Genomic DNA, 72,089 nt, shown 5'->3' on the forward strand with positions numbered 1-72,089 from the left:
TCCAGTTTCTGGTATCACAATTGTTACTACTCTGCCAAAGTGATCTGTTTCCCACCACCATGTCCTTCTTTTCTAGCTGTAATTCCCTCTCCTCCCATGTGCAGTCTTGCAGACAGCTCCTCCGTTGCCTCTTTACCTGTCCTGGCACAAGAAATCCCTGCTCCATCCCCTCCCTCCTGCAGATGTGGGGTAGGACCCTCACACTCCTCCCAATCCTGTCCTATTCATCTACTTCATGGCTGCCAACTCTGAACCTGATCGCTTTGAAAAAGCCACTCAGCCCTGGAAAAGAGGTCACAGATCATCACAAAAGAGAGAAAACTTGAAATCTGGGACCCTTGACGTCAGAGGGAGTTGTTGCAGATTAAAAATGCTTACAAAAAAAGAAGAATCTCAGCTCCTCAGGCAACAGTAAAGGTAAGGACTTAGCGGAAGTGGTGCTCATGAGATCACACTTTACAGAGAACGAAATATTTAGGTAGGAAACAAGACATCATATTCCTGGTCTCAAAATAGTTTTTCAGTCAGTCATTCCCCAGTGAATCATAGAATCATTATTATTAGAATCATTAAGGTTGGAAAGGACCTCTAAGATCATCAAGTCCAACTGTCAACAAGAAGAGAGAAGAGAGCAGGACAAAAGTATTTTGCATTCAGAGAGCAATTAGCTGAACACCAACCACTTACTCTTTGTGACAGGTGTCACAGAGGTGTGTGACACACCAGTGCCATGTCAAAGGAACATATAACAACATGGAAAGAATATTGACGTTTGGATATGGTTGGCCCAATCATGCTTTTTTTCTTGTTGTTCTTGTTCCAACACAGGAAAACACAGAACTCTTAGATGTCACTGTAAAAAGAATTGGATAAACCACATTTGCATGAACATGAAATTCAGGTCCTCTGTCTAAGACTCAAAATCACATAGGGAAGCAAGAAACAGCAGCTGTCACAGTCCTTCCATGCCAAAATGCATATAAATTTGGGGAATAAAGAGAAGCTGGAAAAGAAAATGAACAGTGCATACCTAAAACCAGAACTGTACTCTATGACATTCTATTTTGAACTGAGAGACAGATTAGGCATTGAGAAAGGCATAGAAATATGATCTAGAGATTGGAACTGAGGAAAAAAATAGCAGCACTTGGAGGAAATGTGTTTGCAGTTACAGCAATCACAACTGGATTTCAGCAGAAAGGGAGCAAAAACCGCAATATTTTAAAATATTATGCCTCAAGAAAATATAGAAGACCCAGGAAAGACATGTTTTTGAATCCTAATTCCAGTAAAATATTGGAAAGAGGAGAAGGAAAGGAGCATGAAATAGCAGAAAAGCCCTGCAAGAAAAGATAATCATAGGTTCCTTGATAGTTTGATGGGAGTTGCTTCTTTTATGATAGGAACAGAAAAAATTAATAAACACTGGGATTAATCTAACTTGTTCCTGTTTCTCTTCATTAACTAAAAGAAGAGTCTAAAATGACTAGCTCAGCTGAAGGTATCTAGATTGTAGATATCTACATATTATTTCCCAAAGTGGTTAAAATTCTACAGGGAAATTTCAGAACAAAAAATGGAAAACTGACAGCAGAAATACCACAAACTATGAGACAGAACAGTTCACATGTCTTCACAAGGTCCCACTTCAAGATCACTTGCTGATGTGTAAAATCAAGCAGTTTGACATTTGTGTTGTATAAACTTTGGCGTTTGAAGTACCAGTAGAAATCAGAAGTTGAAAAAAACGAACAAGAAGCAACAAACTCACAATAGAAGTGCTAAAAAGCACCTGACATCACTGTCCTAATGAAACCAATGGAGTTGTCAGGTACGGTCTGGAGGATACAAGACTTCTCCTGTTCATTAAAAATACAAAACTATCAGAGAATCCAAGAGTAACACCATGCACTGGAGAAGTGAAGATCATTTGAAACATGACTGTGAAGGACAGAAAAAGATAACAGTGCAAAACTTAAAGAAGAACAGACTAGATTCAGGACTAAAATGCCTCAGGCAATCCAGGTGTCACAAAGAAGGACACTTGGGAGTATTCGCCACTTCTTTCATTCATGTTAGGGAGTTTTCTTGGCTAATGGTAATCATTGTCTCTTTTCCCTCTCAGGCTGTTATTACCAGCTCTAAAACCAGTTCTATGCAGAGTTGTACCCTGCTATCTTCCGAAAATTTTTGTGTAATACTCTAAGAAACTGAGCTCCACAAAGCCCTTTGCGAGACCAAGGAACTAGGAAAACAAAGCAGTTCAATGCAGAATCTCGTATGAGGCAGAGCTGGGTAGTATTGCCTTGTAGAAACATAATAACACAAGAAGCACCGGTACAGCACATGCCGTCTATTCAAACTTTGATTACAGAAATGCATCACTGATCAATTACTTTGGAAATCACAAAGACAACCTGGCAAAGGATAAGTCATGGGTTAGTTAATATGAAGGATTCTAAAAAAAAAGACCTTTCAATTCTCCATCTCAAAAGACACATCAGAATATTTTCCTAGTATTATCTTATGAAGAAAATAACAATAGAAACAAGTATATCTACATTGCAAACTCAGTCTAACATCTGCACAGAAACAGGAAATCTGCAGCAGGAGAAGCAAGCTGACATTTTTTTACCTATAACCTTAAAGTTAATACATATCTGAAAGAACTGAAGATCAACCAAGAATTAGTATGGTGGTATTAAGTTCTTCTGTTTTTTGAGAGAAAGACCAATATGGAGAATGTAGACATGATTAGCTACAGCCCAGCTTCAGCTGAATCAGAAGGTTGTGTATAACACACCAGAAACAGTTGTCCTGGATAGTGACCTGTAGACGCCTGGATGAAGCTGCCAAGTGAAAATTAACTGCTGTCAGGAAAACATTAAGAAAAATGCTTAGCAGAGCAGTCAAAACACTTAGTAAAAATACTGAGCAGCAGGAAAGGACTGAATGGAGAGTCTCTATTTTCAATAGTCATACCTGTAATTTTGACAGCAGGGGCCTGTAAGCTATGCTTACTTTCTCTCCAGTGGACATCCTAACCATAAAACACTATGGTCATGATTTCTGCCTGGAACAATAAGTATTTTATGAACCCCTACAAAACAGAACAGCTTTAGCTGGAAAGACACAGAGAAGTTATGTCCAGAACATTTATCTGGGAGGCAGGTGATACAGGTCGGAATATTTTCAAGAGCTGAGCCTGAATTTACTACATTCATAGCCAGTGGTCTTAAAGCTGCACTCATGGGTTTAGGCCAGGTACTGCATGATGTCAGACATGAAAAGTGTATTCTGGGCCTCCTGAATGGAACAACTTCTAGAGGTAAAAATAAAAAGGACTTCAACCCTGTTTTCACAACTCAGCAGAGATCCAGTGCAGGCAGCGTATGTAGCTGCTCAAGATTTTGGTGTTTCCTAGCAAAGTATTTAGGGAACATTAGGGAAGCATGGTTTATTGATTTCAGTTGCCTCCAGACCTAGTCAGTAGCTAAGTACAAATATCGTGAACCCACACTTTTTTATGCAGTGGCTGCTGTGGTAAGCAGTCATCTTTCAGGTACTCAATTTCTGTGGAGGATCTGCTAAGGGAGCATAGCACAGAGTGGATTCCCAGCATACAGTGGGTAAGTGTGACTTGCTAGCTCTGCTCAAAGCAGAAAGAGATCCAGAAGTCTGGGAAAAGGAGGGAGGAGGACAGGAGGGCATGTCACCCTGACTTGAGGAAGGAAAACGATGTGGCCAGTGACAAAAGAAAAGGATGTGCTGACCAGTGATGAGAAGACATGCCTGAACTGCATCTGTGTACCTCAAGAATATCTCCTTTTCTGAGACGTCACTGATACCATGCTCTGAGGATGTCCCAGAGCCACAGATTAGTGAAAGCTGGACTGTTTCCATTGTTCAGGGAAAATATCCTTCCCTGTGTGCTTGTGCTGCTTCATACTGTTCCCTGGGCTTCTGTTGTTGGCCACCATCAGAGACAAGATACTGAACTACACAGACCCTTCATGTGACCTTGGACAGATGCTTTAATGCCCATAGTTTAACTACAGCACTGCCTCTGTTTTTACATACATTTGTTGCTACCCATTATTCTTCTCAGGAGGAAGGCAATTTCAGTGATTTATCCTGAGAGGAATACCAGAACGTTAACCTTCCTTCATTACTTGGTCTATGCATTTCTTACGTACTCTCCATTTAGTGCTTTGCACAATGCTGCTCACTGCAGGGTCTTTGCAGGTTGAAAGGCAGAAGTAGTTATGGAGGACATAAGGCAGGAATGCATACTGAAAACAGAAAAGAGTATACTCCCAAAATGAAATTTCTGCCCTCAGTGCATGCTCCTCTACACTTCTGAACTCTCTATGAAGAGTTTTAGGCATTGCCTGAACAGCTGAAAGTGAGAGATGCAGTAGAGTCAATGGAATCTTTATTTTACATGTTCTAATTAAACAAATGCTTTATTTTTACCACTGCCAGAAGTAAACAAATGAAAGAAGGATCTTTTCATAAGTGGGAAGATCATTATAGGTTGAACGTCTTTGTACCCTAGTTTTAAAAGCTGTCCATAGCTGAATAAATACTAAATACTCTTTTATAATGCAAGGTAGGATGTGTGTTTCAGCTTTAATAGCTACTAAATCATTTAGCTGGAGGGTAACATCAGGCTAATCAAAGGTCACCCAAGTCCTGGTTGATATTGAATGGGAGTTGACAGCTTTCCAGAGTAGCACACAATTCACAGGGACTTTTTTTTTTCTGCAGGAGCAATATCCATCTGGGATTGACACAATGCTGACTTTGAAAACCATTAATTCAAATCCTTAAAGACTCTGCAAAATCAGACAACTTTTCAAGTACTATCCTAGGGAAGAATTGTTCATCTGACAAGGAAATTCTGGTCTCAGGCAAATTACTGAATTCCAATAGCAATATGTTTCATAAACAGCAGCAGGCATCAGGGACCTGCTCAGACAACAAATTCCAGGTTGTGCAGTTTCAGTTTAAAATGACACAGGCAAGAGACTAAGTATGATTCATGGAAGAGAAGCATGTATTTTTGCATTCATGGGGACAAAACGATAGAAAACATAAGAAACAACAAGAAAGGCATAGCAATGTTTATTTGTAAAATTAAATAAGATATACTTGAAATGTGCACAGTCTTTCACAGGCACAAAAACCCTCCAGTGACATGGTAAATGAAAAGAATATGTTCAAACGCCAGCCCTTATTTTTGAAAGGCACTGTGCCTGCATCTTAAGCTTGAATTCATATGGTATATTTTACTACTTTTAAGAGCCAAAGCTCATAGTTCAAACGTGTACGTGTACATGCTCTCTGGCAGATGCAACTGATGGGATTGTGCATGCAAAGTGATTATCCTCCCCGCAGACATGCTGAGTGCAGGTGAGTGTACATGTGAAGACATGCAACCTACTTTATGATTGTAAAATGCTGCCCAGAACAAAAATACACTTTTTCAATAGTACCTGAAATAGTTATCTGTAATGCATTCTTGCAACCAAGAATACCCTCTTTATCTCTCTCTCTCACACACACACTCTCTCTCTTATAATATACCTTGGTAGATGCTTTAATATAGTGTACCATTACATAAATAATTACAGTGGATTTAAGATTAGGTCAAGAGGAAATGTGAAACTCATCAGTTAGGGAAAAAAAATGAGACAAAATATCATACAATTAGAAAATAATTAAAATTCTAATGAACCTATCACTGACAAGGATGTTTGTCCACGAACCCATGGAGAGAGGGGATGTTCTTTGAAAGGATAATGAAGTAGAAAAAACTGCTTTACTGTGTGGCTACAAAGGAAATTAAAAAGATTATATATCAATGTGTAATAAATGTAATTACATAGGTTATGCGACTGCAGGGTAGAATATACCCATAAATTGTAAAGTCTGAGACCTACAGCTGTCTGTACAACCTACGGAAATTCCTTAATCCTCACTCTGTCAGGAAGTAAGAATTGTTTTCCATAACAAGAGCTCTGGAACTGTGACTACAATCACGGTGGAGGAGATGGCCACTGTACAGGCTATATATTGAGATGTTCCTCTGTATCTGTGACTCCATTTATTGCGCCACTCTGGATTTCCACAGCACTGGATGTGACAAAATTAGTGAACTGAAAAATGGTATGTAAGCTTCACAGCTGCCATTATCCTACCTTTACAACCAGATATCATGAGCAGGGTACCATACCTTTCCATAGGAAGGAACACAGAAGGTCATTAAACTGCTTGGGTAGAGGGAAGCAGTGAATTTCCTTTTACTTTGTCTTCTAAATAAATCTGTTATTGTGTTTAATTGAAGTTTCACTCATATTTAAAATTTCTAAATATTTGTACCAAAAGGAGAAAAAGAAATCAACTGAAACTAGTTCTGATTCAGAAAGGTATAAATGTCATTTAAAAAACCTTAGCAAATATTTCTGTTTCACTTTAACATTTTTTTTTAAATTCATTATAGATGGCTAAAATCTTTCATCTTTTACAGCTTAAAATTTCAGCTTTTGAAACTACTGAGGAGAGAACTTGAGTGGCAGCAGTTGTGAAATTTTGTCCTGTAGAATTGTCTTGGTGTTGCTTCCTTCCCAGCATCCTCTCTTCACTTGCCCTCTACTTTGTGTCATTTTTGTTTGTTCTTTTTTGTATAACTACACTCCTCTTTAGTATATAACCTCTCAAATTCTGATATCATCTCTCTTTGGTTTGTATGACACCCAGAAGACTTGACTGGAACAGGCCTCCCTGAATCATTCAGTATCACCGTGACTGACAGCATTACTTAGCCATCTTGGAACACTGGGAAGCTCAGAGTATCAGGGACAATATCAGAACAGAAGTTCTTTTTCTTTTCCATTTTCCTGTCTTCCCCATCTTCTCTCTTACCTTTTCTTTTGGCTTCTCATTGTTGATGAAGTACAAATGCTGTTTCAGGAAAGAGAACACTTCCTCCCTTAAGTATTTGTGCTGGTAGTTAATGCATATTAAAATCAAATTATCTTCAAATAGTTCTACTTTGCCTTTCCCCTTCCCCAATATATTAGAAAGCTGCGCTAAAACAATTTGTAGACTAGTTTGCAAAGGGCAAAGTCTCACTCAGGACTCTTTTATTCTTGATTAGCCTGACCACATATTCAATAAAGTGCAATTATAGATCTGCTCAGCAGTGAGAATGTGGGAACTCAAGGGAGGAAGTCATGACTTGATTTTTTTTCTTTCAAGTATTTTTCTATTGCAGTAATCAACGGTATTCAGGTTATCCTAAGGAAAAAAAAAACCAAACCAACCTAAAACAGCAGCATTCCAGCTTTCTTCAAATCTTTACTTTTCACTGTTTTTCCTAGCTTGGGTTTCAATGGTGGTGTTTTGGTTTTGCACTTTCAGTATTTTTCTTGGGATATTTTTTGATATAAAGCTCAGGGCTGTAAGTGGAGAGGAAATGTTTTCTTGCACAAATGTGTTGCTGTATTCATTCTTCCTAGTGGCACCTGTTCTGAGTTAAATTGATTAAATTTGCAGAGACGTAGTCAATTCCAAACACAGCAGGCACCTGAAATTCTAGACAAGGGTATTGTCCTACTTGTCCTCTGCTGTTGTAGTCCAGTAGAGTTAAAATAAGATGCGTGTGTAAAAATTAGTCTACTGTCAGTCGATTTGTGTGCTCCTTAAGCAGTAGTAAGCAATTCTCCTTTTTATATAGATCTATTTCACCATTTTGAAAGAAAAACAGCAAAGAGTCCACCAAAATGGAAAATGCAAGTTATTAGTCATTTAACATAAGGGAAGCATACCTTGATTTTCAATAATTTGTGAATATCTATTATAAGTCATAACTAATGAACTAACATCATTCCTTGAACTACCATCTGTTGAGGTGGTAATTATGTAAGAATAGCATCCCCAGTATGGTGGGCCTGTAGCCAGTTAACATGCCGGTAGTGTGGGAAGCAGCCCTTCACACAGATGTTAAGTAAAAAATAAGACTGTTTAGAGTTATGTGTGATGATTAGGATCACCATAAGATGACAACCCTATTCAAATAAATAACAAAAGTCTTCTAAGGCTATTGCCCAAGGATAGTTGTGCTAAATATGTACCTGAGTTTTTTGAGAAAAGAAGACAATATAACACAAAAAGAATAGGACAGCAGGTTTGGTCCCCAGGTAGAGATGAGAGGATCTATTGGTTCCTTTAGCTTGCAGCCCACCTGTCCTGAGGTCAGCCATACCTCAGCAAGGTACTCAAACAGTACATACCTTTATTAGCCCATTTGCTTGCCCAGGGATCCTTGCACTTTTTCAATATCAAATGCTATCAGTTTAATCTAATCTAATCAATCAAAATAAAGTCCTGGGTCTGGAGCAGGAGCTATATATTAATTTGCTCTTCAGCAACAGTCGCTGTAATGCAATTACGTTGGTATTGTCTAGTGGACAGCTCTGGTGGCAGATGCAAAGGAACCCTGCTAGCCTCTGGTAGCCAGCCTCATCATTGCCAGCAGCATGCAGACTAGCTGGCTTGAAGGCAAGGCTCATGCAGGGTACAGTCAGAGCCAGATGCTGTCTAGGGCGAGAGACAGCTGATGATAGCAACGCTTGGTCCTGTGGCCTGTTTTGCCCACAGCAACCCCTTGGAAAACTGAGCTGACTGCTGATGATGCCAAGAGAAAAATGGGGTATGTGGCATGCAGGCATCTGTGACTGAAAGGTCTCTCTTATAACCCTCCCACCTTGCGGCCCTTTGCTTGGGCACCCTGAGCAATGCACAAGCAGACTTTGTAAGCAGGGTATATACTACTTAGAAGTATAAAACTATTATTTATGGATTTATTACCCATAAGCTCTACACCCAGTAGAGCTAGGATTAAGGTACTAGGCTTAGCATGAGTATGCTCCTCATGAGGTTTCTGGAGGCCAGGCAGAGCTCTCTCAGGAGGGGAAGGGATGGCACTTGCTGCTCCCTAGAGTCGATCCTCGGTATGGCTGACTTGCCGTAATCCAAAACCTTGTAATATTTTGTACTTTTCACATTCATGTTTTTCCTCTCGAATCCTTGAGCTGTGACCTATCCCTGTCTCAACAATTCTGCCTTTTCAATTTTACCTTTCTTATCTCACATGGCTCTCCTCTACAGACTATTTCACAGCTCTTTTGCGGAACTTCACAATTTCCTCAATAGCCTCAGCTAACGTTATGCAGCCGGGACATATTAGACCTGAACTGAACCTTGGGGAGGGAGGAGATGTTATGGAGGGTGCTACAGAGCAAGTGGGTTACAGTTACTCAGCTGTACCATATCAAAAGGAGACCTTGGACCAGAGACATTCAACCTTTTATCTTTTTCCTGAAACAGAAGCCACTACTCCTCTCTCTCTCTCACCAATGACTTCCCTCCAAGGCCTCCTAATGACAACAGCAAAATCCTTTTTTTTTACTAATGTTGAAAAACCATTAACATCTTTGCTTGGAGCTTATCCTGGCTACAAGAGCTGCAGTGAATAGCAAGGCAGTATGGTCAACATGCCCTATGAGAGCATACAGAAAGCTTAGAGATGACCTGGTATCTGAGGTCTAAGACTGTGTAGGAATGATACGAAAATAATCAGTTTCCTCTTGTTCTCCTGATATCTCTGAAACCTACCTCCTGCAAAGAGCTCTTTCATCAAAGTTCCTCCAGCTGAGCACAATTGTATACAGACAAAAAATAATTCAAATGCTGTTTCTTTTTCTTGGGGAGCTGCCTGCCAAGTGGGTGGGGATGATCATCTCTTCTAACATTCTGGTTACTTAAGCATCAGGTCTTATCAGTGATGGAGAGAGCGAAGTTCCCTTCACAGGACTGGAACAAAACCAAGGAAAGACATGAGTCTTTGTCTGGAGTCAGCTTGTGAGATTCAGTGTTTATAGGAGGCCAGAGACCAATTCTCTAGCTTCTAATTTTAGATGTGCTAAATGGTTTTATGTATAAACATGATTTTTGTTGCGTGAACTGAACTTAAGTATCATCATATCTTTTGCTTCAAGGCATAAATTGATTATTAAAAGAATGATGGAAAAAGTTCTGTGCCTCAGTCCATGCACTGCATAAAGCTCTTGGCCAAATATAATTAATGAAGTCTTTGAAGCACCAGATGCTAGCTGTTTCAAGAGACAGAGAATAAAACAAAAGCCTACTACCATTTGCCTAAAACTATTTTTTTTATATAGTTTGTGGGTTCAAGACAGTTTTCTTAGGCAGTTATTTACCTGAGGAGGTCAAAATACCATTATTAATCTAGCATAGTAGAAACATTCGGGCTTCACATTGCAGTCAGTGAAGCTAATAGGAAGTTTGCCAATTACTCCAGTGGCAATAGAATAAGGCTTTTAATTGGAAACATGCAAACCATGATAAGAAATTCCAATGTTTAACATGCAATTCACTGAAAATTCTCTTAAATGTTAGAAATAATCTGATCAAGACTTGGAGGAAAGGAAGATATCCAAAGTCAAAATGTCTATATAACAAGCTCCTTCTGCGTCATTTGTTTCCCCAAACAATTAATACAGTGCAAAAGTATTATTCAGCATAAGAGAACAGAAGGATTTATTTTAATATCTTATCTAATTATTAAAAATCCCAGTCAAATAGAGTGAATTTTGCTAGTTTAAGGCTGATGTCAACAGCAAGTCCATCCAAAGCCTGTATGCGTTTTGCCTTGTTAATATAATTTTAAAAAATATTTAAATGATGGGGGGGTTTAGACTGGACAAAGTATAACTGAGTATAAACGCAATCTCCCAACAAGAACAAAGGTATGCAAAGAACTGATCGCAGAACTGCTTTACTGCTAGGAGATTTAAGTGCTACAGATTTAGCAGACCTTTACATCTCACGCAGCAGGGGTACAGTGCCTCACCTCCCCAGAGGTCCCTTTGTACCATGCAGCTGGGAAAGTGACTGGATTTGGTTTCCCTGCATTTTGTAGGCTTTGTAGGTTTTGGAATTATATTTTACCTCTTTTCTTCCCTTTTCCAGAGCTGGAGGTAACAATGTCAGAAAGGTTTAGGCGAGAACATAAGGAGCAGAAATTTTGGGTTCAAACACATCTTGGCATACTTTTACAATTTGTTTTTAGGCAGCCAGAACTGATTTTCGACACCTAGAAATTCAAAATTATGTATGTGCACAGTTAGTATTTGACAAATAAAAGAAAGCTGAACTAGACTTAAAATACTTTTATTCCCTGGCAGCTCAAATGTCCGTGGTATAAAAAGCATATTCAGCACTGTAAACCCAGCCTTCTCACCCCCACTGTCAACACCCCCACCGTCAACACCCCCACCATGTTCTACCATTCAGAAACAGCAATCTTATACATCTCCTGGAGACAAACTGGGATCCAGAAATATTTTCCAAAATACTGCGGCCATATGTGCAGGTGTTGAAAGGCGTTTTAGTAGGGCAAAAGTAAACTTCATGAATGACCCATAGGCTTTCCTCGGTTCAGCCTTGCTGCACCGGGACAGCCAGGGGCAACACTGACACCCGCTGATAAGAGGTGGGTAGGTCCATTCCCTTGCTATTGCAGAGAGGAGGGATACTCCCTGCATCTGCAAGAGTGGATGGGTCTCACATATATTTCTATATTTTTTCTGTAGTTTCAGGCACCTCCCTAAGTCCTTTCAAGCATTGCACCTTTTCAATATTCCACCTCATGCAAGTTTCAGCTAAAAAGAGACGTCAGGGAAGGAAAACAGGGAGATGAGGGCTGGCGAAGGTCTCCACTGGCAGAATCTGTGAGAAAAAATGCAGCTATGTTGTTTCTATGGTGAGGTCTTCCCATTTTCAGAAGTTCAGTTGCAAAATAATGCCAAATGTAGGTATTAGATACAGTAAGTCATCAGGTCATCAGTCACCGCAGATAAAGAGCCTGCAGAAATAGGCTTAGACTTGTTTTTATTAAAGAATCATTTATAAAGAGACAGAGATTTAACTGCACAGAGAGAGATATAAGGTGGTTAGAGGAGCAGATAATAAACACAAAGGCTTGGGCTAGGCGAAGAAAATTTTGCTTAACACAGATGAGTTGTATCACATTGCTTATGGGGAGAAAACCCGAAATAAAAGACCTGCCTGTTCAAGGATCTAAAAAATTATGTTCACTGAAGCGAGTGTAATGGGATTCCATTTGCTGCAGGAAATCTGGTTAAAATACAATGCACTGATTTTCCATTCATATTACCAGAGCCACAAAATCCAGTTACCTTTAGTGACAACATTTTGAGTCTCCTGTTTGTGTTTTGTCCAGGCAAAGCACAGGTCTGAGATCAGTGCAGGATAGGAGTATACATTATAAATTGTAGTAAGACCAAGTAACCAGTGGCAGATTAAGAGTAAATGGGACTTGATATGCTCAGATCAATATCCTGCCCTTGTTCTCCCTACACACGCATACCACAACAGGCCAGACTGCATACAGCACTCGGGTTCCTTTCCATAGTAGTTTCCTTCAGAAGCTGTCCGTTCTGCAGGTAGACAACCAGGGGACACGTTAAGGGACACTGGTCATCTCTCAAGCCGTGCACCAGAGATGATTTCCAAAGGGATGCACAGGAACATGCTGCATTTCATCCTAACATTGTATCAGGGCTCAGCTGCAGTGTAGATATATATCTGTATATATCTGTATCTGGCAGCTGCAAAACACCTCTTTCTACTCCATACAAGAAATAAATAACCTTATTTCTAGGATGAGGCATTGCAATTATGTTTCTCCGCTGATAATATAGGGCTTAGGAGCCCTAGAGAACAGAGGTTCTGAGTAAACAGCAGATTCTTACCTCTTTCTTCAGCTAAATTGCCATACTAGTAATGACAATTATTTCAGTTAACTGAAGGAGTCTAAGGTGTCTATCTTTAATAGCCTAAATCCAGAATTTGTGAGTCTATTGACATCACACAGATAAAACTTGCTGGAAGTGCAAATTTCTGTGTCAGCCTTAATCTGTCTGCAAATATTAAGGTGAAAATTCATCAATGTTTTTAATTATAAACAAAAGATTAATAACTTCATTATTTGCTACTGAATAGCAATATAGTTATACACAGACACCAAACCTCAGCCTGGCTAACAAGGCTCCTCTTGAAAGTAATTTTAAAAAAAATCTTGAAAATCTTTTATTTCCTTAAGGATCTTCTTGAAAAATCACAGAAGTAAGCCACAAAATATTTATTTAAATAAGAACATTTCTCAGCTACGGAGGTAACTAAAGTAGTGGGACTGGTGAGCCATGAAATGAGACATTCATGTCCAAGTACCACATAATTTGTAATAATCAATGCTATCTGTGTTAAAGTCTGCATCTCTAGACTTTACCCTCGCAGATTTCTTTGAGGTTCAAACATGGGAAAAGAAGAGGTCTCGTACTTGCTGCTTCAGTGCTTACCTTTTGTTACTCTGGAAAAAAAAAAAAGGTGAATGATCTTTCAGTTTCCTTTCTCTCCTTTTCTGACTTTTCACCATCATGCCAGACTTCCTCCTTCTTCCACTTTCCCTTCTCCCAAGACTCTTTCAACTGCTTTTTTCATGGAACTGCCACAGATCACTACTTAGCAGAAAGGTTGAATATATATTCCCTGTAAATAGGCCACCAGAATAGACCAAGGACCTAGGCAAGAGCTTCCTAAACATGGCATTGCCAGGCTGTATTACTTCTCTGCATCTCTGCAGTAAAATCACATTCCCTTTCTGTTATTAAGAAATAAATAAATAAAAATAAAAAGGGCTTTTTTTTTTTTTTCCCTTGACTAAATCAAGTTTAAAAGCAGCACTTGATTGGCAAGGAGGAAAATGAAATGTATTAGAATATAAAATCAAGATGTAGAAACTATTTCACTACACCTGTTCATGTTTAGCTTTCTTAGTCTTTTCCCATATTTGATTTGTATTGAAGCACTGATTTTACTCAGTTTGTGCACATGGTAACTCCAGTATTGCCTAGAATTGGGAAAGAAACATCCTTCTAAAGAACAGTTAGAGTCAAACTCCAGCAGTTCAGCCTTGCTGAGGACTGCCTCAGCAACGTCTCCACAAACTGCAGTATCAGCAGCAGGGTATACATTCTGGTATTTGGTAATTGTCTCTGCAAAGAAAATCACTAATCCTTATTGCAGGAATTTCAGAGCAAAACCATCTAACAGGGTAAATATTGCAAACCTACCAAATTGGCCCTGATTTGTGCAGAAGACTATATCCAGCAACAATTTTAATACAGCTTTTTATGTGGGTACTCTGCCTAAGTTTGACTTCCATTCTTTCCTATACAGCTTTTATTGATATAAGCCTGGACATGAAAGGCAAGCTTTGTCATTCTTTGTCATGTTTTTTATTGTACACTTGCATCACTGACTCTGATACAATTACTGCAGCTGTATACAATTTCACCACAAACAACATTTTTTGCACAAGTTACATTATTTCCTTATTCTTCTAAGGAATACAGTACCTTAGTCTTCTAATGAATCATATGTAACAGAAACATGTAGAAATCAGTATTAGATTTTCCATGTTTTTCCACATAGACTATCTAGTGTAATTAAACCATGAGGAGTCAGTTTATTCTCTGATGTAATTTTAGGGTGTAAGAAAACATTCACAGACCATATCTAACTCTGTGAAAATTTTAAAAAAATATTTTTAAATGGTCCAGAACATCACAGCAACTCTATCAATAATTCCTTTACCTAGGCCCAGTATCACATCAAATAAAGAGAAACGTAGATGTGTGTCATATGGACAGTATTTCACACATTAGCAATTATTTAGTTTTCAACTTACGAAATATTTTGCTGCTATGAATTCATCCAAGGGAAAAGTAAGTAAGTCATAATATCAACAGAGATAAATCTTTAAATCAAATCACCCAGCACTACACCCTTTGAAAAATCCAGCTGTTTTTTCTAGCCATCATTTAGAATGATGATGGCTATGACCCAGAGATACCTGCCTGTGATGTTTGGAGACTAATCTCAAATGGTAATGAAAGATGGCAGAAAAATGTAATAGTTAAGGACAAAAAAAATGCAGAAGGAACTAGCACCAGGAGAAAGCTCCAAGTATTGTGTAGAACAACACGCAGTAAAAGTTGCCAAAGTCAGGAGAGCACTAGCAAGATGTACACAACTATTGGATTGTGCAGGATCCCAGTGGGCAGAACATGATGTCTTTTGCTGGGGTTAAGGAAAAATTGGAGTGATGTCAGTATAACAAAGCTGAGCCAATCATAGAACTGTAGAATCATATAATAGCAGGTTGGAAGGGACCTCAAGGATCATCTGGTCCAACCTTTCTATGCAAAAGCACAGTCTAGACAAGATGGCCCAGCACCCTGAAACAAAGGTATGAGACAAGGAAGATGGTTTTAACATGTAAAATCAATCAAATGTGAGTTTTGTAAATTTCCTTTTGTATGCGAGGATTGTGTAAGATAAACTGCTGCGGACAACTTCTTTTATCTTAACCAAGTAACTGGCAGGAACCAGCAAGAACCAGTACAATGTTAAAATACAAGCTAAGCAAGTAGATAAGAAAAGAGTTCCTCTGGAGGACAGACAAGTTAAAGGGACCAAGTACTGCAAAAACCCACCAGACACCACCAGAGGACCACCGACTCATTTAACAGCGCATGCGTCAGGAACATTTGAGTATGTTACACATTTCTCGGAAATGTCATGAATATGCTAACAATTGCAATGAATACGAATGTATGTACTTTATATAATTCAGATGCTGGTAACAGCATGGTTGGACTTGATGATCTTGAAGGTCCTTTCCTACCTAGTGATTCTGTGATTCTGTGAACACGAGGCACACGTTAGGAGGAGATATCCCCCATGCGTCGGGTGCTGTAATAAAGATGTCTGCTTAATAACACTTTTGATGTTATTAAGATTGAATTTCTTAAATTTGAATTTCTTTGAATCAACCCTGTCTAGCTGAATCTTAAAAGTATCTAATGTTGGGGAACACACCTCTTCCCTGGGGAGATTATTCCAATGGCTGATTGTTCTCATTGTGAAAAATTTCCCTCTTGTGTCCAATCAGAATCACCCCAGGAGTAACAGGTACCCATTAACTCTTGTCTTTTCCATGTAACTCCTTGTAAAAAGGGAGTCTCCATCTTCTTTGTAGCCACCCTTTAAATACTGGAACATGTTGATAAAGTCATAGAATCAGTTTTGAAATGCAGTTCACTTATATAGCAGGGTCCTTCCTTTTGGTTTCCTACACTGCACCTTTTCCAGAAATGCAATGACATTTGTATGTGACATAGAAGAATTCAGCATCCCTTAGTCTGCCATCACAGAATCTCAGAATGGCAGGATAGAGCAATGCCTCTTCTAGGGTCATATATTTTTCATTCCTATTTAATTATCATAAATGCTTTCATACATTTATCGCACTGATAGTGAAAAACTGCAATCTCAATAAAAGTATTGAACCCTGAAAATTAGACTCAAATTTATGTGGCAGTTTAGAAACATGATACTTCATTCCAACAGAAACACATTTTGTAAACACTGGCAAGCCATTACCTGATCAGGTTTCTCACGGTTGCAACACACTGCTGCACCATCTAGAAAGAGTTCAAAATTACTCGGTCTCCTCATTTTTATGATGCATCATAAAATATTTTTTGTTGTTGTTGCTGTGCGTGCTATAGTCTAATGTTTAATTTGAATTTATTTTCCAGGTCATCAATTCAGCTGTCCAATGCTATTGTCCTAAGGATTTACAAGCAGATCATTGTTTTTCAAGTGCTATTTTTCTCTGCTTCTAGTTTTGCCTCAGATTTTTGCAATCTGAAACCAATATTTCTATAGTGGTCATATAAATTGCATCACTCAATGTAATGCTGTCACACTGAGCAAGCTCAGTTTTATTTGATAAATGAAGTGCATATTTCCAGATGCTCAGATACTTTACATAATGGAACAAAATGAAATCAGATCAAATCAAACCAGATCAAATGGAATAGAATGAGAGAACCACCCTTCTCAGAATAAGAGGTTGAATTCTGGAATATTTCTGTGACTAAAAACTCATCCTTACTGCATTCATTCATACAAGGAGTAAGATACAAATTTAAAGTCCAAATGAAGTAAGTAGGAGCCTTGGCTTTTACTCTCAGGTCTTACCATAACAAACTGCATCAACACCCTAGTTCAACATCCCTCAAAACCTACATCTGCCCTGAAGTCAGAACAGGGTGCAGAGCGGTCCATCCAGGGTTGCCAGTGCAGTAACTTCTCACAGTACAGAGGAGCTGTTGTTTCGCTGACCATCCTCTTCTGAGACTTGCATAGGTGAGGCATGCTGTCTTCTCAGCAGTAGCTAAAGGTCTTTTTCAGAATTACTCATAAGACTTCAAAGCTGGTTGTATCAGAGTATTGATTTTGGCTGGGACAGAGTTAATTGTCTTCACAGTAGCTTGTATGGGGCTATGTTTCGGATTTGTGACCACAAAAATGTTGGTAACACATCCATATTTTAGGTATTGTTGAGCAATGTTTACAGACCATCAAGGCCTTTTCTGTTTCTCATACTGCCCTGCCATCGAGCAGGCTGGGGGTGCACGGGAAGCTGGGAAGGGGCACAGCTGGGACAGCTGGCCCCAACTGACCAAAGACATATTCCATACCATATGATGTCATGCTCAACATATAAGGCTGAGGGAGGTAGAAGGAAGCGGGAGACATTTGGAGTTATGGAGGGGAGGAGAAAGATTCTGAAATTTAGAAAGGAAAAGGAGATGGAAAAGAGCCTGTGACTCTTCCAAGAATGAAGGAGAAGAAGATCTAAGGTGTGAGGCTGTGTACAGAATGTGTATGTTTCTCATTTTGTCCATGACAAGGGTAAGCGGAGACTAGACAGAGGAGACAGTCCTCTCCTGGATTTCTTGCAACTACATTTTTCAAAAAATACATTACAAACATTGTTGGTATCAGCTAGTAAGTAGTCTAAAAATGACTATAAAAAATCCTTATATGTATGATCCTTAAATCTGTATGCTACCCCTAGGTCATCTGAGAACACCAAACTGGGCAAAAATGTTGTTCTATAGAGAGATGGTGAGTACCAACACACACAGGTGCTGCTTTACCCTGGCAACCAAAGTTCTGAAGCCAGAATTTTTATTGGTGTGGGAAAAAACCCTGCAGTTAAAATATAATTTTCTGGGTGTTTGCAAACTGGGCCTTGTCCTCTTCCCCATGTCCTTGAACCCATCTCTTCCAACAGCAACATTGGTTCTTACTAGCACCCTCCTCAGCCACCACTGCCAAAAGTCTTGTCTATGCCTTCATGCCTACCATTGCATGGCACCAAACTAATAATTTTTCTCCAGTGGCAAGGAAGGGAAATAAGAGAATAAAGGTAAGGGGAAGTACTTGGAGCAATCATTTCATGATTCAAGACTGAAGGAGCAGGGAAGGCTACCTGTCATGCAGAGCACCAGCAACAAAGCTCCCAGATAACCCTGTAGCAGCAATAAGGAGAGAGCTGGCTAGAGAGGGGTTTTTAATGGCCAGTTCTGCTGAAGCAGATTGAGCTTCACAGACTTGATATCTCACAATTATAGATGTAACATGAAAATTAATCCAAAAGAATACATAAAATTAATTAATTTGGAGGAGGAACACTCTCTTTTCTGTGTAGGGATCAGGTAATGATATGTTGTCTTCTCAGTAGCTGGAATTAGTCAGACTGGGAACTATAGCAATGAAGCTGAAATGCAGTTGAGTCATGAAAAAGCGTTTTGGCAGAGGAATCACAGAGAATTCTGGTAGTCTTTTGAGCATGATTGCTGATAGACTTACAGACAGAAGTGACATGAAGATTATGAAATCAAAGTTATGTCAGCTGAGTGACAGTACAGATGAATGTGAGACATGAACTGAGGATAATGGAGCTGTGGATGTGGCTATGCTCTCACACAAAATGTTATACCCCCAAAATATATGGGAATTGAGTCATTGTGACCTTTCTACATGACATTATATCATCTATTGTATTCTCATTTCCAGAAAGTAGCAATTATATTTTCTTTAGTCTTCTGTAATTAGTTACAAAGCACTGGACAACAAATAGAATAGACTGCTACTTGATCAAGATTTCTTTGGCATAGTTTTCCTTCCTAGTGTGTCTGACTGCCTTATTAATAGCTTTTAGCTCGTTTACATTTAAATTTAAGTCATATTAGAAATCATGTATTCCATTGACATACTAATCTCTTTCTCAGTTTATGTCAATTTGGGAACTTGCTATGTCCCTGAATATTTGGTGCTCAAATTAAAACTGTTTAAACATGAAAATATATTATGACATGTTTAACAAATTAATTGCAGAAGGTTAGCAATTTCACTGTGAACTGCTGAATTAATTTATCAATATGATTTTTTACTGTTATTTATAATTCACATTTGTTGTAAATATATACAGAAAATATAGTGGGAAATTAAAAACAAAGACCTGGAGTTGAACTTCATTTACTGCAGTACTTTCAGGTGGTCTATTTTTCACCAATATGATGTGGATGGAATAAGCTCAGTTAGGACAGTCAGGTTTCTACTCACAGCAAAACAGCATCCAGCCTGTGGATGAGTCAGCTGCAGGTCCCCAGGTGCTTTCAAATTCCCTGGGTTCAGGAGGGGATTGCTCTCGGCTCCTGTCTCTGGAGATGTGCACCGACGCTCACAGGTGATGGAGCTACTACAGTGGCAGATCTTGTGGTGACAGGCTGCTGGAGCTGAGGACTTCTAAGACTTTTGTCCTCCAGTTGTTCTATGCTTTGCATGCTACATAAAAGTGTGTATTACTTGGGTGTGTTGCAGAAAGGTAATTTGACAGCCAAAGCTCCCTTTCAAAATTTACACCTTCAAGGTTAAAATAGCTACCTTAAGACAAAGCAAAAAGCAAAACGCTTTGTCTTATGGGGAAAAAAAAAAGAAAAAAGAAAAAGCCTTCTTTTTTCTTTTTTTACTTCTTAAAAGAAAAAAAAAAACTCACACGTATCTTTCACACCTCCATGAACGCAGGTTTTGACCAGGATCTTTAAATGAAGAAGTGTTTGCTCCACTTTGTTTCAACTCTGCAGTGATGGACTGGCCCTTCCTTTGAAAAACAGTTCTGCTTCTGAGACAGGATCTCCCCTTGCTGCTGGAGTACTTGACCTCCCTGGTGAGTTCCATGTAGTGGGTAGTCCAGGATCAATAGCCCTTCATCCTCATTATTCCCTTTATTCCCACTTTTCCTACAGGCAAGTGGTTCAGCCTCTTTGCTCCTTGCTCCTTCTCTTATATTCTGGCTTCTCAGCTAGTTATTCAGCAGCACCCCCCCCCACCCCAAACTGAGTCTCTGTTCCATAATGAGGGCTCTGATACACCCCAAGCACTTACAAGACACAGGTTACATATCAAAGTGGAGTCTTGGAGGACTGGCTGGGGAGGAGGGAGAAACAGTATTCAGAATTTAAGAAAAACATTTTAAGCTTAGGTAGACCTGCACCACATCAGCCTGTCCATTACAGAGCAATTAAATATGTATTTAGGCATTTGTAAGTAGAGAAGTAAAAGTTAGTACAAGCAGGAGGTTTGCTTTTGGATTTGCTTCTGATGTTGATTGTTCTTCATTTCAAAAGGTTTGTTCATTCTGTTTAAAATACCCTATCCAACACCACGGATCTGGAAAAGTAGAAGGGGACATGTGGGTGTAAGAGCTTATTCCAGGAAGATGCACTGACGTTGTGCCCTGAGGAGTTTACCATTCCTTCAACCAGTTGGTTTTAAAGCCTGACGTTCACAAACATTGTACAAGAGGGACTCAGCACACTCTCTGCGTAACTTTCTATTTTATTTTTAGTCTCCCTGGGTCAAGTGACAGGTGGGAAGCGGGAAAGGAAGTTACACCGGGGGAATATTTTAGAAATGTCAATAGGCTGTCCGTAAAGCCCTAGAAACAAAATCTGAACTAGTTCCATTCCCTGCCCCTCCTCTGAGCCCTTCTATATCCCAATCATCATATACAAAACTCTTACTTAAAAGAAAGACTTTGTGGCAAAAATCCTAAGGTTGCTGCACCAATAGCAAAAATGTGGCTTCCTTGGGACCAGGAGCCATCCTCTAGCATTTGACCCACTTCACTATCCCAGGAGCTCAACAGGTAGCATGTTGCAGAAAAAAATCAAGTAGCACTTTGTAACAACTGCACAGTCATAACGAAGAGTGAATAAGTAATTAATAGTTACAGGCATGAACAGTACTTGCTGTAGGCAGCTATAAGCCCACCACTTCAAGGCTATAAACTAGAGTGATAAGTAACCTAACAGCCTGCTGGTATTTTTAAGAACTGATTAAAGATTTATGGAAAGATCTATTCATAATTTATTAACTCTATATAAACTTTTGTATGCACTCTTAGATTAAAAGTGTGGTAGAATAAGCTTATGATAGAAAAACAATTTCAGCACTTACCTTAAAAAAATACTCTGTTTAAGTAATACCAGTAAAAATTAAAACTTGTTTTGTTTTAAGGGGAGGGAGATAAGAGGAAGAAGCTGTTCTATCTTGTTGAACTAAAATGCAACATGACATTTCCCAAATCCTCTTATTTTAAATAAAAGGTTATTTTAAAACTAGTCTTTGAAATGGAAGGAATGTTGTATACTAATAAGCTTAAGCTTTTAAGGAGAAGTGGGTTGCTGACAGCTCCAGAAGACATGTCTGAAAGGGGTAGGATGGACGTGACTTGTTGTACCATGTTGAGACAGCACTGCTTCATTCCTGCACTTCAAAAGCATGTTCCTTGCTTGATCTTTGGTTTCACTCTGGAAAGAGCTAATATGAGCAGCAGTGTCACTCACTGTTTCAAAAAATATAGTATAAAAATATCTGTCTGTAAAATAACTTACTGTAAGATGTCTTTTCTTCTGTTGGCCAACTTACACAAGAGCTGGAAGAGAACAAATTGTTTTACTGCTCATCAGTTCCTGACATTTATTCTAGTGGTATATGAAGAGTGATAACGAAAGGGGAGAAAAAAACTTTATGTAGTGGGACAAGAGGAAGGTCAGATTAATATTATCTGTCATGTGGTTCCTGCCCAAGAAATGGAGAGAAAGAGCTGAGGGGAAAATGTACAAATGGGATTTGTTGTGCCAGAAACACAAGTCTGCAATAGATTTATTGGTATTGTACATCACATAGATGAGTTGTGACACTGAAAAATTTGCTTTCTGAAGCAAATCTGGGGGTTTTGTTGTTGTGGGTTTTCTTGGAGCCATAAGGTGCCTTGCCTCTGTCCCGTCCTAACTACCTAGTAAATCAGCTGTTGATTTTTTAAAAGTATGTTCTTGAAAGGTTAATTTGCTCTACAATCTGATATGTCCATATGCCGTTAGTATTTAATGCAGCCGACAATATATGTTCTTATGTTTAACAAAGACAATTCAGCGGCAGTTGAGGAAGGCCTGAAGAGCTCTAACCTGAACCTTCTCTCAAAGCGCGTGAACGTGCGCGTCAGGCCAGCCGTGCCTGCGCCTGCGCATCCGCCAGTTGCAGCAGCAACTGTGGTTGCTGCTCACTGCTGGCCACAGAGCAGAAAAGACACCAAAATATTATGCTGTGAATGCATGGGAGGAAAACTCTGCAGAGAAAGAGCAGAAGGCTGGTGCCAAAATGTATGGCTTATGCTGGATATGAGAGGTGTGTGACACCGAACCGGAGCGACTGGGTGCAAAGATGCCAGAGGAAGGAAGAGCAGGAAGCCAGGAGCAGAGCAGAAGGTGGCATAGCCATACACAACTTCTTTGTCCTGGCCTGGGGCAAGCAGGAAAAGCCAGGAGAGGTGGAGCTAGTTGCCAGGTACCTGAGCTCTCAGTATTACCTTATCTCATTTAGGCATCCGAAAGCTACTTCACAGTCAAGGAAGATAAGTAGCTCGAGAAGCACCCTCTGACCTATCTTTTGCACCTTTCTTAGCATTAGATGCTTATTAGAGAAATAAGGATCTAATGCTCATAGTCTGGGGTGACTAGCTTCAGTGTAGACAACTACCTTCCAGACTTTCACGTCTGGGGTGCATATGGACCACATGCAGAGACATAACCCCCGCTATTTCTCAGTAAATAACGTAAGTGGCAATCCCAGCAGGTCCCTCTGAAAGCAGGGCCTCAGTGAGTCATGCCAATCAAACCTGTTTAAATCTGTCTCTGGTTTGTGGTTTCAAATATCCTCATATACTTTCACTGCTAAATGCAGCTGTTCAAACTGCAATTTTACAAATACACTAGAATATTTGTATCTCTGAAAAGTTGGGGGGAAAAAAGAGGTAATGAAAAGTTGGTCCCATGATGAGCAGTTTAGATTCATATTACTTTCATTTTCCTCCATTCTTTTAGCTTCCTTTTCCCAGTTTATGGACAGAATGAGAAACTGCAAAAAATTTTTGAAGTCTGTTAATGAAATGAAGTGGGAATATACGTACAGGATTTCTGTCACGTAAGTAGTCACCACTTTTTAACATCCTTTAACGTCTTATAGCTACAATGCAACCAATGCATTTATTTTTATCATGTTTGTTAGTCCACTCAGCTGTGACTTACAAGAACTCGGTTTCAAATGACATCTTACCACTATCCATGTGTGTTATTAACCTCTAAATTTGCTAAAGAAAATCAATGTACTATTAGTGCAAAATGGATCAAAGTGTAACTCTGGTGCTCTGGAACCATAAGAGATTTGATCCTGCACCACTGAAGTCAATAGGAGGGCTTCTATGTACTTAAATCAGAACAGGAGGGGGCCTCTGGTCATTTGGTGCTTCAGTAGAAAGAGATATTACAATAAGGTTAATTAAACACAAGATAAATCATTGAACCAAAATATAAAGAAAAGTAGACAAGAGAGAGCCTAGAGAAACACAAACTGTGAGAACAGGATTAAGGCAAGTAAAAAAAGGGGAAAATCATGTTTTCTACTATTTTGAATTTTGAATTAAAAATACAGGTGTATAATACATACATATTTATTGCATACCTGAACTACCAATGATTTTCTTTTGAAAATCTTTGGTTAGAAAAAAATTAAGCAGTAAGTATAAAAATCTTAGGCATTCCTACTTCTCAGAATTGGTGACATAAATGAAGACATTGACCAGAGTGCTAAAGGGCAAGGTTTTCCTCCTCATCAGTTTTAACTCATTTCTTTTCTTTCTTTTTTGATAATGTGATGTCCTGAAATTTTGGGAAAAGAGATAGTGAATGTCACCTAATAAACCAGGCTCAAGGCCCTTCTCTAATCAATGGTCTAGTGCATATACAAAGAGGAAGGTTGTTCCACTGTCCTTTGTGTGCCATGGGTTGCAGTCAGGGTAGTCCTCTGCAATGTGGAAGAACAGAAAACAAGAACTCAAAAATCAAGTGATCTGCTATAGAAACACCATGCCCAAATTACCAATATCATACAAGCTGTCCTTCCTGTCTCTGTCTCTCTCTGACTTTAAAAAAACCCCACTAATCCTGGACCTGAAGTAAATTTATGGTTGCTCAGGTTTTGCACTAAGTCATTTCAGAGGGTTTTTTTGGTGCACTTCAATTTTTCAGGGAAAAAAACCTTCTTATTGGAAAATTCCTGGCCAGAGGCAGCCTTAATAGGAAAAGTTTCTCCCTGAAACTTGAGTAAAGACTGAAGTAGATTAACCAGGTGAGGGCAAGAATTAAGCTTTTTGTTCAGTAGATTTCCTGCTGTAAGAAGGGAATCTTCATGTTCATGTAAGAAGACACAAATGGGGAATCATGTCTTCCCCTGACGGAGAAATGTCTTGTTTCTCCTTATTCCTATGTCTGAAAAAAAAACCACACATGTACCTCCCTCCTCCCACCACATACATGTTTTTCTATCTATTAATTTAAAGAAATATATATATATAGTAGCCTGTATGCCTACTGTCTAGTTGTAGGAAAACAATAATGATGTTTTAAAAAAGAGAGTTAGGACTCCTAACTGTATCAGACTTCCTTCCTAAACACATTAAATCCATTTGTGCATTTTTCACACCTTTCTGATCAGTTTTCCTCTCTGCACTTTCCTGTTGGTTTCCAGCTTCCACTGGGGTGGAAGCCAGAGCTGTGTTCTGCTTCTGCTCTTCTGGTCCCATTCCTGGACTGTCTTCACTTCACAACCTGGGAAATAGCATGGTGTCTATCAACACATTTTATAACCAACCGTAATACAGAAATATAGGATGTGTGATTAGATTGACTGAAGATAGAATAATAGAAAATGGGGTTGGAAAAGGGGTAAAGAGATCATCTAACCTGAAGAAAGACCAGAGCAGTCTACCTCTTGCTAGACTTAGAAGGTCACCTGGTTTGTTCTAGCCATCTTTCAAGGAGAAAAATCAAACAAACAAACAAAAACCAACAACAAACTCACCAAAAACTTCTCCAGACAGCACTTTACTGTTTAACTATTCTGCCTGCTGTAATGCATTTCCTAATCCCTAATCATTTTGTAAATTAAGCCTATCGCTTCTTATTCTAGCTAAAGTGAATATGATGAGACAGTTTATCATCATAATCTTTGAAACTAACCTTCCATATATTTGAAGTCTGCTGTCATGATTTCTTTACTCTAAACTATATAACTCAGATCCGTTATATTTTCCTCAGAAATCATGTTCTTTAGTTCTTGTTGTTTTTCTCCAACTGGATCTTGTGTTACAGAGTTCTTCCACTGCATTTTTATTGGATCCAAATAACAGGATTATTCCACATCTTAAAGTATAGAAATTTGTACATACCAATGTGATGTTCATAGGTTGGTTTTATTTTGTTTTGTTTTGGGTGTTTTTTACAAATTATTATGTTTTTAGATGTGTTCACTCTGCCATCCACTACAGCTCCCAGATCCCAGACAGATGCTCCCCAGTCTCTGTACAGATAATTACTCCTACCTTGTATAAAATTTCACATTTTTCTTCATTGAATTACATCCATTTTCCCAAGCCACTTGCCCAATTTGTCAAAATTAGTTTCAATTCTAATCCTGTCCTTCAAAGTGCTTGCAAACCTTCCCAGCATGGAGTGATTTGCAAGTTTAAATAGCTGTGTTCTCTAGTCTGTTATCCAAGGTCATTAATTAAAGTACTGAATAGTACCAGCCCCAGAACAGGTAACGCCCTATTTGCTTCAGTTTGGGAATGTACCATCAATGTGACTCTTCAAATACATTTTTCCAAACAGATATCTGGAGTTTACTTTCCCGCTTTACCAATTGCCTGCTGTGTATCAGGTGGTTGTCCTAGTTTTTACCAAGAAGCCTTTCTTTCCTGGCACTCCTGACTGGGTAAACCATAGTATGTCTTCACCAGGCAATATTCCTTTTCACTTTCATCAATCATGGTTGTAAAATCACTGAATTTTGCAATCTGTGTGTTCCCCCCAGTAATTTTTCTAATTTATGAAGTTCAGTTTGTAGATGAGATTAAGAGAGGAACTCAGAGGTAACAGCTGATTACAGCAGGGAGTTATTTGTTTATAATAGAGGGTGTTAAAAACAAGGGAATGAGAAGAAGCTCCTAAGAGGTTAGATGATTTCTTCTAAACATCATGCTCAATATCTTGACAGTGTATCAAATTTTTTGTCCTATTTTTTATCTGTCACTCTTCCTGACAGGATATTTGTACCAATATGCTTGGGAAATACCAATCACCCCATGGGTGCTAGTATGATGTAATCATTAATAATAATATTGAACATTGTGCGATAGATTCATTAATTTATTTTCTGCATGACACCAATAGATTTTTATGCTTGGAAAATACAGTCAGTCAAATTCTTCATTTAGACAGTATCTTTTCTCATATTTTAATTCACAAGAGAATGTACAGAGAACAAAAGGCAGAGAAGATCTGTCATTTGGAAAACTAAAAAAAATTAAAGATAACCAACCCTGGTACTGAGTTTCCTTGGTTGCCTTGTTTATAATCAATTTTATTGTAAGCATGTCAGATAAAAATAACAGAATATTTCAGGTTTTTTGTCAGGAGTCATTCCTTTAAAATATTTTTGGATCAAGTTTGTTTTCACTCTGCATGTACATTTCAAACAGAAAATCATAAATAACATTTCATATCATAAAAGCAGTGTTGTGTACAAAAGGAGAAATAAAAATGAAACTGATGGATATATCGGGCATGAGTTTCTGATCAGTGTCTGTGTCTTACTCTATATTTTCTATAGTAAAATAATCACCTTTGACAACAGGTAGGTAGAAGGCCACTGAAAACGGTGGACATATATTTATAATTTCAAAGAAACATTCAGCTTATGCAGAAGCATGAAGCAGTACAGACCAGTGATGAGTGTAAATGCAGGTTTTTATTATTGCTTCCTCCAGCCACTCAGCCCCTTCACCCTCTGGTATTTGCAGGTGTCGCTTTATTGTACCCCATTATAAATTAAGTTGAAGGCGCTCCTCTGCAGAGAAGTCTTTTTTTTTCCTCTGTGTTCATACAGCCATTAGCACAATGTAGTTAGGACCTAAAATGGAGCCAGCTGGGAATCAGAAATAGTGAAATAACAATATCAGCAATAATAATGTTTTCAATTATTATTATCATTAGCAGTTAGATATATTGCACACTCAAGCTTTAGGACTGGAGAAATTCTGTGCCAGAGAAGGCTTCGTATAAAGAATGACCCATGTTCAGTGATGAGTCAGATGTGGTTATACAGAATCCAGGCAGTCTAAAGGGCTTTGGGTTTGGTGCATGGCTCAGTTTGCACCAGTTAATCTCACCACTTAATTTAAATCTCCATCTATTTCTTACACATTGATGGTACTGAGCTCTAATTATGACTTTTCTTTGATGGACCTTTATGTTTTACAAAATAATTTGGACTTCAGTTTGTAATTTTTTATTGTTATTTCCTCACTGCATCTCAGACTATTTCTGTGGACGTAAGAATAATCTTGCTAAAAGAGTTTGATGAGTGGAAGACTGTAAAATATATTTCACTCTGTAATAATTCTTTCATGTATAGCAGCTGGACTGATGGAAAGATTCTCCGTCACACTGCGAATGAACTCACTAACAGTTATCATTGCTATTAACAAGGTAACAGGTTCCAGTTTTTGCACAGAAATAGCTACTACGGTTTTTTCTTTCCAGTAAAGTTTCCTCACCACAGCAGTGAAAAGGGGTAAACTGTGCTTTTTTGAACACCTGTGTTCAACACACCCAGGGAACCCTTAGCTCGCTCTCTAGTGAGACCAATTTTCATGGTGGTGTGCTTCCAAACCTCACAAATATCACCAGAAAGGATGTTTGTTTAATCGCTAAATGGCATAGGATATCATATAGCTGTCCACGTAGTAACAACTTTCCAGTTCACAGCTAGCTTTCTTGTCACTCTTTATAGGGTATCACCCCAAAATTTCTGTGGTAATTGTGAGTATTGTTATAAGGAGACTATCTAGCTAGATACTTCTTAGCCCTCATGTGCTTCCAGAAGATAAAAACACAGATGTTTTGGTTTTCTTTCCTCCCCCAAAAAAAAATAATCCAGTTGTGACTGGTAAGTCAACCAACACCTGACTAATCCATTACTGTAATGTACAAGACCCAAATGTACTACAACATTTTGTAAAGTGTGTAGCATTTTGTGTTGATAGGTCCTCGATATGACAGCTCTTTGCAATATGTGGCCTCCTCTATGAAATGTTGGTTTTGAAGAGATACTGTATAGCGTGCCTTTCAGTTCACAACGAGGGATGACACAGGGCACAGGGAGCTGCAACGCACTCCGATATTTTTATAAAAGCAATTTCATTACTGTTATGTACTTGCTTACATGGTGTTCAAATTCTGAAACAGTGGAAGCTATCCCTATTTTGCTTAGCCTAGCAGTCTGAAATATCAGAAGATGTTAAAAACTTCCTCAAGTTGAATATGTTGTGAAAATTTAATTTTCTCATTTTCTTAATGAAAGTGAAAATAAAAGCTTTTTAATAATTACTTAGGAATGCTGCTTATAATTGCCAAATTTTAGTCTCTTTGGTGAATCAGTGTGCATACTGTTCTCTCTTTTGAAATGAGAAATTTGAGAAATGAGAAATATTATTGGCACTAGTTTATACCTGTCAGGGTTAAAAATACTATATTTATGTCTCAGTATAATCCATTCACCAGCTTCCAGACCCTCGGTGCCCTGGGAATGTCAGAACTCCACATAACGTCCCTGAATGATGGATTTTGCATTTGGATATCAGGAGTAGCTGAAAAAGTGTTAAATCACATGTGCTATAACAAGAAAACTCCTTGTTGACTGCACAGCTGCAGGGGTTAGCTCAGAAGAACACATTTTTCCCAAATGCATGGCATAAATTAAATCCAGTGAATTACTTCTATATTTGCTTTTTTATTTGTTTGGGGGTTTTTTTTTGTTGTTGTAGGTTTTGGGGGTTTTTTGTTGGTTTTGATTTTTTTTCCCCTCGAAGAGAAGTAATGGAATGTACTCACTGTCTAAAATATCAAGTTCTGGCTGAATCACAAGCTCCCATGACAGAGGATGAACCACTGCAAATGGGTCTTGAACATCTCAAAATCTGAGCTTTGTGAAAGAGGAAATATTAGAAGAAATGCTTAGACTGGAGGCTGGTAACAATGCCTCAATTACAGTTCAGGATGCATTCATAATTTTTGCAAATTTTGATGCTTAGAAAAGAAGAGAGTTTAGGGTTTAGAATTGAAAAGTTTTTTCTTCTTAGAAGCCAGGATTTTGTTTTGGGAATATCTGATCTGTTTTCATATGCCTGAGGTGGCACACTTTTTTAATACTGAACTCATTCAGATAATGACAAATAAAATAAGGGTAAATGTCTTCATCAATAGTTAGGAAGATAATTTGCTGGCAAACTTCTTACTAATACATGCATTGAATAGGACTATGAACTAAATTTAGGTTCATAAATCCTATTGACTAGGATTAAAATTTAGCAACCTGTATAAGTTATCAAAAGTCATCAAATGTTCTGTATGTATACCACAGGGAATCAGAAATAATTACATTTACATCAGGGGGAAAAAGAGAGCACCACATTGTAGAGAAACAGCTAAAAATTTAGATATGCTTATACTTTCAGAAGTGGAGATTATGAATCACTGGACAATACTGCCCATGGGAAAGGATGGCTTCTCTTCTGAGTGGGTTGAGAATGGATGCAGTTTTAGAAACTCTCTTTGCAAAGCAGCATAAATCCAAATTATTGAGCTCAACACTGGGGTAACTGGATGAAATTCCAGGGCTAACAGCAGAACAAGTGTCTGACTAGATGATAAATTGGTACTTTCCAGACTGAGAGTCTAAAAATTTAAGAACTCCACGAGCCACATACTCTTATAGGAAATGAGTGCCATTTACCCAGCATGTGCACGTGTATCTAGAGTTTATCCCCCCCTGAGTGATGGGTAAAGGTTCCTATTTCATTTTGTTTACAGTCAAATGCATTGTGAGACAAAAGCCCATGCAGAAGAAATGTGCTTCATTCTCAAATAAGTTGTTCTATTTCTCTGGCTGATGAACATTTTAAGTGCATGCAAACTCTAAAGGAGAAATTGTGATCCATAATTTGCCCTACTGAAGTTAAGGCAAAGTGGCAGCAGATTATCTACTACCACTTGATAGTGCTAAAGACTATTGCAAGCGTAGTTCTTCATTTGACTAGAAAGAAGTTTTTAGTTTTATGTTTTGTACATGTTGCACAGAAGCCCAATACTGTGTAAATGTAACAAGGTTAATTATATAATATGAGGGATAGAGAGTGGAATACATTCATGTTTTACACACCACATGGTGGTATCTCCAAAAAGCAAGACTTTCTGTTAAAAGCAATGAAGTAAGGAAAAAAAATATGTGGAGATATTTTTATGCATCAGTCAGTGTTTTAAGGTATTTAATACAAATGCACAACAGTGTATTTTGAGGTGACTCAGACATCTCTTCAAAACTTACAGCACTGCTAGCTGTCTTCAGAACACTGTGAACCTATAGAATGTAAAAAGCTTTTTTATAAATAACCCTAAATCTGAAAACCTATCCATTTTCATTTTAGAAAACTATTTTTCCAGACCGAAAGATTAGTCCCAAATGGAAAAGAGAAGTCTTCAATTCCTCTCATAGAGTGTGTTTCACATCACTCACCCATACACATTTCTGAAGAGAATCTAGGGTGACAAACTCTTACCCTGTGCGGCTGTCAATTCTAATCTATCACCTGAAATACATATATACTTTATAGAGACTCAGAAACCTTTTTCTTACTTTTTTCACTTTTTTTAAACACTGGAGTTGCAGTAGAATTTGGTGAAACTTACTGTTAGATTTTCTCAATGTGAACCTGTTTCTTAGGGCCAAGATAAAACAGATTTATCACTTCAGAATCCCACATGTTAATTTATTAAAGGCAAAGACCATATAGTTTCCAAAGTAAGGAATGGAAATGGCAATATCCATTTTATACCATACAGTGGGTATTTGTGCTAGACTAAATTTCAGTTAATAGAAGGGGGGCGGGGGGGAGGAAACTCATCTTGATACTTTCTGACTGAAAACCCAGCTCTACTGAAGTCAATGGAAAAACTTCAGCCAAGCCTCCAGGGACCTAAGGGTCCTTATGTCCATTTCACAGTACGTATGGTAGAAATTCACAAATTACATTCAAGGTTCTCCAGAATTCTGAGGGCAATTCTGTGCCGTGCTAAAATCATCGCTGAACATTAATTTGAAAATTTGATAAAACTTCATGAACATTTCCAATATAATTTTGTGAATCTTTTCATATTCTCATTCTAGAAAAAGCAAATTTCTCATAACTTTGAGGCTCATAAAACATTCCAGGTTTTGTGTTGATGTTCAGTGTATGTTTCTTGCATGTGAGATTAGCAAGTGAGTAAGTCATATGAACAAAACCAGAGTACTTTCAAAAAGCAAATATTCTTGTTTGTATTCACGACTGTTTTCACTGGAACTCTGATGGAAACAATGAGCTTCAGCCAAGGATAGTCATTCTTTCAGCATCTTCAGAAACAACCACTGTCCACAAGGACTTGATTGTAAGGAGGTAGTCAGAAAGGCAAGGGAAGATAAATCTCTGCATGTTCCCTGCTCAATTGTTGCAGAAGTTGAAAAGCGGTGGAAGAAGAAAGTCACTTACAGAAGCGAAAGATCAGTCTCTAGTCGGCAAAGGCAATATTGGAGAACTGTGTTCAATCTTTGATTTTGTTGAAAAACTCATATGTCCTGATGAGTGAGCTCCAGACTCTGAGTTTTGTACAGGTAGCCACTGTTTCCATGTGTCTCATATTCTATGCCATCTGTCCTAGCACCTTTGTGTTCACAGGCATAGAGGCAGCAGTAACTAAGTGTTGTCTGGAGTAGAATGATGGGTGGAATAAAATGATAGCAGAAGAAGGGTCTAACTACTTTGCCCACAGCTGGCAACTACTTTGCCCCAATCAGGGCTGGGGGCCAGGCAATGGGGGAATGGAGCATCCCCTTACTCATCAAGATCTTCTGAGGTACCCTGCTTACCATCAAGCCCCCTTCAAGCATAACACAGAAATGACCAGAAGGGATATTCAGCAGCGCATTTGTGGTGGTCAGTAAACAATCCCCTCTACAAGTACATTCTTTTTGCCTTTGCTTTTCTCTGCTTTTGCATTTTGAACTCTGTGGACCCTTTTTTAATGAGGTGCTTCTCTAGCTGTGAAGCATGTAAACATTTGCAGCCAGCCTTGGTGTTTTGAAAAGAGGAGACCTGGAGGCACAGGGGAAGTGAAGGACTGACCTCAAGCAGAGAAGGAAGGATATACTGTTTGAAGAGCATGGGAGAGTGAGGATGAGAACTACAGTTCTGTGAGCTGGTGGCACGGGCTCTGCTTCTCCCTGCAACTTTAGGGCTGCCTTTTCCCACCGCACTGAGGGCAAGATATCTGCTGACATGAATCATTGCCAATACACAGGGAAGCAGAAAAAGGGAGATGATGCCACTGTTGACAGGAAATTAGAGTGCTTGGCATTGCCTCTCAAGAATTGCCACTGGTCCCTGAAGCAAGGGTTGTGTGATAGCACTGTGAGCCAGATAACTTGGTCTATGCTCAGAGGGAGCCCGAGCCAGCTCTGATCACTCTCATCAACAACTGACAGCGATGCAAAGCACTGCTGCGTGAATGTGGTGTCAGTGACTGCAGATAATATACTGGTGAGCACCATAACACAGCCCAAAAGAAATTAAGAATTCTGACTCAGGAATGGGCTTACATCAGGTACTGTAAAAAATTCCTGGGTGCCAATAATGAACAAAAGAAAACACTGAGCTAAGAGCCAAGTATTAATCCTTCTATGCACCGAACAGAGGAGAGTTCTAGTGGAGACCAAAAGATGATCATGATCATATAAGCAGAGACAATGAGGATAAGGTTATACTAGAACGGCAAAAGCAGATTTAATTCTGGCATTTTGCTTCTTTAGGGAGATTGGTTTTGCAAGCTTAATGATGTTCTTTGAATGCAGTTGTTCATAATAGTGTTGCATGATAACAAAACATGGGATAGTGTGAAGTACTACCTTGTTAATGAGTATATGCTTATAGCGAGTACTTAGCTCCGTGACCAATTATCTGATTAATTTCCCAACAGGCTCAGCAACTACACCCATACTACTGTGATTTATTGCAGAGAGAAGTCTTATTGTGCAGGACCTTTTCAGGGCAATTTTGATAAGTGATTTTACTTTATACCATTAAATTAGTTTAACTGCCAACATAGAAGGAAACCTTCATAACTTGTAGAACTGGTACTGTATTTTAGATGGTTTTATCTTCTGAATAAAAGACACACCAAACTGATACTATTTCACCTGTGTTTCAGACTATGGCTAGCGTACTGGTTTTGACTGGCATAGAGTTAATATTCTTCATCGTAGCTTGTATGGAGCTACACTTTGTGCTGAAAACAGCGTTGATAATACAGAGATGTTTTCATTACTGCTGAGCAGGGCTTACACACAGTCAAGGCCTTTTCTGCCTCTCACACCACCCCGCCAGAGAGTTAGCTGAGGGTGCACAAGAAGCTAGAAGGGGACACAGCTGAGACAGCTGACCCCAACTGACGAAAGGGATATTCCATACCATACGATGGGCATGTTCAACATATAAAGCTGGGGGAAGAAGGAAGAAGGGGGAAATGTTCAGAGTTATGGCGTCTGTTTTCCCAAGTAACCGATATGCATGATGGAGCCCTGCTTTCCTGGAGATGGCTGAACACCTTCCTGCTGATGGGAAGTGGTGAATGAATTCCTTATTCTGTTTTGCCTGCGTGCTTGGCTTACAAGTCTATGGGACCTGCTGAGATGCATCCCGGAGTCCTGGGAGAATTGGCTGACAGTTACCAAGCCACTCTCCATATTTGAAAAGTCATAGCAGTCAGGTGAAGTCCCTGGAGACTTGAAAAAGTGTAACATTGTACCCATTTTTTAAAAAGACAGCAAGGAGGACCCTAGGAACTACCAATCCATCATCATCACCTCTGTGCCTGGGAAGATCAATGAATAGATCCTCCTAGAAGCTATGTTAAGACACATGAGGGCAGGGACGTGGTTCAAAGCAGCCCTGGAAGGACTTGAGGGTACTGGTGGATGAAAAAAATGGATGATCTTTTCCAACCTTAATGGTTCTATGTTTCTATGATTCTATGAATGTGCACTTGCAGACCAGAAGGCCAACTGTATTCTGGGCTGCATCAAAAGAAGTGTGGCCAGCAGGACAAAGGAGATGATTCTGCCCTTCTACTCCACTCTGGTGAGACCCCACCTGGAGTCCTGTGTCCAGCTCTGGAGCCCTCAGCACAGGAAAGACATGGACCTGCTGGAGCGGGTCCAGAAGAGGTCCACAAAAATGATCAGAGGGGTGGAACACCTCTCCTGTGAGGACAGGCTGAGAGTTGGGGTTGTTCAGCCTGGAGAAGAGAAAGCTTCAGGGAGACCTTACCGCAGCCTTCCAGTACTTCAAGGGGTCTTACAAGAAAGATGGGGACAGACTTTTTAGAAGGATCTGCTGTGCTAGGACAAGGGGTAATGGTTTTAAACTAAAAGAGAGAAGATTTAAGCTAGATATAAGGAAGAAATTTTTGGCAATGAGGGTGGTGAAACACTGGCACAGGTTGCCCAGAGAGGTGGTAGATGCCCCATCCATGGAAACTTTCCAGGCCAGGTTGGACGGGGCTCTGAGCAACCTGATCTAGTTGAAGATGTCCCTGCTCATTGCAGGGGGGTTGGACTAGATGACCTTTAAAGGCCTCTTTCAACCCAAACTATTCTATGATTCTATGATACTATAAACTGTCTTTATCTCAACCAATGAGTTTACTCATTTTGCCCTTCTGATACTCTCCCCTATCCCACTGAGGGAGAGTGCGTGAACAGCTGTGTGGTGTTAGCTGCTGACTGGGGTTAAACTGCATCAGCTAGGTAGGTATGTCCATACCTGAAGCTCTTTTATATGCTACAGGGGTCCATACTTAGTATTGTGATATTATGGTGACAACATATAATCATCACAACCCAGAACTCTAGTCCTGTTTGAGTGATGGTTTGACCATGGCAGGTTAGCCCATACATTTCTAGTATTGGTTTATTTCATTCCAGAAAAAAATCAATCAAAACAGGTTTGTTTAGTTGATCATCTATATTCCAAAAATTCTAGTTTTCATTTGCCTGTTTTTTGCTGCTGCACTAATAAAAGAAAGCTGCTCTTCTGTAATTTGTTAATTAAAAAAATTGGGAAACAGTGTGTATTTGACTAATTTCCCTCAGCCTCTTATTTTCTGTTTTGTGTTTTCCCCTGCTTTTCTCATCATACTGGTCCCCATGGTGAAACTGCTTGTAGTCAAAGCACTGAACTTACAGCTACAAGGATTATGAATTCCTCAGTGGAAAAATGCAAACTGTTGTTCTCACTTTTGTCTCTACTTCCTTGTTTTATTATAAAATCATATTTTCATGTGCAAGTTCAGCACAGGCTTATATGCAGAGATTAGATTGAAGCCAATTTGGTTTTGTAGCATTCTGCATACAAGATTTGAATATCAAGGATTTATCTGAACTCTAGCTGTTTAAATACAGACAATATCTGTTCAGCATTTCAGGAAACTCCTGATCAGTCCAAAGGCATGAGGTAAACCTACTGAATTATGATTTTTTCCTGAAATATCATTTTTTCTGTTGCTGATTTTCAGGCAGGATGTTATTAACTCTGAAGAGGAAAACTATATAAGAGAACAAAAACCAAGGAGTGTTAAAATTAACAGAAATACTTCTGACTTTTCACTTATATCTTGTAATACTTCCTAGAAAAAGTTTCCAGGGGGAATTGTCAACAAGTAGTCACAAAGGGTTCTATTAAGTGAAAAAATATAATGACTTTGGGACTTTAGGATCTCAGTGACTGAAATTAACTTTCAAACATTTTATTAAAATTCCTTTAAAATTGACTTGAGTTATATGCTCCATTTCAGGTACAACTAGCTTTTTTATTGCCAAAAAAGGGGTAATTTCGTTATTATTAGAAACAGCTTGTCATTCTTTAGTTCTGTGAGATGTGGGGAGCTCAACGGTATTCTTAACTGTAGCTCAGGGTTACTAGGCCTTCCTTTCTAGGCAAAAATGAAGAATGGAAAGGAAAAGTTCAGAAATAATTGCTACTTTGAAAAGACAACAGATTGAGCTACTTAATACTACAAAAACCATCAGTTAATAGAGTCCAGTTGTAAATATTTCAAAATTTCCACTCAAGCTCTTACAAAATGATTGTATATAAAATTTGTCAGCAATATTGCACTCTCCAAAATACATGTATTATGTTATAGAAATCACCTTAAAAGGATGTCCATGTGTACATCTGGTCTTATATTTTTGTGAGTCATCTGATATTAAACATTATTGTCCCTTGTATTTTCTTATCTGAAAAATAACACCACCTTGAAGGTAGGAAAATAACCTTACAATAGCCAACACAAGTCAGGTTTTTGGAAAGTTGGGATCTGCTCTCGGCTCTGTGATTGACTGAGGTTTTGTTGCTTAAGCTCTTTGTTTCCCAGTCTATAATAAAGGAAAATCAATATGTCCCAACCTCACAGGGGTGTTGCAAACCTAAATCCATTCATATGTGGCAACCGGTACAACATGATGGAAACTCAATATAAATTGTTACATATATTCTGTTACCCCCAGTAAGGCTTTGGTCCATGAAATTGCTGCCGTACAAGCAGAGGCATAAAAATTGCAGGGGGGGGGGGGGGGAACTTAAAATAAAAAAGTTCTAGCTCTGAAAAGTAAGGCTACATCATAAATGTTACAAAGACTATGACTAGAATTTAAAAAAAGCACCTCTCTCCTTTGGACACTTCTTACCTTTGGAGAGAGGTGATGTCCATAGGCATGGAGACAACTGAAAAGTAACATAAGTAGGAAAAAAAAAGATACACTATATTTACTTCTAGATAATTTACTCAGGTTGATTTCATATTAGTTATTAAGAAAATATGAATGCTTATCTGAGGATTATAGTCAGCTGGCATGGGTAAGCTACATCTGTGCAAGGAGTCCATTTTGCAAAGTCCATGTTTATATAGCACTCTCCTGAAGACTTTCCTTAGCTGAGCCCTTCCCCTGGGGAGAATTGCTGCACTTTCCTTTGTAACATATGGGAAGATTTTTTGGCTCATTTCCATAGAATTTTCCTCTTGGTTACATCTGCCAGGGTCTTTCTGCAGATGCCCTCCTAGCTTTGCTGCAGCACTTTCTCCTTGACATTGTTTATGCTTCTTATCCATGCTTTTTAGGACAATAATCTGGAGAGTGGGGTTTTCAGGTCTGAGGTGGGGGATGTTCCTGTCAGGGTTTCGGGCTATCTGTTCAAAGGAGGCAATGTTTATAAATATTATGTCTATGAACGCCCTTGGTGGGTTTTCAGGAGAACTAATAAAACTGGCTGGCAGGAGAGCTCAACCTCTTCCAGGGTATGGCCTGTCAACATCTTGCATGTGTTGCCTGCTAGAGTCTTTGAATCTTACGTCTTTTTCTCTCACTTGGAGCCTGTCCTAAAGGTGGATCCACCCCTTTGTAATTTTCTCGCTCCACAATGTTATGTTGTGGCTGTGCCTGGCAATGTCTTTTTCAGTTCTGTGTGTCTTGATGTGGCCAGTGATCCTTTGGTCACACAGTTTTAGGTAGGGGATACTTTGCAGGACCTGCAGGAGAAAGGGGACTGTCCATGTGGTGATGAGCAGCTGTACATCCCCGCTGAGGACATAGGTCCTTCAGCTGGGGACACAGATCCTGCATCACTGTCATGTTGTGCTGACAGTGGGGCAGAGTGGTTTTTTGAAAATTCTGCCTTGAATCATACCAACCTCCTGGTAGCCTTTGGCCTATGCAGACATGGTGAGCTATGCTCAGGGTCTTCTGTGTCACAGAGGCTGCAGGATCTATCCCAACCTTTACCAGTTCCTGAGATGCCATGGCAAATTATTTCAGAGGATTTTGCTGTTGACATGCCTGTATCCCAGGGACATGAAGCAGTGCTTGTGGGGGTGGACACATTTACAAAGGTGGCTATTTTTGTTCCACTAAAGAGGTTGCCCCTGGCCCCTCAGACCATGTGCTTGTTTTTCCAGCATACATTTTGCTGCCATGGGCTGCATAGGGATGGACCGAGGGACCCAGCTCACTTCTTGCTGGAGGCAACTTTTAGGTCTTCTGGGGGTGCAACAGTCTTTACAACCCCTATCACCCACAGTCAAATAGCCAGACGAAGCAGGCAAACCAGATCCTGGAGCAGTATCTCTGTTGTTATAGTAAATGTCATCAGGATGACTGGCTCTACCTGCTGCCGCTGACAGAATTTGCCTATAACAGCAACATCTGCTCTTCCAAGCAGCAGACCCCTTCATACGTGCAGTGTGATCCATCCCTTTGACCAAGGGTGCTTGGGTGGCTGTCCAGGGGTTTTCCCTTGACAATTCCCATCAGCGGTTGCAGAGTATACATTTGTTTCCTCAGGAGCCGCTGGAAAAAGCACAGGTTGTTTACAAAGACTATGCAGATAAACATCTGCAACCAGCACTGGACTTTGTGCCTGGGGTCTGTGTTTGGTTGTCCAGCCAACATGTTGTTCAGTGCATCCTTCTTCTAGGTTGAACCACTGTTACCCAGGCCCATATAAAATTGTGGAGTGGGTTAGTCAGGTTGTGTTTCATCTGCAGCTTACACATGGTCTCAAGAATCAACAAGTTGTGTTGTTCGCACCTCCCTGTTAAAACCTGTTCACCCAGACCCCTTCCAGCAGCAGCCTTGACCTCTGCCTCCAGTGATGTTGGTCAGAGGGAACATCACATATGGGCTGTTTTAGATTCCAGTGTATTGTGGGTACCCTACAGCATTTGATTGGTTGGGCAGGGTACGACCATCGTGGGAATTGCACATAAATGCAATCCAAAACTGAAAGTTAGCTGTAATTAGAAACTATATAACCTTTTTTAAGATGCAATTAACCCTTGAAATAATGTGACAGAATTTATATATTTAAAATCTGATCAAAGAGCTCATCAGTTATGCTGCAGAGAACAACTATGTTACGCTAGGCATGCAAAGAAGATTCTTGCATTTAAAGGGACAAGTGGCAACGTTATCTGGCAGAACTATCAGTAGTTATTACAATAGTAAATGCAATGGAAATAGAAAGAAATTATCCATATGTTCCACAGCAGAAATTAACAAGAGCATTGCATCCAAAATGGTAATTGGCAAGCAGGGAAAGGCTGAAAAAGTAATGTATATTATCCCGTTTAAGGTGTATTTTTTAGTGTTATGAGCAAATTCTGTGTCAAGTAAACAACACAGAAATAAAGGGAGAAAAAAAGACCAAACAGTAACAAGCAATGAGACGGTGTTGTAATTACTGTAATTTAAACATCTGAAGATGACATTGCATCTTTAAGATATCCCAAAGTTCATTTTCAGCTAGAAAAAAAGCTGCAGAGAAAATAAATATGTACTATTTGTAATATTGTACAGATCATTCTGACAAGGAAAAAAAATACCCAGACATAACTATAGATGTGAGCTATTATTTAAGAAAGGTTTGAAAAAGCATTGCTCTGCAGTAGTTTAGCATTCTTATTCTTAATAATACTTGTGGAGGCTGATTCTTAAAAAAAACACAACTTGAAACCAAAAGGCCTGATTCTCCTGTCGCATCCCACTTACTCCAGCTTCTACTGCGCTGTGAAATAAAGAAAGAAAACAACTTTTCCCTCACTTGAATTATCATGCCACGTGAAAAAGCCTCAATTAGTTATGATTTACAATGCCAAAAAGGGGAAATGCTCATTTAATAAAAGCAGCACAGAGATGGGCTCTTACATGTTGGCTTTCTAATCTCCTATCACCAATTTTTGCAACACATATTGGAATCCGAATTTCTCATTCTTCATTTTGATCCATGGGAGCCACTATCAAGATGCAAGCTTCATTTGGGGACTCTATAAATCCAGGAAAGATAATGCTTACAGAAGATGGCCTCTTCTGATGTCATCTCTTGATGACTCCCAAGCCAACTTTAACAGAGACATGTTTGTCATTATTACATTTTTGGAGGGCCAAATGTGTTCCAGTCTTACCAAATTCTTCAATATTAAACACTGGGCTCAGGTTTATTTCCTTTATCTATCTAGAACATTGTTAAAAAATGGGCATAGTAGATTTCTTATATCTTCCTTTTCTTTACAAAATTCCTTAAAACTGTTAATATCCCACACATATTTTGGAAAAAAATAATTTAAGAGTTTTAATCCTCTCTTTATATTACCTATGCAAAGTTAAAAAGTGTTGTGGTTTAGCCCCAGCCGGCAACTAAGCACCATGCAGCTGCTCACTCCCTTCCCCACAGAGGGATGGGGGAGAGAATCAGCAGAGTAAAAGTGAGGAAACTCATGGTTTGAGATAAAGACAGTTTAATAGGTAAAGTGAGAGCCACACATGCAAGCAAAGCAAAACAAGGAATCCATTCACCACTCCCCATGGGCAGGCGGGTGTTCAGCCATTGCCAGGGAAGCAGGGCTCCATCACGCGTAACAGTTTCTTGCAAAGACAGATGCCGTAACTCCACCCTTTCCTTCTTCTTCGTCCCAATTTTATATATCGAGCATGACGTCATATGGTATGCATTATCACTTCAACCAGTCCGGGCCAGCTGTCCCGGCTATGTCCTCTCCCATATTCCCATGCATCCCCAGCCTTCTTGCTGGCAGGGCAGCATGAGAAGCTGGACTGTCCTTGACTGCTTAGGAACAACCCAAAACACCAGCACGTTATCAACATTTTCTCATCCCAAATCCAAAACACAGCCTCACATTAGATTCTATGAAGAGAATTAACTCTACCCTGGCTGAAACCAGGACAATGATCTAAACATTTTACTAGGTGTCTATGGTCAATATTCGCAGCAAATGTCTCCCAGGTGTCTGCTTTGAATGAATAAATCCACAGGCCCTCCTCTGGACCTGCTCCAATAGGTCCATGTCTTTGCTGTGCTGAGGGCTCCAGAGCTGGATGCAGGACTCCAGATGGGGTCTCACCAGAGCAGAGGAGAGGGGCAAAATCACCTTGTTCGACCTGTTGGCCATGCTGCTTTTGATGCAGCCCAGGATACGGTTGGCCTTCTGGGCTGTGACGGCACACTGACGGCTCATGTCCAGCTTTTCATCCACCAGTACGCCCAAGTCCTTCTTGTCAGGGCTGCTCTCACTCCCTTCATATCCCAGCCTGTATTGACACTGGCAACTGTCCTGAACCAGGTGCAGGACTCTGCACTTGGCCTTGCTGAACCTCATGAGGTTCACACATGCCCGTTCTTTGCTTTTGTGAAAACTTTTACTAGTGCAATATTTATTTAATCTAAGATAATGAGGTTTCTCTTTATTTTTAATTTTTCACAACTAATCTTATAGAAAGAGTTGATAATTTAAAGATTCTAGTATTTAAAGGGATATTGAAGACTTCTTTTTCAATTTCCGTTCTTATTTTATTAATTTCTTATTCTCATTTTTAAATTTTGTATAAGCCTTTAATTTTTTTGCCTATACAGCAGACATGATGCTGTCAGTCATCAATATTCACTGCAATACCTGAAGTCTAATTGATTTCACAACAGATGACTCATAAAAATAGTAGAGAAGCTGTTTTTCCATTGTCAAAAACAGATTAGGATGATATTTACTTGTATTCTAATTACAGATTCATCTTCTCAGGTTGTCTGAAAAGCAGGCAGTGATTTCTGCTCTTCCTCTGAGCCATGTTGCTTTCCTTACCACAGCAGTTTGCTGCTCAGTCACCTCTTATGTCCTTTGTTTGTGTCCCCTCTCTGATGCATGGATCTATCTCTTCTGCTTCTGTACAGTAACTTGTACAACTGGTCCTTGATAGTCCTTAAGACACCCTGCAACATTAAATAAGTATAAAACAAATTACCAAATATAGCAAGTTTCTGTTTATATTTTTGCAATCCTGTCTGCACATTCAGAAAGCTCTACTTGGTATGTATAGGGGTAAAAGTGGATAATAATTATTTCTACCATACATACTGATGTTTGTATGGAAAACTGCAATGATGCTAGATTCAGGTGAATTTTTTTCATCAAAACTGTGTTTTGGTAGTGTTTTAGGTTTTAGAATAAATGATACTTTTTCTAAAACCTGAAAAGCCAAAAGTGAAGAAATACGTAGTTATTTCTGCTTTTTCTGTCCTTTTTCTCTTTTTTCTTTAAATTTCTTGGACAAGAAAATACATAAGCATTTTGGTTTGCAAGCCATTGCAAAAGGCAAATGTTTTTTCTATAAAAATCCAGTACTTTTATAGTGGAAGAAAATCCACACCATTTTCCATTCATCACTGAAAACAGTCTCTTGGATGAGCCTAGTCAAGGTTATAGATCCATTTCTTGTCTACCATTTCCTCGCTAAATCTTTTTTCCATACTTTGCTCTTAACCACAGTCTGACAGTCTTTGTGAAGCTCATATAAACAGGATCTGAATGTGGACGATAGGCTGAGAAAATCATGGAAACCTTACCATTGATATTCATTGATATTCAGCTAGCTGAATGGAGCAATGACTGTGGAAAAGAAACTACCCAGAAGACTGACCGAAACAAGTTTACAGGTGAAAGGACTTAGCTAGACTCAGGTGTTTGGGATAAGCCACCTCCTTATTCTTTCAAAGGAGCTGTAGGGACATTTCCTGCCTTTTGCAGTTTGTTTTTTGAGGTGTACATACCCACTCCAGAGATACTAGACAGGAATTCTGTAACCTGCCTTTACCCTGGCCATTTTGCTGCTGTCACATAGAAATAAACACGTTTTTAAAATGAAAGGGAATCACAGGTCAGTATGAGAGTCAAAACAGTAGGAGGAATAGAACCTGCCTCTGAAATGGTCTAAGTGTTTATCATCAGAAAGATTTTATCTTTAGCTTTTCAGATTCATAAGCTGTGAATTTAAGAAAAAAATTCTAGGTATTGTCTATGGCTATTAAAAATCCATGTAGTAAAAGCATTTATGTTGTTGTTTATATTAACATATGTGCAATAAAAAATAATGACACCACAAATTAAGTTAATCCTGCATTTCACAAAATAGGGTCCTTTGTGAACTGAATGAAGAAGAAATTAAACATAGTAAGAGAAAGTTTATGTTTTATCTCTTAGGCGCAACTATGTTTTCAACCCCTTCAGTCATTTGCATAGAAACAGCAGAGACCATGTTAAATATGCAACCCCAATTTTGGCAAATTTTTATTGCCATGTTCATAACTGCTAGCTTATGAAATATTTTTAAGATGTTTTAAAATGGAATGATAAAATAACCACTGTTAATTAAAAACCATTGTTTACTTCATGTTGTTTTAGCCATGCTGATTTCAGTTTGTGAAGTGAGGTTTGTAAATATGTGATAAACTACTATACTAGTGAAAAGCAGGCAATCTTTGCCACATAAGCCTTTCCTGAGTTCTACTTAGAAACCTTCATTTACTTGTGCTCCAAGTCTATAACTCATGTCCTTCTGAGTATGAAATACATCCTTTATAACGCATTTCTCCAACCTCCTCCCCAGCCCTTTTCTGCAGATATGTGGTGTTCGGTTTGAACTTTAAAAACATCTCCCATTTAAATCAGCATCCATCAGTGGTTTGGAACCCCTCTCTGCTGTGGGATTTTGTCCTTTCTTTTTGGTTAGTGTTATGTACAGATGAAGAACAGAACAAGGACACCATGTTAGATTTATAAGGAAATAATGTCAAAATGGTTAATGCAATTCACCAGTTCAATAAACTGGATTACATTTTAGTAGGACAAAAGATCAACGAAAGCCTATTTATATTCATTGGGTGAAGGCTGTAACAGCAACCACATAATGCATTCCCCGTCTTTGGGCTCATTAGCTGTGCCTATTAGGTTTGTTAGGTATCATAACATCCAGATGTTTCTGGACAGCTCAGCTGACATTTTATCCGTGTGCAGATTAAATATTAATGGATAGAAGGTGAAAAAGTGCAATAACTAGTTTTGGGTTTGGAGCATTTTCAACACTGTCAGGGTTTGTGGTGTGGGTTTTTTTTCTCCCTTCACTTTTCTCAGAATGCATGTGTCCTCATTTCAGCCAGGATAGAGCTGGTTTTCTTCACAGAAGCTAGTGTGAGGCTGTGTTTTGGGTTTGGGATGAGAAACTGTTGATAATGTGCTGATGTTTTGGGTTGTTGCTGAGCAGTCAAGGACAGTCCAGCTTCTTGTGCTGGCCTGCCAGCGAGCAGGCTGGGGGTGCGCGGGGAGCTGGGAGGGGACACAGCCGGGACAGCTGACCCAGGCTGGCCAAAGAGATATTCCCTACCATCCGACGTCATGCCCAGTACATAAACTGGAGTTGGCCGGGGGGCGGGAATCGCTGCTTAGGGATGGGCTGTCGATCACCGGGTGGTGAGCAATTGCTGTATTGGGCGTCACTTGTTCTTGTACATTCCTTTGTTGGTATTATTACTGCTGTTATCATTGTTGTTTCCTTCTTTCTTGCTGTCCTATTAAATTGTTTTTATCTCAGCCCACGAGTTTTTTTCCCAATTCTCTCCCCCATCCCACTGGGGGAGGGGGGAGTGAGTGAGCAGCTCTGTGGTGCTTAGTTGCCGGCTGGGGTTAAACCACGACAGCATGAAAAGACAGAAAATCACCCTTCAGAAGCACGATTCTCATGGAAGTAAATGGCAGAGAGCAGTTTGCCTTCCCTTTATGTACAGTATCTTCGTATGGTGGAAAGAATTCACACCCAGGATCCACATTATCCGACAAAAAAGCTACCAACTTTTACCTAGAAACCTCACTAAGCTCAGGCTGAGCTTTCATTTAAGCAGTTGAACTTTTACTGCTCCCTTCAAGGTTCTTTTCTGAAGTCCTTTAAATGTAGGATGTGTGCGTGTAGACAGGTGATTTTGAATGATGGCATGTTCTTGCCATTCTTCATTGGGAGGATTTGTAAGGAGTCTGGAAGTCCTCCCACCATTATTCCTTCTCTGCTGAGTCCCAAATGCTCAGTTACGGCAATTCTACTCTTCCTTTCAGTTCCAAAGTATTGTACCTAATGAAAGGTTATGGGAAGTCTGAGATTTCACCTATACTGGTATTCTTACTACTGTAGAATAAATGCTATGCATAAAGCACATTTTAAACCTTGTTGACTCTCTTTCCTGTCTTCTTCAAATGTTTCTGTCAGAAAATCTCTGATCCTAAGTTATTAACATAGAAAGAGATTTTGTCTTTTGTCTTCTACAATATTTCACTCTTCAAGTTTCCTCTCTGGGACATATTTGCAATTATTATGCACCTATAATTTTTCTCTGAAAGCAGTGGAACTATTCCAATTTACACCAGCTACAGAGTTAACCCATTAATTTGCTATAAGAAGGAAGAACCAATTAAGGCAAGTACTGGTGGCAGAATCTCTTTGTTAGTATCTTGTGGTTCTTACAGCTCATCTGCAGTAGCAATTTCCATCTGAATAGTCCAAAGGAAATATAAGAAAGATGGCAGAATTTGTCCTAGTAATTATTTCAGTGTTCTTCGAAGTAAAAATGATCCTGCCTGTTCTTTAATAGACAATATATTGCTGTCAGACATGCCCCAAGACATTTTCTGAAAAACAAAGAATTGCAACTCCTTCAGACCACAAGAAAAGAGCCAAGGAATTTGTAGGATAGTTCAAGTGAATTTCTTTGAATTCCTGAGCCTTAATTAGTGCATTTGCATAAGTTTGTTGCCATGTGGGTTCTGTGTATACTTTTTTTTTTCTTGTCATCCATGAGGCCTGGGGAGTGAATTTTGTTGTACTGATGAGTGCTGCCATGCTGCAACACTCACATTTTATGAGAACAGATGAGTTAGAGATGAGGTTTGGTGCATCACGATTATCGTGGTTTAGCCCCAGCTGGCAACTAAGCACCGCGCAGCCACTCACTCCCTCCCCCACGGTGGGGCAGGGGAGAGAATCAGAAGAGTAAAAGTGAGGAAACTCTTGGTTTGAGATAAAGACAGTTTAATAAGTAAAGCAAAAGCCACGCACGGAAACAAAGCAAAACAAGGAATCCATCCACCACCCTCCATGGGCAGGCGGGTGTTCAGCCATCTCCAGGGAAGCAGGGCTCCATCACGTGTAATGGTTACTTGGGAAGACAGACACCGTAACTCCAAATGTCCCTCCACCCCTTCTTCTTCGTCCCAGCTTTATATATTGAGCATGACTTTATATGGTATGGAATATCTCTCTGGCCAGCCTGCGTCAGCTGTCCCAGCTGTGTCCCCTCCCAGCTCCCTGTGCACCCCCAGCTTTCTCGCTGGCAGGGCAGCACGAGAAGCTGGACTGTCCATGACTGCTCAGCAACAACCCAAAACACCAGCACATTATCAACATTTTCTCATCCCAAACCCAAAACACAGCCTCATGCTAGCTTCTATGAAGAAAATTAACTCTACCCTGGCTACAACCAGGACAATGATCTAAACATTTTACTACGTGTCTATGGTCAATATTCGCAGCAAATATCTCCCAGGTGTCTGCTTTGAATGACAGTGTCAATCCACAGACGTACCAAAAATAGCAAGTCAGAACGGGGAACACAGTGGTGTAGCCCCAGTTAAGGCAAAATAAAGTCACTGCATTCCCCAGAAACAGCCAGCCTTGGACACTCAGGGATGAGCAACGCGTTGAGCTAATCGTCGGTCTGCTGGTTGAGCCAATAAATGAATTTTGAGATCATCAGCCATTCAGAGCTATAAGAACAACCAAAGTAACTTTTGTCTAATTTTGAAACCTACTCAAATATCATAGTTTTGACATTTTGTCCTGACTGCTAACATTTTAGTTTTTCAATCCATTGAGGAGTGACTTGCTTTGGTTTCCTTTGTTGTTTTTTCCCCTGCTAGGTAAGTGAATAGAGAATAAAAATAAATAATCCAATGGGGATGAAAAAGAGAGCAGAGTGAAAAACAGAATGGAAAACCCTACAGAAAAAGAATCAATGATATGAAAAATACATTTGAATATAAAAAGATAATTTTTTATCTATCTTGTGGGTTTTTTTTAAATCAAAACTGAATATGCTTCTAAAATATAAATTGCAGTGCAAACAGAAGTTACAGATATGATGCAGAAATAAATAGGCAATCTTCTTTGTGCTTTATATTGTGTAATGAGAACCAAAATTTGTAATCATAAAGATGCTTTTATCTGTGACCTCACAGAAAGTACATAAAAGATAACATTTGTTCCAACTTGACTCTTGGGGTACTTCTACCCTAGATCCATAACAAAGCCTTTCTTTTATCAATGTAAACTTCTTTGAAACAGAACAGCCACGAGGGCAGAGAAACAGATTTCAGTCAAGTAAACAAGTTCTTTTCATTTTTATTTGAGGTTTTTTTGACACTGTAAACAAGAGTTGAAAAATTTGAAAAATTGATGAAGTCTATTTCTGACTTGACTCACTGAAACAGGTTATATCAGCCTGACAGTACGTTATCCTCTCAGACAGGTAAAAGATTTCACAGCTTTTTAACCTACCAGAATTACATTGAAGATTATTTTAAGTTTTCAAAAGAAGATCACCTTTCCCAATATAAAAATTTCCAAATTTCCTTTCAACTTACATATGGAGGGGGAAAAAAAGAAAGGTAAAAAGAAAAAGTAATATGTGGGTTGTTATTGTTACAATGTGGTCAGTGAATGTGGGTTATAATAAGTCAATATTTCCATGGATCAATATGCACCTGAAGTCTGGATCACATGGTAGTACTACAGACAGCAACATGTAGTGACTTTTATTTTTAGCTATTCTCTTCTGACCACATTTAAGATCAGTCTGTCCTTTGCTGTTCCAAAATCTTCTTGATGTTTTTTGACATTCTAAGTCTCAAACCTTTGAGGGGAAGGAGGTGCAAAATGATAAAGGCTGACAAAATTAATTACACTGCATTACTCATCGGAAATGTTTGATTAGTCACATTGTACCTGCTTAGATGCAAAATCTTCAGCATCCTCTTAACCAATAAAAATTGTAGTGCAAAGTGACTTTTAACACAACAGACTTGTGTTAAAGTCTGTTAAAGCCAGTTGCAGTGATTTTTCGCTCCTTTTATAGAAATCAACTGTCTCTGTAAATGCTACCTCTCAGTAACCATAGGAACAATGTCCACTGTAATTTCTTAAAGTGGAAGTGCAGACAAAGTAATTTCAGCTATAGGGAAATATATGAACATAGTTATGTCCCAATTATCGTATATGATATCTCACATTACTTCTTACATTTTAATATTCCCTGTGCCTTAATGAAGAATTAGACCAGTGACCTTTTCCTCTACTGGTGATTGTGATACATGAAACTGCAAGCATGTTGAATAATTTTTTTTTTTTTTTTTTAATGGGAGCTGATATTGGCCATGAAGCCTTTGAATCCTCATCACACAGGAGACTGCAAACTTCAACACCTCCTCTGATCCTGCTTTCTGTATATCTCTTTACCTCTGTCATCTGGCCCCATGGTGCTGGAAGGTCTTGGTCTGGTGATGAGTAACTCCTGGGAACTGGGACAGGGTGTGTCCTTGAACCTGCACCCAATAGGGTGTGGGGTCAGCTGTGCCACTTCGACTCTTCCACCTGCTGCTTCTCCACTTTCCTCTTGTGATACTGTCTAGAAAGAGCCAGGCATACCCATCCCTCTCATAGCATCTCCAGAAGATGGAGTTTGATTTACTTTCTTATCAATCAATTGGAGAGTAGCATTCAGTAAATAAAATGTCACAAAGATTCAGCCTGAAGATTCACCTAAATTGGCTCTCAACGGATGGAAGTCGTACACCTTGCATAACCATAGGGTTCCTCCCCAGTCTCCTTTGGTTTCATTATTTCTTTCTCAGTCCAGTAATGTTCAGTGGATGGGGAAAAGAAGTTATTTTCCCGCTGGACTTCTGAGCCTCTTCTCTGGTCGTTTTTTCACTGTTCCTCCATTTAAATTCTCAGTAATTCCTCTGAGTCTCAAAGTACAGATTCTAGTATATAAGCCAAGGAGATCTTGATGAGAATTGATTTTTAGCCAGCAAATGTCACTCCTTAAATGCCCAAAGGCTGTTTAAACTCAGACTCAGACAGAATGTTAGTAATGGCAGAAAAATCTGACCCAACTTACCTTAAAGTATTGTATCTAGTTTCTGTTCCAGGAGTTAGCACACATAAATGCATGGCAGGTTTTCTCAAAATCAAAAAAGGCTTTAAAGAACTTCACAGTTGTCACCTCATAATGCATAAGCATTTGTGGCCCTCCCAGAAAATTCTAACAATTTATTCTTTTGCAGTACATGGCACCATATTCTGTTCCATTTCCTAATAAACTGATATTTCCTAATACCATAAACTGATAGGGTTTTTTCCTCTGCTTCTTTTCCAAACTGTCGGAGTGCTTTTTCTTTCCTCCCATTACCAGTGAGATATATGTTACTTCCTTTGAACCACCCTCCAAAAGTTAAAATATTCTCACCACTATAAACCATTTGAAGAGATTTGCAATAACATCCTACAAGTGAATGTTCATAACTGAACTTCTTCCAGTTTTAAAAACACAGAATGTTCCAGCATGCTGGATTTTCAGCATTAAAAAGACGTGCATATCCTGCCTCTGCTCTCACTGAGAGCATAAAATCAAGAAAAGATGTAAAAGACTTGAGAAAGATGGAGTAGGCACATATCAATGAGAAAGATGAATGCTTCAGCTTAGAGAATATCTCTACAAAAGAAGCATGATATGTGAAACATTGCAAAACTGTACAGTAGATCTGAGGAGAGATGCAGTATTTTTCCTGTGTTTCAGCAGTCACCAGTTGCCTCAGAACTCAGGAACAGCAGAGATTTTTCTTGTTTTTCCCCATAACTGCACAGTGCTCTTTTGTGGGCTGGCCGACACTGTTGTGAACCAGCCCGTTCATACCCAGTGCATAACGCAGAGCAGCACGGAAGGGAGCTGTGCTCTTCCTAGACTGTCTCAGTAGGGTAGCTGGAAGGACCCTCACTACTTGGAAGACCCCATTCTCTGTCAGGTTATTTAACAATATGGCAAGATGAGTTTTAAGGGAAATAAATAGAATAAATAGCTTGCTTAAAATCATAGCACTGAAGTATTAGGAAAAAAAATCAAAAAATAAAACAAATTGTTAACATTGCCATTTACACTAAAATTATCTATTGACCATCTTAATGTCCCGATGGATTTCCGCCTCACTGTCTCTTTGATAAAACTGGGATCTCCTATTCTTTCTTAAGATGAAGTCTCTTTTGCCTTGATGATCTGAAATGGCTTTTGGCAGCAGTTTCTCTTCCCAAAGAGTCAGCAAAAGCCACGGAGATCAAACTAGGGTCTTTTTATGCCTTAGTGTTGTCTGAACTCCTCCTGGAAGAATGTACTTCTATGTCTCCAGTGACCAGCCATGGGGACACCTCCAAGAAAAAACATGGTTTTCTTCCACACATTTCTTTAAGATTGAATTAATATGTCTATTGAATGCTGTAATTGGCACATTCATGGCTTCAGGTTGCTTTTCTTTGTAACAGTTAATACATTTGTGAAAACTCATACCTCTTATTATGAGAAATAAAAAATACACAGTCACCTGATGCCATTTCTAAGTATTTTCTCTCTGTGAGTATTACAAGAAGACTAAACACGATGCTATCTTTAAAAAAAAAAAAAGGGAATGAGATACTTAGCCTGGGTAGTCCCCCCCCAGTTTACAGGGGACTGTTTCCAGAGACTTCATCATGGCAGCCCCATGACAGAAGGAACAATGTGCAGGTCTCCAAAATTTTCACAGCAGGATGTCTGTGTCAGTATTTTGTTTTGCAGAAAACAAATGCCTTCTATGAAAACTTTTGTTTAGCCAAAACCTCAGTTTCTTTGAAAATTCTTTCTAAATGGGAAAAATCATTCACAGCTGTTATAAACCCAGAAGAATAAAATGTTTAACATTCTCCTTTCTTTTCCTTACACAGGGTCATCTGTTAATTCACAGATTTCTCTGGTGATAGGAGACACCATCTCATCTGCATGTGTTTTTTTTTCCTTCCAGCTTTGCTCTATTAACTTTTCAGCTTAAAGGAGCAAAAGGCTGCCCTGCACCTCTTAAGCAGCAGCCTCAGTAACCATGTTTGGTAGCTCAGCTTTTGCTTTCCACCCAGCTTCATCAGCCAGTTGTTCTGCCTGCCAGCATCTCTCGCTCCCGTTTTATTAGAAGGTAATGAAACAGTCACAACAAAAATATTATTTGCAGTTATTACGTCTTGAAGGATAGAGGCCTGAAATGACTAGTTTGAAGACAACTACACGTGGTGTAGCACCGGTATCTTTGCAAGCTCCTTAGAGGGTACACGTGACGTTTGATCTTCTTAGTTTCTTTATGTGGGAGTTTTCATTAAAACCACTCGCCTTTTAAGTTTCAGCATGTGCTTTACAATATGCATATCCCCTAAGCCAAACAACTCTGCTGTATTTCCTCTCCAGAGGCAGGGAATTCTGTTTGCCAGGTGTCCTTATTCCTTGTGCTGTTTCTTCATTTACTGGTTTAATAACCTTCTCTCACTGCTGGTTGTACTATTCCTTCAGTTTTTTATCCACAGCAGAATAGGACTCTGCAAAGCAAATCTGCAGAGTACAGAAGACAGCAGGGATTAAGAAAAAAATGAAAAAAGTATTTCTTTTCTTCACTACCTTTTAATTAGTTATGCAAATACATTTATTTATTTAATTTGTTTATTTTCATGTAGACAAACATAAGAAGGGAAAACCAGTCTAATTCTCTTGATGGACTTGATATAATTTATGGGAGAAAAAAAAAATTCAGACCAGATTTTGTTTCATGAACCAGTTAATAGATACTTCTGCTCTAAAATATTTTTGACAAATGTAGAAGACCGGATTATTCTTTCCCTTGCAGGGTTTTTATTTTCCATCTCCTTGGTTTAGGTCACGCTAGCAAGAGCCATTTGTTGCATTATTCTTTTTCTTGCCTGCATGACAATTTTAATTTGGAGATGGATTTTTTTCCTTCCATTCAAATAAAAGTTTATAATCAATCTTTTGTTCTGCCAGAGGATACGTAACTAAATCTAATTTGTATTATTTCTGCTATCTGTAGCTGTATAGATAGTTCTTAATGATTTTCCTCAGCTCTATTTTTTAGACTTTTGGACATACTGGTACAAAACAGCAGTATCCTAAAAATTGAAATTTATTGATAATGAAGGAAAACATCAGACTGACTCAATAAAATATTTTATTTAGCTCTCTTTTTTTGTTTCAATGTTTCATTCTTTAAATATAAATTGATTAGTCTTTTGAAATGAAAGCCATTTGAATTAAAACCAATCTTCTTGAGTAGAAATATATGTTAAGATATTCTCCTTTTAAACCTGGAAATCTTCATACAAAAGTTGCAAAAACATTGAAGTGGACTCTTTCCTTCGAATTCTTCTGTGAATGCAATCATACGCAGAAAGACATTGAACGTTACTGTTGCTTTGTTGCAGGACAGAACCCCCTGCAAGGTGTGAAATGTCTTCACCACATTTGGAGGCCAGCAGGACTGAGTGTATTTCTACTACTCAATTCCATTTGCACTTGATTTTCATTGACTAAATGTTTCCTTGAGTGTTTTTACAGTTTATAACTCTCCAGCAAAATTACGTAGTTAACTGCTGTCTGTGAACACAGTCTTAAAACCTTGACAAGAATGCCTTTTTTTGCAGTAGTGTCTTCGGGTCCGCTTTCCAAAGGTGCAGATGGAAAGCAATGGTGCAGGCACTGCACATAGCTGCTCTCTGGTGGAGACGTTCACCTGGACCAGGGGCTGGCAGGTGGGCTTTGGACGAGTAGCACCATCAACATCTCCTTCATGGCATGCCTGCCAGCTCTGTGGCAGGGTGGGAGAGTCTGCTCTTCTCCCTAACCTCTCTGTTCTGCCTCCTGTCAAAAAGGGAGGCAGTTGCCAGGACAAGATCCCAGTTCTGCCACTCAGGAGCTAATTCTCCAGTTGTCGGCAATAGAAAGCTTCTCTTTACTCTGGCCGAGAGTTAGGGAGAAAATCCTCCCAAGAAGTGTAGGGCTGCATTTGTTGTCCAATTCAAGCATTTTGACAAAATCGTCCCAAGCTTTATAAAGAAGGGTCTGGGGAGGCTTTAACCCATCTCACCATGGCAATGTCAGTGCCTCTATCCAGAGACCTGTCTTCAGTGTTATCTGCTGTGCTGCAAACCTCTGTGCCCTCCGTAGATGTTGTCAGCTGTCACACAGCCCTCCATGTCACCACCTGGCAGAAGAGAGCCAAGTATCAAGCTCTCTAAAAACACTGCAGGCTTTTCTGAGTTTAACCATCAGCAAAAATAATGATTCATCCAGCAATTATTAGTAGCAACCACTTAAGATGGTTTCTTTGTTATGACCACCAAAATGACATACTAAAAGCTACCAAGTGTGCCTGAAGGAAGCAAGTGATGCACATTTCCTCTGTCGATGGGCAGTGAGTATCCAGCTGGTCTCTGTGGTAATCTGAACTGACTACCGCCAGGAGAGTAATTTTCATTAACTCATCCTGACAAACAATATTAACCCATAGGCCAGTTTCCAAACTTGGACATTATAAATCAAGGTCTCCAGTTTGTTTCCAGGCATTGACAACATCACTTGGATGCCAGACTACCAGCTTTAGACTCTAAAGAGGTTCATTTTTTGTGCAGGGCATCATGATTTAAGTGTTCATGATGTTTGAAAATTATATTGGATTTTTCCCAAATTGCTATCACCCATTGGGGTTATGATGGTCAAAACTCATCTCAAAATCAACCTCATGAAATTATCTCATTTAACAGGGACAAGTCAGGTCTGATGCTGGTTACCTTTAGACTTTTGGCTTGTCAAACTGTATTTATTACCCCTTCTCACAGTTCCAAAGGCGGCTGCTGCTGTTGTCTCTCCGTTTAGCTGGTAAAAGCTGCAGCATGGGACAGGGGAGAACCATAACAGGTAGGCTAATAATGTGCCATTTCCTTTCCCTTCCTTCCCACTTCATCAGGTACTTAAGTTTATGTCTAGCTTTTCGCAATTTATTTATTCACCAAAGCACATATGCACATGCTTATTCCTAAACACTACTGAAATTGGTAAGATTTTAAGATGTATTAAAGGGCTTTGTTCAGCTAAAGAATCTCCCTTCATAATTACTGACTTTTCTTTACCCCTCCTGTCCAAACACACCTACATGTATATGTACGCGCACGGAAATGGAGATACTTTTATAAAATACCATTGTCAGATTGCCCTATCTTCCCAAGAACATGGAAAAGGAGTCTGGCATGGAGCAGAGTAGAAGAGGATTGGAGTCTCAAAAGCTAGAAGAAATCATATGAACAGTATAGCTACACTAGCCAAGTCGTCCTTGGAAGAGTAAGCCAAGAAATATATTCCTATAAGAGGACAAAAATTAATGAGAGAGAATACATAGACTTCAAGAGACACAAGAGGAGGGAGATGCTTATGTGTTTCTCTGTACCGGCTGTACCATAGCATATTTGCCTGCCCACACACAATCGTGTTCACTCACACACCCTGATATCACCATTACTCTGTTAGGAAAAGTTCAGGTTTAAAGAAACTGTAGACTGAGCTCCCTTTAATTCTACCAGCTCCTTCATAAACTCCTGCATATTTTTTTTTTTTTTACTGAAATTACCATTTCTTTAACAAAACCAAACCTAGTCCTAGAATATTTCTTGGACTAAAATAAAGTTCAGAACATCCAGCAGAGAACATCTGGAGGAAGTGATAGTAAAGATTCAGTCCTGCTTCTACCAAAAGACATTATGGCCCAACAAGGAGAGAAAATAAAGCCAGGTAAAGTGAAGAAAGGGATTATATAAAGTGGCTAGAGATTAAGTTAATTCAATATAATGCCAAGACAGCCTTTCCATGAGGCTCACTGGTGAAAGCAATGTTAGGTAGTTTGAAAGTATAATCTTCAAGGAACAACAGCAAAAAAACCAATGATCATTCTCCTTTAGGAATTTTACCCTAAGGCATAAGCCATTTTCCTGTCACAGGAAAGTGGAATCTGTACTTAGTTGTACCAACCAGAGGAAACTTAGAATATTACATGTCAAATATTTATCTGGCCAACAGAACAAAAATAACTGAAAAGATTCAAAGTCCAATTAAGTTATTTTAACTTATAATGCTAAGACAAGATTTTGAATCTGTTTCAGTAATTGTCTCCAGAGTGGTTTGATTATCCACCTTCTCCAAGTGCAATATTTTTCAGAGGTCAAAGCACAAAAAATCATCTGACCGTGACGGTGAGATTCAGCTGATGAAAATATGTAGCCAGAAGCAATATGTAGCCTTTAACCTTCAGCTGGCTGTAGTACAATGAATAGGATCAGCTGGCCAAGTTTGTTGTTGGTACAAATTGAGATATATTCTTATGAAGCCTATCATGTGACTCTAGACATAAGCTGTAGATGTGAAGCTGTAAGACTATTCAAGTTCTGTTATAAGAATATCTGTAAAATATTGTGTCAGTACTAGTTTTCATTTCTTAATTGCAGACCAAGCTTTCAATTAACTTGGAAGAGTCTCCTTGCAGATCTGTATGGAAAACTTGAGTTTGCAGAGGTTTATTTTGCTGTTATTGACTAACTGAAATTCAATGCAGGTTGTATTATGGTTCAGGTAACCCAGCCCCATAGAATCATAAGATTACAGGTGATTTGGACTGGGAGGGGCCTCAGGAAGCCTCTAGCCCAACTTCATGTTCACTTCAGGCTCAGCTACAAGTTCAGAACAGATTGTTCAGGACTGTACTCATCATGTGGGCTTCAAAACCTCCAGGGACAGAGACTGCACAGCCTCTCTGGGCAGTTTGTTCCATTGCTTAGTTGTCCTGATGGGAAACATTTCTTCTGTCCATTACTTTACGTCTGTTGCATCTCAGCCTCGAGACACACACTGCTGGGAAGAGCCTGGCTCCATCTCCTTGGTAAGCTCCACACAGGTGTTGGAGGCTTCTGTGTGGTCTCCCCAAAGCCATTCACTCTCTAGGTTAACAAGCCCCAGGCCCTCCTCCTGTCCTCACAAGGCACATGCTCCATCCCCAGCCATCGTGGTGGCCGTCCCCTGGCCTCACTATAGTTTATCAGTGCCTTTCCCATGCTGGGGAGCCCCAAAAGGGATACAGTGCTCTAGATGTGGTCTAGCAGCTGCTGAGTAAAGCAGTAAATCGCTTTCCTTGATCTGCTGGCTGTGTTCCTGCTGACACAGCCCAGGGTGGCTGTTGTCCGTCATCGCTGCCAGGGCTCACTGCTGGCCTGCGCTCAGCTCGCTGCCCACCAGCACTCCCAGGACCTTCTCCGCAGACCTGCTCCCCAGCTATAACGTAAGGCGCATACAGTCAAAGATCACACAGGCTTCTCTGACCCAATGCTGAACACAGAGCTGAAGAGGTAACGTGTGCTATTTCTTTCCTTTCTGAGCTACTGGATGAGTAGTCCTACTTGGAGGTAATGACTTGGGCAAGTATTACTTTTCCAGATAATAGTTAAGGAACCGGTATTGTGATATATGGGTGAAAGATTTAATATTATGAAGATGCTGATCTGTTTTGTATGCTAAAATGTTCAGGATTAAACAAAAATATCTTCACTGAAGAATGTATCACTTAGGACCTAGATCAGTGATTTATAGGTCTTTTTTCAGTTTGAAGATCCCTAAATGATTTTTTTTTTTTCCCCTAGCAATGCAGGAAACTTTGAGCAGGGAATTTAAATCCACTGACAGTGGGTTTTGTTTTCTTACCTATCACTCACGGACCCCAAGGGTTCAAGGAGCACTGTTTGAAAACCAGTGGTAGATAGCTCAGCAAGCACATACTCACCTAAGGCCAGTAAGTCAGGAAACAGCTGAAGCTAAAGAGAGAGGTGACAGATGATGTGGGCTTATGTATTTTTTTCTGTATTTCTTGACCAATGAATTCAAATATGAGCTGTTAAACTTAAATATCTAGCCCTATTAATAAAATTGACAACACTCTGAAGAGAATGCTTCAGTGCTGAATCCACGTGCCAAATGAATATGGGGATGGAAATAGGATGTGCAGATGCATCTGTGCTCTCTATTGCCCCCTTGTCTGTCTGAAATCTATTCCCAGACAGTTTTATGGAAGATAAGCACCTCCTGAAAGGTAAAACCTGAAGAAAGTTATTTCCCAAAAGTAGAGAGAAAAAAAACCAACCCTGGTCTCAGAAAAATGATGAAACATTGGATGAAACATTGGCATCTCAAAACCATGAAAAAAAAATATTTGAAAAAGATAATGAAAATATTATAGTTTGCCTTTTTTTAAACTTTTGTATCTCTAACGTGTTTTTACTTGTTTACTCTAGCGAACAATACAAAGAAAATAATTTCTTTCTGTAAGCCAAAATAGAAGATTTTGGTTTACAATTGCAGAAAAGCAACATTTCAACAACTGCAAACTTCTTGCTATTGCAAGGCTCCGGGCTTTGGCACTTAGGATTTTGAAATCTATTCCCTGCTGCGTATACCAGTCAGAAACATGTCTTAAAAACAGCATATAAGGTGGTAAATTAATAATTTCTAACCTGTGAATAATGGAGATTTTATCAAGAAATATAGCCTTACATATGACTACGTAGCACAAGTATATTTACATATCTGAATAGTCCATAATCTGTTGAAAAGCACAGACCCAGAAAAACAATGCATCAAAACAATATTTTATTAACAATGAAATTCAAAGTAAGTTTAAAAATATGCTTCCTTCCTGGGGCTGAGTAATCAGTTTCTTTTTTCCCTTTCTCTGAGCTTAATGTCACTCACATCCCTCCCGCACTCAAGTTTTTGCCTCTCCAGCACCCCTAAGAGAAGAGTCCTATTTGTTGCTCGCACTCAGATGACTCAAGCTTGAGTGCAAGAACCGCAAGTTCCTCTGCCCTGAACAGCCTCGTTGGAGAGAGACGTACAGGGAGGGGCCAGACGGTTCTTCAAACTTCCCTCACACGACACCTTAACCACCCCTCCCACAAGAAAAAAAAAAACAACAAACACCACAAATAATATTTGCAGCACTTTTCACAATTACTGGAACTACTCACTCTAATTCCCTATTACAACCAAAAGTTCCTCTAGTCTACCACTGTGAAGACCAGGCACACAAAAAGGTACCGGCTCACACCTAACGTTATTCTTTAAAACATGCGTTCTGCTACCACTTAACTCTAGCAAAGCATGGAGTCTAATAGGCAGTGGGGTGGATTTTGGCTCCTTTTATAGTTAAAGGAGAGAATCAGACTCCGTTTAGGGCAGCTTTCATCCCATCCTAAGCCAGATATTTAAATAGTCCAGATGAAGCACTTTTTAAATGTGCCCCTGTTTTTCCTGAGCACACAGTGAGCCATAGGTAGCAAGGACAGGTATATCACAGCTCTTATAAACTACACTTGTAGTGTAGGTCACCTGGGCCTCCCTCTATTGTCACTTTACAGCAAAACAGGAAACCTGAGGCATCCATCCACACTAAAATCCATTCCTAAAAGAGATGAGATGAATCACACCCTAAAACCACCAGTTTCTCTCAATGGCTATAAAAAGTTAAGTGAAATGAATCTGCTCTCCCAAGGGACAGGTTAGAAACACTGCGCTAGTAATAGTAAAGGGTTTTCGCATCAAGAATCGAAGCATCCATCTAAGAGCACTATGGGATCCAAATTTACAAGGAGCTATTTGGTGTGAAATGTATTTGCTTGAACATCCTGATAATACTGACCCCAGAAACTCAAAGAATTCTAAATGTATAAGGTATTAAAAGGCATAAGCTGTCTTATATTTGAACTTCAGAATGTGCTCCATAAAAAATCTTCAAAGTCATACTGTGAAAATTATGCAAGATTTGGACTGACTTACAAGGAAAGATTATGGGACTCTAATTGCTTAATGGAAGAACTTATACCTAAAAAGGACATGTTAGCATAAATACTAGTGTAGGAATGGCATACAGAAAAAATAAACAGTTATGGGATGTTGGAGATCTTTTGGGAAAAGAAAAAAGTGAGTGTGCACCGTAGAATTGGCACAGACTTCCTAGGTTATCAGGATTATTCCTCTGCCATCTGACTCATCTGTGTCAGAGGAACATCTTAGTAAACTCATCATAAAGCAAGGCAAATTCCCTGCCGATTGAAAGAGCATTCCAAATGCCCACTTCTCTAATGAAGAGAAAACTTTTCTTACTTTTTACATTAAATTTATCTATGGTCCTCATGTTCCCCTGCGTATTTCTGAAACATTATTCTTTTGCTTATTTACAAGCTAAATGACAATACTCCTGATTTGACTGGGTATGCCTATTATGCTTGTGGTTTCATGTACCATTTGTTTTCTAAACTATGGACATACTGAGCTTTAAAGACCCGTTTATGTTGTTTCCATTTTGATTGTATAGCCATTTGCATTTCCACAAATTCCTTCCCATCAGTCCTCCAAATGCTCAACAACTGGAAACTAAGATATAGTCTATATTTATCTTCAACCCATAGCTGCATTTTAATCCCTATCCATCAATACCATGCTGCTGTCCCATGTCATCTCTCTTCCTTTCTTTTGTTATTTGTTCAATATCTCTGAAAGATCTAACCCAGCTTGATTTTCGTCATGCTTCATTTTCCCTGAGTGTTTCCTGGCCTCTGAGAAAAAAATTTCATTGCTTTATAGTATTACGGATAGTAATGCCTAATCATGGATGCTGGACCATCTCAGACCACCAAGCCACACATCCTTCTTAAAGGCTGAATTTTCTAACAGAGATGACCATTTTAACACAATAATGGTTTCTAAAAGCATTCAAGAAGGCTTTCCTTTCATTGCAATGCAGAGCAAAAACTTATTTGAAATCTTAAAAATTACCACAATATTAATTATTATCTGCTCATCCACAAACTTTGTCAAAAGAAAGAAATTTCAACCAAAAAGGCTAGATTTTGATAGATAGAATGAAATACATCTAATATTAAAACTAACCTAAGAAGGCAATCGCGGGATGCATTTAAGGAATGTCCTGTGGTGGAAAGTGACTCACGTCCTATGTGGTCCTGCCTGGTGAAGCAGTCAGAGCATTATGGCCTAAGGGGTGTGCCTCACTTCTGTGTTTGAACAGGTTAGAAACTTAATGAAATTTTTTTCATGACTTCCATTTCATGAGGGTGAAGAAATTTTCCACAAGGAAATGATGGAATAATTATTTCAGCTTTCTGAGTTTCTTTCAGTAAAGCGAGAATAACTTTGCTCCAATCAAGTAATAATGTTTCATAATTATTTCCTTGTTTTCTTTAAGTTCATTTAAATTTTAACAATATATGTTCTAACATAAGCATTATATCACAGTACACATAAACACATACATAAGATACTTATTGCAACATTCCACATTACTGAAACTAGTTTTATCTGACTGAAATGAAATTGTACATACATATTTCTGTATGAATTATTTTAAAGTTTTCTTTCCTCATACATTTTTATCGTTATCTTTGTTCTAGTTGAGAATGAAAACAAGTTCAGAAATGTCAGAATTTCCCTTCTGAGATAAAGTCTAGTTTTCAGCCATCTTTTCACTTGCTAGCAGTCTAGAAACTACCAGAAGTTTCTCAAGCCAAGAAAAATTATCAGAAGCATCATTTAAATACATGGATGGGTATTTAACCAATAAATTATAAATTCAGGTTGTAATCAACATAGTGCTTCCATGAAGTCCTTTCACATTCAATAGTATTTGTATCATTAATTAATACTGTTGTAAAAAAAGATATTAAAACATAAATTAAATACTTAGGATTCAATTTTGCTCTAAGATATTTGAATCATTCCTGTTGCCTTCAACAGGAATTGCACATGCATAACTGAGGAAAGGCTTGTATTAATTTTCTAATTGTTTGCAAACAGTCCAAGCATTATTTAACATGACAAATATTATACTGCTCTATGTGTGTGGATAACTGAAAGCCAGCAAGGTTGCTTGATAATTCTATCTGGATTAGTGATGGGAAAACCTCAGCAAAATTTTGAGTTTCAGTTCAGGTGTTTATTCAATGTAGGTTTCATCTTCTCTCAGAGTATCTCTGTGTGCGTACAGAAGTTAGGCTTGAAATCATACAGCTCTTTCTCTTCTTTCTGATAATAGGAAAACAGGTCAGAAATGTCCTGAAGTCTACCTCTCTTTCATTCCATTATATTTTGACTTCACTAAATCAAAACCAAAGGTTTCATTTCCCTCTGCTTAAGAAGAGGAAGGTACAATATAAATAAATTTGAACAGGAACATGTTATTGCCCAACACAAACGTTCATGCTCATCTAGAATAATATATTACCATTGGTAGCCCATTTTAAATATGAGATGCAGGAGGAAAATGAGTTGGGGAAAGAAAATTATAGAGGCTTAGGCACAGAAAAGAATAAAAAGTTGGGTTTTGTTTTTCTTTAAAAATCAAATACAAACACCTACTGAATGGCACACAAAAGATTTTTTTGAAGTTAGAACTGATACAAATGTCTTGATAAAAACAGACTGTGGGACTGAGTGGCCTCTGGGGCTCAATTCCATGCAGAAGCACCTGGAACACCCAAGGCATCCCCGGGGCTTCTGAGGCATGCACACAAGGCTGGCAGATGTCACCAGGCACCTATGGGTAGTCCAGGTCCTTCTGGGGAAGCAGCTGGAGGCCGGGCAGAGTACCTATGGGTGTCTTGGATGGCACCAGAGGCCTGAGTTTAGGTAGCTCAGTCCAGACCTGGCTCTAATCTAGGACAATCTGAATTGAGGATAGTTCTTCCTTACCTTCCATCTGTACAGATTTGTCTTCTGGATGGCTATTATGACCTAATGTTGTTCCCACAAAATCCTCTAAAGCCATTCTATTCTGAAAGACACACAAATGTTCTTCAGGTGAACAAATGTATTTATTTCAGCTGCTCTCATACCTTGATTCACGTATCTGCCCCTGAATGCTGCCATAAGCAACTGTACCCTGTGCCCTCTGTTTTATACAGGTACCAGCTAGGCAAAAATCAACTAGCCCTACAACAAAGTTATCAGTTAGATACGATTTTCCTAATTAAACTAGTGGGTTGATAGTTTCTATCATTCTTCCTGTATATGCTGCCATTACATTGCCTGTGTCATTCTTTAATGTTTTCAATAAATTAGAAAAGTCTGGAAGTTCTCTGAACGATATATGTTTCAGTAAGACAAAATGAAATTAGGGAGTTACGATTAGATCATTTTCCTAGTTTCATTGTTTGAACTCCTTGATACATAATTGTTGCCTGTATGCATCAATACTGATCTGATATAATGACCGTGATTAATATTGTATTAAGAATGTTGAATTTATGAACTACAAAATTAGGTTCATTCCCAGTTACTAGCTGTGGTGACAAACCATGCTGACTGAGCATTTCTCAGGGTGTTTCAACAGAACATTAAATAAATACATCATTCTTCACCTACGAACTTCAACAATTTCAAATGATCATGTATAGCCACCAGCACAGGTCCTTCAAAAGAAAAAGATCAGCAAAACTCTAGTAAAATATATGCACTGTTTTAATACGATGAGAGTAGGTCTGCTCTGTTTTGCTGTTGAAATCTAACATTGAAGTAGCTTTTGTTCAATTTTCTCTGGCACAATTTAGACCAATTCATCAGAAGTAACTTTAGTGAATTTTTCCACATGCTCTACATGAATATCTCAAAAATGAAAATAATTTGACAGCTATAAGCATTTGAACTCTTCTGGAAACTCTCCATGACCTGAAATGCTAGAAAACTACCAAAACAGGTCTTCCTTGTATTTCCTAATGTAACCTTAGGTCACATGACTGAACTGAATTAATAGTTTCTCAGAAACCTTGAAATATCAAAATTCATTAGAGGAACAGAATTTGCCAGTTGTTAAAATTTTTATAGAATACAGAACTGGAAATTATTTCTCCTTCTCTCCTTCTCTTTCTCTGCAAATGTAGTGTGGGTGGTGCCTCTTCCTGAACAATGCGATGACAAACTGGAAACCTCAAGAAAAAAGGATAGTTGTAATTGAATGTTATTAAATACCTGTGTTAAATTAGGCACCTAGATCAGAACATGCTTGCTTGAAACATCAATCCTTTAGAACTAATAAAGCTTGAAAACAGTGTTGATGTGCTTGTGAGATTGGGACATATTATTATGGGCTCAATTTTTTTTATTTACATTTTGGAGAAGGTGAAAAATACATTTTTTAAATAAAGTAAGTAAATGTCTTTGTATATTAAACATAAACCTGATTTTAATTAAATTACCTTTCAACTTCAAGGCTCATTGTGGTCTGTTTTTAAATGAAAAGGACTATGTTAAATGTCCTGCAAGACTGACTCCTCCCATAACCCTTTAACCATGTATCAGCCATACATTATATAAGCTCCAGAAGCAGTGTTTCACAATAGCACATTTATATGCCAGCAAAACTTTACCACCGAAAGAGAGAGTACTACACATGAACATCAAATTGAATTGTCTTCCTTCTTTCATATGTTAGGTATTGCAGCACACTACATAGCTACAATTTCCCTCTTCTAAATTTGGACAATGGCAATCAAATAAATATTATGATGAATGCACTAGAATGGTTTTGCTAGCCGGATTCCTGGGTGTTTGGGACAAAATGAAAGCACAGCCCAGCCAAAAGAAGAGCCTCAGACACATTTCATCTGTGACAACTGAAGACTTACCAGACAGGTTTTTGAAAAGACGTGGCCTTGACCTTCTCTGAGTCTCCTGTCAAAATAACTGATTGGTTTTCATATAGACTGTCCATTTAACCCAGCAGGATGCAGTAGATTCCAAGATAGGGAGCCAGTTGGAACAAATATGCAGTACAGAAAAAGAGAGCATAAAATTGAGGGGTTTAGGGCAGCAATCTAACACTCAGCAATTCCCAAGAACCTCTTATCTCGGCAAGCTGTGAAGAACTTAGTTTCTCATTTGTTTCAGCCTTCCAAAGACATCTTGTTGGCAGAAAGAGTTTCAGGATGAGGCTGCCAGGTCCATATCAGTGCTGGATAGTTTTCAACTGTGAACAGTACAGTACAATATAATACAACAGCCTGTGACCGCACAAACTTTCTTTCACTGAAGGCTTTTACTGAACCAGAAGATTTTCTGTTAGATCAATTTGGACTTGCTTTGCCCTCTTGTCCCAGAAGTAAGTGAAACAGCTGCAGTAAAGGAAGCATTTTGCTCACTCAGCTTGTTGTGAGCACTTTTTTTGGCACACTGTTGTTTTGTCTGTTCTTACTTGCCAAATTCAAAGTGTTATATTCTTGACGTTGTTCTGCAACTTGGTCCACTTAGTTTTTGTTACAGTCTACAAAACAAAAATGACTACAGGCGTAAAGAGCCTATAGCATAGCTTTCAGATTCTTTCTAACATCAGTTTGGCCTGGTCTTATAAAAACAAATGTTGCATTATTAAAAAATAATTTTAAATCACTAATATTGTAATTCATATAGACCTTACAAAGAAATCTGGGATTAACACCGTAAAAATACCTGTTTTCTTAATAAGTTGAGATAATTTTGAGAAACATTAAAAAAAGCTGTAAGTATGCAGTTTTATTTTTTTCATATAGTCCGTTGTTACCTTCAGATAAAAGCATGTTACAGTCCTTGCTATGTGTTTTACTATACATCACACAGCATAACAAGGGAATTACTGTACAGAATCATTTTCAAAATTCCCACACACCCCTCTGTATATATGCTAATCTCTGTAGGTAAAGACCCCTCATATATTCATGAAACGTATGACAAACGAATCTCAGCCTGCCACGTCCGACCAAAGGCAAGGTGGGCTGCCTGGAACTGTGAAAATAACACACATTTGCACCATACCTGTACGGCCAATCCTTTTGCCTTAAATTGTTCAACAGATGTTAATAACAATAAAGCATGCTTTCTGATCTTGGAAAAAGTCCTTCTTTTGGGTTATGGCAGGCCATGTGCAAACACGGCTCATTTGTGTCACTTTCCTTTCCAGATAGTTCCCTACCCTTTGCCAAAGGAAAGGCAAACAGCATTTCCAAAGGTTTCTAACTCACTGGATTGTCTAGAAACATAAAGCTGTAGAATGAAGTTAAACCAGGTGGGACATACCATTCATGACCCCACACTAGTGCCCCTGTCATCACTGCTCTGGCTGTTCCCAAACATCTGAACACCCGAAAAGGCTCTCAGGTGGTGCTGATAGGGTTGTCAACCAGGTTGTGGAATAGATGACCTGTATTCTTCCCTGTTGCACGTCCATTAGAAAGGGTTGATTAAGATCCCAGTAATCCACTCTCTGAATTCACAGTGCCCCACCTTTCCCATAATTTTCCAGCTGCTCAGATCTTTCAACAAAATCCTACAGTTTGCATCATTGTCACTACCTCCTCTGTAACTCTGTGATGAGACACCATTTCAGCATTCTGGTTCTTGTTATCAGAAAACACAAACAAACCTTAATTACTAGGGTGAAGTGTTTATGGTTACTAAACTCACCAGAAGGATACCTGAGGGCCTCAGAAGCTCATTATCTCAGTCTAACAGGAGAGTTACCCCAGATCACTACAATCTTTTCCTACTCTATAAACAGTTGCATTTTAGGAAACTCTTGTTGCATAAAGAATGTATTTAAAAGATGTGCCACTATATTGTTGCAGGGTTCCAAAAACAGCATCCAGCAAACAGAGGAGATAGAGAATATTAGAGACAAAAAGCCGTCAGATTACAGAGTCAAAATGCTAATATTAGAACTGGAGCAAAGAGAGAAATTCAGATTCAAATTAAAGGCCCTTTTGGATAAAATGTTCAAAACCAAATAGTCTAGCTGCTGTCTCAATATGTTTGATATGCAGAGACATACAGAAGAACAAACACATATTGTATGTTTCATTACACATATAAAATAGAAAACCTTGTTTCCAAATATCTCTTCCTTTTTTCTTTTTTTTCAGTAACTCTGACCCTTACACTCTAAATCCAAGCAGGATCTGTACTAACAGTATGAATCAAGGGTAGTCTAAGGGGATGTAAATAAGTTGCTTAGAACCCAGTAGCACAAAATTATCAATTTCTGAAACTTGTTGAAAGACACACAGTGAGTACAAAGGACAACGACAGGTTATAAGAGAAATTTGTCAGTCCTTTGTAAAGCACATAAAATGCTGTCCTGAAATGCATCACAGAAGACATCTTTAGTATCTGAAATGAAAAATTTATGGAATGGGTGGGTGAATAAATGCTGCAGTTCACTGCCAGCCACTCAGATATGATGGTGATAAAGGTCCTGTAAGTGTCAAGACAGATATTTAACATTTAATTGTGGGGATAATTCAAATTTGGGGAAGAGGTGTGGGTCAGTTCTTTTATTCCAAAGTGAATGGCTTGCTTCTAATTGAAAGCAACACTAATTAAGATAAAGGGCAGGACATTAGCACTCTGTATTAACATTATGAGCCGCACCAGCAATATGCTTTACACCTCTGATGTGAGTTATTTATGGTGTCTGTGGTGCAGCAGTGCTCTCCCTCTCATACACATCAGATATCAGGCTCCAATGTACACAGCTTCAATGAGGGAATTAAAGAAGAAAATATCAGCTGGTCTATGTGCAGTAGAAACAAACTGACCAGAAAACAACTGGGGAAGTTTATCTGCCATACATAAAGCTAAACACTCCATTCCCCATGCCTCAAAGCTTTCAGATTTGTACGGATTTCACAGATTATGTCTAAACAGAGAGGGTGGCACTAACACCACCACTCCATGGCAAGATCCAAGCATGCCTGAGCCTCAGCCATATTTGCACAGAGAAAACCTGGGTAGGTGAGCCAGGCAGCCACAGTAGCTTTCAGTCAGAGCCCTTGTGTGGACGAGATGGTGGAAGCACCCAGGGAGCACTGCAGCAGTCACCCACAGGTCACCTGAGACAACTGGGGTCTACCTGGCCTGTCGTTTAATTTAAACTTAAGAGTGGAAAACTCTACAAGCCTCCAGAGATCAGCCAAATTACATTTTGAAGTATAACGGCTGACAGCTTTTATTAAGACCAATAGGCTTTCCAGTGCTTCTTAGTATGTCCCATTTTTTCATATATCAGGCTGGCCAAGTGAGGCATAGCCCAGTGGAATCAATGTAGTGCTCCTACAAAACACAAGCAGTTCATTGCTTCTAAACCTTATTAACAAAGATCTTACCTCTCTCTTAACCAGGTACACCTGCAACTATAGTGTAACATTTCCACAAGGAAAATTAACTTAAAAGCTTTGCTAATCATAAGTAAAGAATTTTAACTTGATTGAATATCTTTTCCTAGTATCAGGGTGTCTTGCTGGTGTCCCAGATTGTGTCCCAAATGCTATTTCGTTTTCCCTCTTTCAATTTGAAAGTTGTTTCACTTATCTCCACTTGAAAGCTATTCTCCCTTCCCTTGTGTTCACACCTACTTCTGTAGCTGTATGTCTTATTCAGTGATGGCGAACAAACTTTAGATTTGTTCTCAGATAAAAGGTTCTTGAAAGGTAATAAAGCAAACAAGAAACTGTGCATAATGATGCAGGTTACATTAATATGCCCCTTGAGCACAATCATCTCAACTGAGATGATTTTTCAGATTCCAGGAGGTGAACCCAGGATCATTTTTATTGACAATTCTGTTGTTCTTAATTCCACCTCTGATCTGAGATGGGGTTTCACAACAGTTAGACAAGCCACGTGAACATGCTTCCTCAGCTCTTTCACCACAAGGCAGGAAAATCTAAAACTTTTGCAATTCTCTTGACTGAGCTTGACTATTTGAGAGGCATATAAGAACAAACTCGATACCCTTTTTAGTATTTTCAAGTATATTCCTTGGCATAACAGAGAGAAATACAATCTTAGCTGTAACCTCTTGATATAATAATAGCAAAGTAATAATAAAATTTTGTACAAGTTTTCTAGTAGAGGCATTAGGAAAATCAAGACAAAATATTTTCCATCACATTAATAATGCTCCCAGCTACCTGACAGCAACTTTTCTGTACATTGATATATACAACGTAAGATGCTGACTTTAATATCCACATTTCCTTAGGCCTGGGGTAATGAAGTTGTTCTAGGAATCATTGCTGAAATAAAAAATATGTCCAGTTCCCATAAAATACAGACATTCCTGTGTTGTTACACATAGAATCACAGAACCATGGAATAGTTTGGGTTGTAAGGAACCTTTAAAGGTCATCTAGTCCAACCCCCCTGCAAGGAGCGGGGACATCTGCAAGTAGGTCAAGTTGCTCAGAGCCCCGTCCAACCTGACCTGGAATGTTTCCAGGGATGGGGCATCTACCACCTCTCTGGGAAACCTGTTCCAGTGTTTCACCACCCTCATTGCCAAAAATTTCTTCCTTATATCTAGTCTGAATCTGCCCTCTTTTAATTTAAAACCATTTGCTCTTGTCCTATCACAACAGGCCCTGCTAAAAAGTCTGTCCCCATCTTTCTCATAAGCCCCCTTGAAGTACTGTAAGGCTGCAATAAGGTGTCCCTGGAGCTTTCTCTTCTCCAGGCTGAACAACCCCAGCTCTCCCAGCCTGTCCTCACAGGAGAGGTGTTCCATCCCTCTGACCATTTTTGTGGCCCTCCTCCAGACCCGCTCCAACAGATCCATGTCTTTCCTGTGCTGAGGGCTCCAGAGCTGATGCAGGACTCCAGGTGGGGTCTCACCAGAGTGGAGTAGAGGGGCAGAATCAGCTCCCCTGATCTGCTGGTGATGCTTCTTTGCATGCAGCCCAGGATACAGTTGGCCTTCTGGGCTGTGAGCACACATTGCCGTCTCATGTCCAACTTTTCAACCACCAGTACCCCCAAGTTCTACTCAGCAGGGCTGCTCTCATGCGTGGCTGTGCTTTGCTGTGCTGTTTGCTGCAATGGTAAACTTTCATGTCCATATTTTCTCGTGGTGTAAAGTTGAATAGATCACCTGAAGAACCAATGTAAAAAGTTCAGCTCATACGTATAAGTAGTCAGAGCACAACTATTCTGTTTACTGAAAGGGGTTTTCTAGATTTATCTGAGCCAGTGGTCTTAATGCAGGAATCACTGCGTTATTTTTACAGCCTGTGATAGAGAGGGAGTTAATTAGATCCTTTTTATTGCCCCTTCTGGCCATGAACATCTACCTGCATATGATAAAATTTCTGATATAGAAATACTCACAGAAATACCTCTCTACTGCTCAGATCTCAAAGGTACATTGGAAAAAAAAGATTAAAGCAATTGATCAGGCTTTTTTCAAGCATTTTTGTACTCACTGAACTCTTTTCTGCTCTGTAGCACTGCTCTAACAGGAAGCATGGAAGTTTCCATACCAGTAGGCCATATAACCTAATACGAATGAGGCACTTCTGGAAAAAAAAAAGGGTGTCTTAGATTTAAGTCTTCTCCAGCAGAGGAGAGAATCAAACTTTGGCACCCCACATCTTCAAATGAATGCTTTAACTCTCCTAGGGTGTTATACAAATAACAGGATGGATTGAAGTGACAACAGCACCCAAATAAGTGCTGGTGTTTTCTCCAAACCAAGGTTCCCAACTGAATTTAGGCACTTCCTTGACATCCTCAGACAAGAGTCCAGGAAAGGAAGGAAAGTGGGAGCCAGCTTCATCACTCACTGACGCATACCTGATCCTCAGGAGGAGGTGTGGGTACTGCGCTCCTGAGTGCTGATGATTGCTGCACAGTGCTTAATTCCTGGCTGATTAAAATCCTTCTTGTACTACATCCAACAGAGATACAGTGGGTCTGCCCAGGCTGGACATAGCTCACTTGGGCTGTCTTTACTGACAGTCTTTCTTCCTGGTGGGGAAAAGCAAGGATTTTCTGTGTTGTCTGTCCTGGTTATAAGCTGCAGCTAGAAATGTAAGACAGACCAGGTCTTCTCTCCATGGTGATCAGTGCTCAATGTCTCTCCCAACACTCTTCCAGTTGTATCTCCATTCCTGAAGCTACATCTATCCTCTTGCAAAATTATACTGCTATTACCTTCAGAGCTAATGAGTGTTTTTATAATATGTGTTTTATAGAAGAGTAAGTAGTTAATGTTTCAAAACACATTGAAAGTAAGGTAAGCATAGATAATCAAAGCTAGTATGTTTTATTGTTATGATTCTATTCTCATACACTTTTTCTGAAATTCATTTCTGATCGCTCATCACCCACATGGAGATAAAGCTTTTTTCTCTTCAGATAGAGCCAATGACATAGTCATTCATTTCTGACTAATGACATAGGAGACTATTTCAGGGGAGGGAGTGATAACATCACAAAATTTGAATAAGTAGCTTCCAAGATTAATGAGGACAACTGAAATACTTTGTGTGGCCTAACAAATTGCTGGATAAGAAAGAAAATGTACAAAATAACCCCCAAGATTTACATGAGATCTGGATTGAATGGAAACACTTCCACTGACTTGATCAGGTTTTGTATTCAGCCAATTTGCTACTATTTGATTTTAGTAAAATAATAGAACATGGCAGTGATTTCTGTGGGATTTTCCTTTTCATAACTTCCACAAATCTCCCAAGAAACAGCTCTGCAAAGCTTTTCAGTGATGATATTATGCACGTCTGTTCTATATTGTCTGTCCTGAATTAGATGACCTTACTGTCTCTATTTCTCACTCATTAAAGCACTCTCAGATAACTCAGTATGTAATACTACTGTCAGCTGAATACACTCAGCAATATATTCTTTATCTCTTGTGGAATGAATTCTAATTTGTATGCAAAATTTAAATTTCAGGATTGCAATATTTTGCCAATCAAAAAGAGAGCTAATTTCTCCTATCAATTGTATCTGATCTTGTCTTTCAGCTGAAACGAGGAAAGAAATCATTCTGAACGTTTTGATAATAAGTAATATCAATCAGGGAGGAATAATTACAAAGAAATAGAACTAAATTAGCATTGCCTCCTGGCAGCACTGAAGTGAGAAATGAGTACATAGGAAAGGGTGTGCAATGGGTATGAGGAGTGTGTTAGGATGGAACATGAGTGTACTTGAAAAGTAAAAGGGAAACAAGAGTTCAGAGGAAAGTTTTAAGAAATAAAGGGGTTTTTTTCCAATTTAAATCTGCTTTGCTGCTGGACAAGCTGAGTCGTTACCCAGAAGAGAGAGAGCATCTTATTATTTT

The sequence above is a fragment of the Phaethon aethereus genome, assembly GCF_964289735.1.
Source record: "Phaethon aethereus genome assembly, chromosome: 1".
NCBI lineage: Eukaryota > Metazoa > Chordata > Aves > Phaethontiformes > Phaethontidae > Phaethon > Phaethon aethereus.